This window comes from Dipodomys merriami, unplaced genomic scaffold (genome assembly GCF_024711535.1).
Source record: "Dipodomys merriami isolate MVZ:Mamm:240054 unplaced genomic scaffold, mDipMer1.0.p SCAF_402, whole genome shotgun sequence".
Classification (NCBI taxonomy): domain Eukaryota; kingdom Metazoa; phylum Chordata; class Mammalia; order Rodentia; family Heteromyidae; genus Dipodomys; species Dipodomys merriami.
The window spans coordinates 296,976-369,064 of NW_027205627.1; the positions used below are offsets into that span (position 1 = coordinate 296,976).

The following is a 72,089-nucleotide window of genomic DNA, read 5'->3' on the forward strand; positions in this document are numbered from 1 at the left end:
ATAATCTTATCTCTGATTAATCAGCAAAAAAGCCAGAAATGAGGCATGACTGAAATGGTAAATTGTTAAAAAAATTGCAACAAATCTCAGGGACCCTGAGTTCAAGCTCCAGGACCAAACAAGTTTGAATCAACATGATATAATGTAACTGCTTTAAATTTTAACAATTAAATCAATGAATATTACACATTCCCCCAGAAATATAATTGGATACAAAAAGCATAATTGTTTTCTTACAACAAGTAATGGAACCATGAATTTCTTTCACTTAACAATTCATGTTTTATGTAACTTTAATTATCAGACATCCAGGACCAAAGCTAAATATATTAATTGTATACCACATGAAGCAAAGTGATTATAGTTAAGAATGGATATTTTATCCTAGCCAGAAGATAAATTTTTGAGCATTCTCACTAAGAAGAAATGTTACATGCAGAAATTAATGGATATGATGTAGCTTTATCATTACACAACATATAAATGAATGGGTTTATCAATCAATATTTCATAGCTATGTAAAAAATAATTGTGTAGCTAGGAGCCAGTGGCTCATGCTTATAACCCTAGCTACTACGAAGGCTGAGAGTTGAGACTAATGGTTCAAAGCCAGCCTAGTCAGGAAAGTCTGTGACACTCTTATTTCCAATGAGCCACCAGAAAAGTGGCAGTGGCTCAAGTGGTAGAGCACTAGTCTTGAGCTGAAGAGCTTAGGGACAGTGTCCAGGCCCAGATTTCAAGCCCCATGACCAATAAAAATTTAAAATAAACAGTTACAAATAAACAAATATTTCACATAAATGTTAAAAAATATATTCTAGCAATTTTTAAATCCTTACTAGGTATACTAGTTTATATAAATATAGAGAATTGCTTTCTGCATTAGTTGTCATTGAATCAATTTGTAAATCCCATATTTCTCACTCAATTCATACTTTTATATTTCTATACTTATATATCTTAAGTATAATTAAGTGATACGTGAAAGGCAATACTGTTTTAGGATTCTCCCTTGGCTTTCTATAATTAACCCTCCTACCCTGAAATCAATATGCCCTCCAACATAGTCAGACGTTTCATCTCATTGGAGCAGAAAAGTATAAGCCATAATCATTGTTGGAACAAGTAACATTTCACATGTATTTCACTTAGTTTAAGAACCAAAACATTAAAATCATCTTAACAATGCCAGTGATAGCACAATGTCTTCTGAGCTTTTCAGTCTTTAAGGAGAGGAAAATCTTTAATTATACATCTATTTTTTTCTACCTAACATCCTATATCTTAGGTAACTCTCTGTTCCTGATTAGAAGACTGGAACAAAGGCAATAATGAAAAGAGCCAAGGGAAATATTTGAAAACTATTAAAAAAGCAATTACAGACACTCTTGTTTTCATCAATTTCAATGAGAATGTATGTTAAAGGATCACTTATTGTTGCATTTAAAGAGCAATAATTAAACTTTAATTAGCAGTGAAGACAGGTTTACTTTGAACAATTCAACACAAGCATAATGGATTTATCTTGTTTTTTATGCAGTTGCCAAAATAATAGAGAGCAATACACAAAGGCAGGAGAACACCTAAGTCAAAGCAGTAAACTTTTGTCTATAAAATAATTTTGAGGGTTTGACGCTTTCAAAATCAGGCTTGCAAAGAGGAACGTGTATTTGCTTTGGTATGAACAATAAAAATATAAAATTCCTCTATTAATGTTTATCATATTTTGACTAGCACTTCTCGTGTTGGAGAAGAGTAAAGTTATGAAAAAGTTCAAGATTATTGGACTATTCCCCAATATCATTCTTATTTATCAGCTATAGCTATGGAAGTAGCCTTGATTACTCTTAATATCATTCTTCTTTACATTTAGAAGCATTGTTTGTTTCTGGGTTATAAGCTGAAAACACTTAAGTATTAATAAAGGGTCATTTCCTAAGAGTGGAAAGACGGTTTGTAAACAAGCCTAAAATATCAAAGACTTAGAATAGTGGAAACTATTTTCTAGCTATATCACAATCTGTAGCTGTAGATTTTGTTTCCCATCGTTCCAGGGGAACCATTTTTATTATCTTCTTTTTCACCATCTAGTCATCCTATAACATCCTATACCATCCTGGGATGGCTGTACATTTACTGGATTCTCTAATTGCTGTTGAAAAGTTAGGAAGGATAGAAAATTGAGTTTTTGTATCTGTCTTACCTTATTTTTTTTTATTACTTTAGAAACTGTAACTCAAAATGACATAAATTATCTTTATAATATTAGGAGACAGATTTCATTTCCATATTCTTACCCTAGCCTTCTACATAATTTTGGTATTTAGTGATCCCCAAATGTGAAAATAAAGATAGGAAACCTCTTATTTAAATATTATTTAGAATTTCAAGACTTCTTTAATTAAGGCCTGTAAGTAGCATGCAAAGCCAGTGGTAACATTTTCTTATTCTCAAAAACTAGGAAATGTGGTGTCCCTGTAGTTGCATCAGGAAAAAGCTGTAGTTGAATTAGTTTACCAATCTTAACGTGCTGCAAAATACTTCTACACGTTAGTTGGCTTGAATAATCCGTATTTATCATTTTGCAGTTCTATAGGACAGAAATTTAAAAGAAGTCTCACTACATTAAAATGGAGCCACCTACAGAGCAAAAATATTTTTCAAATGATTCTAGTGGAAAAGTATTTACTTGCTCTTCTGCTTTCCATAAATTCAGAATCTCAGTTGTTGTTTTTTTCTTTATTTTCTAATGTAGCATCTTTACATGTCTCTGATGGTTCTAACCTCATCATGTCCTTTCGAACTACACCTGGGACTTTAAAGTACCCATTTGAAAATATTTCCCCCATCTGATAATTCTTCATATTTGTGTTCCTTGGGTTATGAAAGGTGATTATTTTACAAACATATACATATAATGCTAATGTACATTTGAGGTATTAGTTATTTGGGAAAGACAGATATTATGGAAAGGTATTTTGCTATGTAAAACGAGTATTTAGCATTCTTTCTATTATAAATTGTTATCCTTTCATTAATTTTGAACAACATATTTCTTCTATGAAATATAACTTAAAAAAATAGTCCCTGAAAGCAATTAATCCTCATTAAAACATTGTCATGTACTAGAAATCCTAAATGTCAGAGAGCAGCTCCTAAAGTAATTATGGCACTATCACTTTTTGTATATTCTGCTTACAATGTTGTCTTTTCAAGAGCATTTGATTGTTATTATTTTGCAATTATGTTTAATATTTATTTGACTGCTATTTTTAAAGAATGCATTACCCAATACTGGTTCTCTTTTTCAAACTTTTTTGGGTCTATTCTATTTCTAAAAGAAACACAGCCACTTGAATTACATGAACTGGTTATTGAAGTTGAATCTTATTTTAAAAACTATATTTTTAAAAAGTTAGTCAAGGCAAATGGTTAACTCGCTATTTAGAGTCATGTTCAGAGTCTGTGGTGAAATCCAGAAAGAGAAAAAAAATCGTGTTTTTTTCTTCCTTGAGCCACTCTGATTTACTTCATCTATTTCTGAAAGAATAAAATTCTGGTTTTGAAGCTTTTTGCTTCATATCCACAATAGGTAATTCTTCCTTTATTAATAGGAGAATTTGGAAAAAAGATAAGAATCCACACTAGAAAAAGGTGAAGAGGAAAAGAGAAGGAGAAATCTAGATTTTTTTCTTGCTCCTCTCAATCACAAGGTCTGGATAATGATTGTGGATATTAGATACAGTGCTCTAGAGTGATTAAACACATCTATAGAAATAGAAAATCCCTTATGGTAAATAATGCTGGAATAAACATAGTTGTGCTTCCCAGTAGCTTCCCAGATGCCCCTCAGTAGATGAATGGATCAAGAAAATGTGGTATATACAAAATGGAATTCTATGCCTACATCAGAAAGAATGGCATTGCCCCATTTGTTAGGAAATGGAAAGACTTGCAAAAAATTATATTAAGTGAAGTAAGCCAAGCCCAAAGAAACATAGGTCCCATGGTTTCCCTTATTTGCAATATCTAGTATATGTATGAGTCAAGCAGAAAAAGTTAGATAAGGCGATGTTAGGAAAATGAACCCTAAGATATGTATTTAAATGTTTTTTTTCTTTCATGCATTTGTTTCTAACGCATTTACAAGATTATTTCTTTGTTACTTTGTATGTCTGTCCCCCCACAGTATAACTCCTGCTTTCACTGTATTTGATGTCAGTATAATTTGTGGAGGGGAATGGGAAAAACAAGTCGTTTAAATAAGGATACAGGTGGACCCATTGCAACAATGAGAAGTACAAGTTGTCATGTTGAAAACGAACTTTACAACTTTGGTGGGGGTGGGGGGAGGCTGGGAAGGGATGGCAAGGGGAAACAAAGGAGGTAGCTACAATGCTTGATAAGAAATGTACTCATTATCTTACCCGTGTAATTGTAACCCCTCTGTACAGTATTTTCACAATGAAAAATAAAAAATAAAAAAATAGTTAATCCCACAATTGATCACAATGAGAATGCTTATTTATAAAAAAAAATGTACTATCTTCCAATAGGAAATGTTATCAATTTGTTTAGTTCTTGTTTAGGATTTGTTAAATTCTGGTGTGCTATAATCAACTATCATAAAAGTATAAAACCATGGTAAGAAACTAGCATCTTAATATCATATTCTAATATTAGCTTAGTTATACCTGTGTTATATGTATGAGGCTGTATTTGAGTTTTACCTCAATTTCACATGCTATACTCTTCCAACATATAAGCTGAAAGAAGACTCCCTCTGGAAATATGCTATTTTTATAGCTAAGTGGTAAAAAGACACAGATAATGATATAGAAATCTTCCCCAGAAATAGCCTTTCACCACTTCTGGTTCACTTTTGTAAGCTGAAGTAAGTCACATGACCAATCTTGACACTGCAGAGTAGAGGTAAATCTCACCTACAGGAAGCTGATTCAGGACATCGAGTAGTATGCCAAGATATGCAACACTTGAGATAAAGAGGAAAAAAAGAGAACCATAATACAATCAATTATACTTGTCATCACATGACTCTGCAAGAAGGATGCTATTACGTTCCTTATTTTCTAAAACTACTGAGATCTTCAAATCATGTCTTTTAAGTTTGGATGTTACAGAAATTAGAGAACATTTTGATACTGAGACAACATAAAATCTCAAAGAAAGTTGGAGTAATCATTTCAATACTACCTTTTGTTCTCCAAGAAAAGAAACCATTTTATAGACAATAATTTATAATGTCTTACCTAGTATCTTATTTTTCCAGAAATGGATTTGTTAATATAGGTGACTATCCACCAGAATAAATGTCTTCATTTATCTGCATCTTGTGCAAACAGCAAGTCAATTAGATGTAAGTGGGAGTTCATCAGTAGCACTTTTTAAAAATGCAAAAAATGTGGACAGGGAGCCAATATACATATTTTTCCACCATCACCTACTACATCCTCCTCCTTCCTTCCTACGAAACACACCCAATCAATAAAAAGGCGTAGGTATTTGGTTCTTGACCTGGAAAGTGGAATCAGAATGTTATGGATGTCGGGATGACAGTTAATAGTATTTTACATAATAATGTCACATACAACAGACCTAAGAGTCCTGTAGGTCTTAACACAACTTCCTTAGTGATGTTATAGGAATGTCAGCCTTACTGGACTTAGTATTGTTTTCCACTCCCTTTTCTACCACCTGACCTAAATTGTAATACATATTAACGGAATGAAAAAGTAATGCCAGCTTAAGAAATTCCCATTGCAACAAGACATTATGCCGAATAAAGAACTTTACAACTTTGCCAGTGGATGGGGGAGATCGGTGGGCGGGGATGGTAAGGGGAAACAAAGGAGGAAGTAAAAATGCTTGATAAGAAATGTACTCATTACCTTGCTCATGTAATTATAACCCCTCTGTACTGTATTTTCACACACCAAAAACTTATTAATATAAAAAAAGTCATTTAGGGCTCCGGGAATGTGGTTTCATGGAACAGTTATTGCTTAGCATGCATGAAACCCTGGGTTCAATTTCTCAGTATGACATAAACAGAAAAAGAAACACTGGAAGTTGTGTTTTGCCTCAAGTGGTAGAGTATTAGCCTTGATCAAAAAAAAAAAAAAAAAAAAAGAAGAACAAGAAGCTCTGGAACAGTTCCCTGCCCTGAGTTCAAGCCCCAGGACTGGCAAAAGAGTCATTTAGCTAGGAAATGCAAAATAAACAACCCATCCTTGGAATATATAATTGCTCCTTCCAACTGATAGCTATCAATAGTCATTAATTCATGTACTTTACCTATATTAGGATACTGTGTTGAACAAAAAAAAAACGTTTAGTTAATATGTCATGGCAATTAATACCAGCAATATGCTTAGATATCAGTGAAGATTAATTCTGGAAATTCAGATTCCAGGCTCTTGAGTGGCCACTGCTAATCACAATCAGAAGGGTAGTATAAGTGAGATTTGGAAATCTTTTTGCTAAATTATGGCACCAAAAAGGCAGAGGTTAATTAATAGTTTTGACAGAAGGAATAACTCCAGATGGAAGGAATAAATAATAATAACTAAATTATACCATAAACTATTCTAAAGAACCATTTTTGGTTATTGAAGAACAATTATCAACTAGGCTTATTCCTCATTGCCTTTAGCATTCTAATAAATTAGACTAGTTCGTAATCTCTGGGGGATAAGTTGTATATCCTTCTATACTGCTCTTTCATACCTGATCTCCTTTGCTTTCTACAAATCTGTCTTTCTCTATTTCTCTATTAACAATTTCTGATACTAATTCTACATACAAGACAACAGAGGATGCTAATGTAAGAGTCCCATAGCTCGAGTCATTAATGTAAGAACATGGAAAAGAAGGACATATTTATTGCTACCTCCATTTTATTGAAAAGCTGTAATGTCACACCATTTGATTCAAATTTCCATTCTTTGTCAAAATACTGTCATTATGTGCACATAAATGCAAATATGAGCTGGATGCCGGTGACTCACACTTGTAATACTAGCTACTCTGGACGTTGAAACCAGAGGATTGTGGTTCAAAGCCAGCGTGGTCAGGAAAATCCATGAGAATCTTATCTTCAATTACCACCAGAAATCCGGAAGTGGTGCTGTAGCTAAAGTGGTAGAGCACTCAACTTGAGTTGAAGAGCTGAGGGACAGCGCCCAGGATCAGAGTTCAATTCCCATGACCAACAGAAAAAGTTCCTCAAAAGGAACTACAAAGTCAGTAGTAATCTTCCCAGGGAGAGAACATAATTCCAAAATAATTCAGTGCACCTACTTTTGCTGAGTTGTTATGGTTTCTTTGTTGAACATATTCTCTTCTTTTAAAAAAATTGTCAAATACTAGCTTTATAATAAACTTCATCTAACATGTCTTGGTTCAAAAAAGAAGTCCATACAGTTGATGTCACTTGGATTTATTACAATCTCAAGCCAACAGGCAGGAGAGTCTGTCAAACTTTTTTTTTGGGGGGGGGGAGGGTACGGTCGTGGAGTCTGAACTCTGGGCCTGGGCACTATCCTTCAGCTCTTCAGCTCAAGGCTAGCGCACTACCACCTGAGTCACAGCGCCACTTCCGGTATTTTTTCTTTTTGCTTATGTGGTGCTGAGGAATCGAACTCAGGGCCTCAGGCATGCAAGGCAAGCACTCTACCACTGAGCCACCTTCCCAGCCCTCAAACTCTTATCTGTAATCAAACACCAAAAAAGCCAGAAGTGAAGTTTTGGCTCAAGCAGTAGAGTACTAGCTATGGTGGCAGGAGGGCAGAAATATAACTGTTCAGGGACAGGGTCCAGACTCTGAGGTCAAGCCCCAGAACCAGCACAAACTAAACACACAAGCAAGCAAAAAACCCCACATATTTCTTTGGGACCATCCTTAAAGCACTGGTATGAAAAGAGGCTCCTTTTGCTGATCATACTCACTGGATCCTGCTTTTTGGAATCCTTATTGCTATGGTGAACTCAGGACCAGATTAAAGGAATGGATAACTGGCTCCTGCAAGAGGACAGTCATGTCAGGAGTGAAATATCAAGGCATAAGGTACCTTTACACCTACATGTCTTTGTTCTTTGCAGTAGAACACTTTTAAAACAACGTTATTTCCTTTTATCTTTGTTGGCCTTCAAATGGCATATTGTTTCCTTTTGTAATACTCTCAACTAGAAATTTACAGACAAGTTTTATGTGAGTAAAGACCGCACTCGAAAAAGTCAGAGACAGAGTTTCCTTCAAGCTTTGAATTTTTTTTCTTGTACAGTAAAACGAGAGTACAAATTAAGTTGAACTTGTCATTTCTCTATGTTCAATTCATCTCTTGGAATCAGTTTCCACTTCCAGTAACAGTACCTTCCAATTATTTCAAGTAACAATCTATGGTGCTGCTCCAGGTAAAATGAACGTTTTGTGGCTTCATTGAAATAGCACAAGTATATCTTTGTACATGAGGCAACATGTGTTTCAGAAACAACTGAGTCATGAGAAAATACAGAATTTAAATCGCTTATAAAACATTATACATGTACATATGGCCATATAAAATGATGTTAAATGAAATGGACTCCAAGATAGGACACAACGTGATTTATCTTTATTGTTACCTCACAGGTACTATGTGATTTTTTTGTTTCTCTTCTATTTTCTACCTCCACGGTATAACCTCTGTTTTCACTGTATTTGATGTCGGTGATCTGCATATTGCATATACCTTTTTCTAATGTGTGGAGGGGAAGCGAAATAACAAAACGCTGAAACAAGGATACAGTATAACCCATTGTCACAATGAGTTCTACAAGACACTATGTAGAAAATGAACTTTACAACTTGGGGAGGGGAGAGGGTATTTGGGGCGGCAAGGAGGAAAGGGAAAGCAGGGGAAAAACAAAAGAAGAGGTAACAATGCTTGATAGATTATGTACTAATTAACTTATTTATATAACTCTAACCCCTCTGTACAACATTTTTCCAATGAAAATCATGAAAAAAAAACATTATCCTGGAGTACAATAAGTTCAAATTTCCTAAGTACTCTATAAATCAAGACCAATTTTAAGTGAGAATGTTCTCAGAAATATTTGTGTGTGTGTTATGCATAATTTCACAAGTGTATATAAGTTCACAGTAGGAGAAACAATATGAATAATAGGAGAAAAAGAAATTCTGTGTTTAAGTATGGTTGCTCAATACAGTTAGAAAACTGCAAATAAGACAAATTTGAAACAATAAAGCCATGGCCAGTATGTAGATCTACGGGAGTGATATAGAGAAAGCATTACTACTAAGTGGAACATGAAGGATGAGGCCACTCTGTTTCTTCTACTAGCTCTAAATCGTGGCAACTAATAATGCAAATTTGTAAAAAGTAGAATGGAAGAATAATTCTAGATTCAAAGCAAGTCATATATAAGAGCATGGACTTAACTGGAAAAATGTCATGTTGAGAGAGTAGGAATTATACTAGCAATGAACTGGTGGCTAAGTTCACATATATTTTTATTTCTTTATTTTTCTTTTCTTTTTCCTTTGGTATTTGTGGGGCTTGAACTCTGGGCCTAGGCACTCTTCCTCTATTCTTCAGCTTAAGGCTAGCAGTCTACCACTTGATCCACAGTGTCACTTCAAGTTTTCTGGTTGTTAATTAGGGATAAGTGCTACATAAACTTTCCTACTTGTGTTGGATTTCAACTGCAACTTTCAGATCTCAGCCTCCTAAGTAGCTAGGATTATAGGAGTGAGCCACTGTCACCCGGTTTAAGATCACCTTTCTACCAGTGTACACTCAATATATGTAATGTGTATGTTCATCTATCTTTTTTTTTAATTTAATTTTATTTTATTTGTGAACATACTGTACAGAGGAATTACAATTACATGGACAGGATAATGGGTACATTTCTTACCAAGCATTGCAGGCTCCTCCTTTGTTTACCTTTCACATCCCTTCCCAGCTTCCCCCCTCCCCCCAATCCCAATCCTTCTCCTTCCCCCCTTTTCCCAACCCCCACCCCCGCACCGACGTTGTAAAGCTCGTTTTGGACATGACAACTTGTACTTCTCATTGTTGCAACAGGTCCACCTGTATCCTTAAACAACTGGTTTTTGCCCATCTCCTCCACAAGTTATACTGACATCAAATATAGTGTAATCAGGGGTTATACTGTGGGGGAGGGACATACAAAGCAACAAAGAGATAATCTTATAAATGCGTTAGAAACACATGCATGAAAGAAAAAAAATTAAAATACACATCTAAGGGTTCATTTTCCTGACATCACATTATCTGACCTTTTCCGCTTGATTTATTCATATACTCGATATAACAAATAAGGGAAACCATGGGACCTATGAATAGCAAAAATGCTCCTCAATGGAAAGAACACTGCTGGAGGAATATCAATACCAAACTTCAAACTCTACTATAAAGCCATAGTAATCAAAACAGCTTGGTATTGGCATAAGAACAGACCTCAGGACCAATGGAATAGAATTGAAAACCCAGAAATGAACCTACAGACCTATAGCCATCTAATCTTCGATAAGGGAGCTAAAACAGTAGAATGGAAGAAAGACAGCCTCTTCAGTAAATGGTGCTGGCAAAATTGGTTAACTACATGTAGAAAACTAAAGCTAGATCCTTATATATCACCCTGCTCAGAATCAACTCCAAATGGATCAAAGACCTTGAACCCAAAGCAGACACTCTGAAAACATTACAGGATGGAATAGGAGAAACCTAGGTCTCCTTGGCTCAGGCCGAAATTTTCTGAATAGAGACCCGGAAGCACAACAAATCAAAGAAAGGTTGGACAAAAGGGATTGCATAAGATTGCAGTGCTTCTGCAGGGCAAATGACATAGCTGGCAAGATCAATAGAAAGCCCACCGATTGGGAGAAGATCTTTACTAGCCATACAACGGACAAGGGTCTCATATATAAAATATACTTGGAACTCAAAAAATTAAACCCCCCAACAACAAATCCTCAAAGAAACAACTGCCCAATAAATAAGTGGGCGAAAGACTTAAAGAGAAACTTCTCTGAAGAAGAAAGAAGGATGGCCAATAGACACATGAAGAAATGTTCAACATCCCTAGCCATAAAAGAAATGCAAATCAAAACAACATTGAGATATCACCTCACTCCAGTTAGAACAGCAAAAATCAAGAACTCTAACAACAACAGATGCTGGAGGGGATGTGGACAGAAAGGAACCTTACTTCATTGTTGGTGGGAATGTAAACTTGTTCAATCACTTTGGAAAGCACTATGGAGGTTCCTCAAAAGTCTTCACATAGAAATCCCTTATGACCCAGCAATCCCACTTTTGGGCCTTTACCCAAATGTTTACTAACAAGACCATACTAAAGCTATCAGCACAACTATGTTTATTGCAGCATTATTTACCATGGCTAAGATATGGAACCCACCCAGATGCCCCTCAGTAGATGAATGGATCAAGAAAATGTGGTATATATACACAATGGAACTCTATGCCTCCATCAGAAAAAATGACATTTCCCCATTTTTTAGGAAATGGAAAAAATTGGAAAAAATTATATTAAGTGTTCATCTATCTTTATATGAATTCTTAAGTTAAAAATCTGGGCTACAAGTTAAACTTTACACTCACAAAACTGTTTCAAGTTTAAAAGTTGATACTCCTGGAAAGATAAAACCTAAGAATGTAAAGGATTCTGGGAAATTCCATTTGCATCCAGCCTGGTGGAAAAAAAGTATTTGTGACAATTTCTATAATTACACAGCCTAAACCTCCATTGTAAGAATGCTGAAATGATGGAATACTAGGTATGAGCAAGACTGCTGAATAAGAGCTTGAGGTTTTGGCATACATACATGCAAGCATGCACATACACAGAGGCATTTATATGTGTAAACACACATATGAAACAACACTCAGAATGTGTAGAAAAAGTTAGAAAATAATAGAAAATATGTCCTAAGACTAGAAAAACTGATAATTTTTAATATTATACAGTCCTCAAGTGAACTTTCCCAAAAAAGCTTGAGAAAATTACAAATACCAGAGATATTAAGAAAGTCAAGAAATCATTATTAAAGTGATCAGATCCATGGAAGAATGAATCAGAGAACCCTGCAGGTGCATCTGAAAATGTTCATATCCTGTGACAAATGTTAGAACGTCTTTGAAAATTGTACATAAACAGTCAGAGCAGTCAGTCTAGTGGATAAGATCATCGGAGAAGTTCAGAATTGCTAGCCTGTTTCTAGATTAAATAAACCAACAAACTATGGTAGGGCAATGTGATACAAGCCAGGAATTCTCGCACTCTGACTAATATAGGAGATTAGATAGTAGAATTACATAGTGATACCTTCCCTGGACCAGGTAGTATAATTTTGTCTCAATAAAAGAAGCCAAACAACAAGAAAGGAATACACAGGTGGAAGTTTGGGCTAATTTTATCACTATGTTTTGATAAGTCAAGTTTCTTATTGAAATGCACTCATATATAATCCTCACTTGTGTTTTACATGCTCTCTTCATTACAGAACATTGCTAGATACAAAATAGCTCATGATTCCCAATCAAAAATTTGAAAAAGTAAGCATCCTTCTGTTGGATTCCAAAGAAATGATGAAGGATTACAAAAGCTTAAGCCTGGAGAAATAGCAAAGTGCATCTTATGTAGGACTTTGGAGACCTGCCTAAATTAGAATTTAGATTTGAAATAAATGTTTTTTGTTTGTAATTTCATATTCTCTAGGATACTACAAAATTGTTTTCAACTAAAAGATATGATTTAGAAATTCACAAATGATTCTGGCATTCTATTTGCCTAGAATATTCTTTCAAGTGAGGTATAATTAGAAATTAGTTAAATGATAATTCCAACAGTTCATGTATTACATGATAATCTGAATAATATAGACAAAGTTGCCAAAAAATGGATGCTATTAATTTATAAATTTAGAAAAGGAGAATTTTTTGAGACTTTGGTGTAACATGGTATAAAGAAAGTAATTGTATGACATCTTTTTTCTTCTACCTATATATAGCACAGGAAGAAATTTCCTTATGTACCACTTAATTACTCATACAATGAGGAGGAAAAAAACCTAGTTTTAATATTTGTTTTTATTTTGTTTTTGTTGTTTAGTTTATGCTAGGGCTGGACCTCTGGGTTTGGGCACTGTCCCTGAGCCTGTTTTTGCTCAAGGCTACTGCTCTACAACCTGAACCTCAGTGCCACTTGTATCTGGTTATTCCTTATGAGTTTATTGGAAATAAGAATCTAAGGAACCTTGCTACCTGGGTGGGTTTGAACCATAATCTTCAAATCTCAGTATTCAGATCTCCTGAATATCTATGATAGATAAAAATAATATATAATAACATCAATATACAATAATAATATAAATACTATTTGCAAGTGTTCCTATCTCAAGAATACCACTGGAGGGAAAATGATGCAGAAAAGTTTAGTGTAGTGCTGTTTGCACAATTGGGAGGGCATCACAGCAGAAGTGTAGTATTTTTTTCACAATAGTGATAAGCTAGTCATGATGTGAATTCAGGCAATTTTCAGGTGCACCTTATAAGTTGCAAACTGTTGGGCTAGGATGACTATACAGCATAAAACCTTGGGAATGATGGTCATAGAAATAATAGCTTACTCTGATGAACAAAGGTTTACTCTTCAGGAATTATTATAGATAGGTCACAGTTTTATCTTCTACCAGAATGTGGGTATTTTTATTGACTTTTAAAAATGTAACATCTCAAAAAATGGCAAAACCTCCCATGCTCCTGGATTGGCAAGATTAACATCGTGAAAATGGCAATACTTCCCAAGGCTATCTACAAATTCAACGCGATACCTATCAAAATTCCACCCTCATTCTTCAAGGAAATAGAAGAGGCAATCCAAAAATTCATATGGAACAATAAAAGACCCCGAATAGCAAAAACGCTCCTCAACGGAAAGAACACTGCTGGAGGAATATCAATACCAAATTTCAAACTCTACTATAAAGCCATAGTAATCAAAACAGCTTGGTATTGGCATAAGAACAGACCTCAGGACCAATGGAATAGAATTGAAAACCCAGAAATGAACCTACAGACCTATAGCCATCTAATCTTCGATAAGGAAGCTAAAACAATAGAATGGAAGAAAGACAGCCTCTTGAGTAAATGGTGCTGGCAAAATTGGTTAACTACATGTAGAAAACTAAAGCTAGATCCTTATATATCACCCTGCTCCAGAATCAACTCCAAATGGATCAAAGACCTTGAACTCAAAGCAGACACTCTGAAAACATTACAGGATGGAATAGGAGAAACCTAGGTCTCCTTGGCTCAGGCCGAAATTTTCTGAATAGAGACCCGGAAGCACAACAAATCAAAGAAAGGTTGGACAAAAGGGATTGCATAAGATTGCAGAGCTTCTGCAGGGCAAATGACATAGCTGGCAAGATCAATAGAAAGCCCACCGATTGGGAGAAGATCTTTACTAGACATACAACGGACAAGGGTCTCATATATAAAATATACTTGGAACTCAAAAAATTAAACCCCCCAACAACAAATCCTCAAAGAAACAACTGCCCAATAAATAAGTGGGCGAAAGACTTAAAGAGAAACTTCTCTGAAGAAGAAAGAAGGATGGCCAATAGACACATGAAGAAATGTTCAACATCCCTAGCCATAAAAGAAATGCAAATCAAAACAACATTGAGATATCACCTCACTCCAGTTAGAACAGCAAAAATCAAGAACTCTAACAACAACAGATGCTGGAGGGGATGTGGACAGAAAGGAACCTTACTTCATTGTTGGTGGGAATGTAAACTTGTTCAACCACTTTGGAAAGCAGTATGGAGGTTCCTCAAAAGACTTCACATAGATCTCCCCTATGATCCAGCAATCCCACTTTTGGGCATTTACCCAAATGTTTACAAACAAGACCACACTAAAGCTACCAGCACAACTATGTTCATTGCAGCATTATTTACCATAGCTAAGATATGGAACCAACCCAGATGCCCCTCAGTAGATGAATGGATCAAGAAAATGTGGTATATATACACATTGGAATTCTATGCCTCCATCAGAAAGAATGACATTTCCCCATTTGTTAGGAAATGGAAAGGTTTGGAAAAAATTATATTAAGTGAAGTAAGCCAGGCCCAAAGAAGCATAGGTCCCATGGTTTCCCTTATTTGCAATATCTAGTATAGGTATGAGTCAAGCGGAAAAGGTCAGATAATGTGATGTTAGGGAAATGAACCCTTAAATATTTATTTTAATGTTTTCGTTTCTTTCATGCATGTGTTTCTAACGCATTTATAAGATTATTTCTTTGTTGCTTTGTATGTCCCTCCCCCACAGTGTAACCCCCGCTTTCACTATATTTGATGTCAGTATAACATGTGGAGGAGATGGGGACAAACAAGTCGTTTAAGGATTCAGGTGGACCTGTTGCAACAATGAGAAGTACAAAATGTCATGTCAAAACCAGCTTTACAAGGTCGGTGTGGGGGGGAGGGGGGTATGATTGGGTGCGGTGAGGAGGGAGGCAGGGAAGGGAGGTGAAGGGTAAACAAAGGAGGAGGCTGCAATGCTTGGTAAGAAATGTATGCATTATCCTGCCCATGTAATTGTAGCCCCTCTGTACAGTATGTATTCAACTAAAATAAAATAAAATTTAAAAAAAAATATGTAACATAGCATTGGAAATTTCATCTATTGCAGAATTAATTAAAATGCAAACAGATACTGTTTTAAAGGTCTCTGATATGGTATGATCTAAAAATGATTAGTTAGTAGTCATCTGAATTTTGAAGAATACATAAATTCTGTCCTCTTAACAATTATTCAGTTTTAAAAGTTAGGAGTTTCCGTAGAATTGAACTGTTTTGTGTTTTCGTATGAGATAATGGGGTTTTTTCAACATAAAGGCAAGTATATTGTGAAGATATTGTATAGTTTGATAACATTCAATTTGATGACCGTCTGATAAACAAAGGGGGAATAGAATGGTATTTACTATATCAATACAGTGAAATTATATTTTATGTAAGTTATTTTTAATTGAATTTTATTGTCAAGGTGATATATAGAAGGGGTTGCCATAATTGTAAGATGGTGAATATATAACATGTCGAAATTTTTACCCAATACCTCACTTTTCTCACAGTTTTCCTTCACCCCAATATCTTTCACAAGTTGTAATGTAAATTTCCATCATGTTGTCTTGTGAACATTGCTATTACATTGGTTTGTCCTTTGTCCGTTGTCGCGCCATGTTGTTGCTCTTCTTCCCTTCCCTAATTAAGATAAATACATATACAATGACACATGATACTGAAATCAAATACAGCAGGGGACAAACCGTAGGGGAAAACACAAAAGAAAAAAGAATCACAGAGTACATTAAAAACAACAATCACAAAGAAAACCTTTGTTTCCATATGTAGGAGTTCATTTTGCTCATCGTCATCTTATACATAGCTACTGAGCCATTCTGCTCATCTGCTAGGAATATCCTAGATATTTCCTACTTGTTACAATTAGGGAAAACATGGAATCTCTTTGTTTGTGTCTTGTTTATTTTACTTAGTAGGATTTTTCCATTTCCGTATGAATTGAAAGCATAGAATTCCACAGTGGATATAAATATATATCACATTTTGTCACTTCATTCATCTACTGAGAGGCATGTTGATTTAAAACATGATTGCATGTATGATGCCACCTCTCCAGATATTATAAAATCATGATTTTTATGAAGATAGGATTTCATGGTGGTACAAGTGTTGAGATATCTGGTTAAGTCTAATGTATATCTTGCACTGAATTAAGCAGGAAGATATCAAATATCATGTGGGTTAAAATGGTAGTGACAAAATATTCCCTTGAGAAAGATATAGGAGGCTGCCAGAAGTAAAAAGTAGTTCAGATAATTTTGAAGGATTTAGAAATGCAAGGTCAAGAATGTCTCTTTAAATAAAAATTATGTATTTGGAAGGGCAAAAGATGGGGAGGAGGAAGAAAATGACTGACAGCAGATCATTGTCCCAAGTTAGAGTATAAAAAGACATAAACTACAACTTCCCAGTTAAAAGGAGAGTAATATACTATGTCCCACTTAATTTAGATACATGCAAAATATTTACTTGAGTTTTTCCTACTTTAACCCTCCAAAATAAGTGAAGTCATAAGAAAAATTATGTTATTTCCATTACTTCAACCTGAACACTAACTGTGATGAGCCCTCTTTTTCTCTTTGCACTTGGAAAATAGTCCCTAAGTTGATGATGATGTGGCTGATTAGTCAGAGTTAGTGGCTTCTACTTGTACAATTATCCCAGAAGAGTTTAAAGCAGTTTTCCCCAAGATATCCAACTACATTTTCTTAAGCTGTACTTTGATCACACTCTCACACCTGAGCGCATAATTTGAAATTATACTTCAGCATTTCCTTGGCACATTCTACGTTGTGCCTTTCGCTTTTTTGCACATTCTTTCTGAGTTCATAGTTGCTCTATTTCCATTTCATCTATACAAACTGCTAAGAACATTGTTCAACTACTACTTCTTGTTTGCACAAGATCAGTCTATGTATGAAAGTACTTTGTCCATATTAAGCAATAACGTAGTACTCACTCTTTGAGGAGAAAAGTTCCACAGTGTAACTCTATGCCCACATTAGAGGATGTAGAATTTAAAGCATTTTGAGACAAACTGATATTAGAATTGAAAGTATCCTTAGGTCAATTTACTTGGAGCTCTTTAGTTTTCCCATGAGAAATATAAATATCCACAAAATCTAGAGCTAATTAGTAAGTATCCGAATTAACACTAGATCCTAGATGTTGTGTTAGTACAAGTCACCATTGTATTATTGTTACATCAGAATCCTTCCCTACTTGCCAATGGGTATGAAAAAATGAAAGAAAGACATTAAAGCAAAATGTCTTATCTTTTTAGGCATTCAGGCATACTGGTGAGGGTAAATTCTGAACTCTTCCATTCCATAAAAGCTTGAAGTTTATAAAAGAATTCCCTACATATAAGAATTTGTTGCAGGTTGATTGACAGGGTTATTTCACCACGGAGATATCACTAACAAGAACTAGAGTTAAATAGAATATATGACAGTTATGATGTGTCAATCGCTATTGAGGCATTTTCTATTCTAAAGAAGAATCAATTCGAGGAGTCTTCAGTCACATCAGTAATGCTGTATGCTCAACCTAATACTTGATGTTACATGTCCTACATTTATAATGAACAGACAGATAAGACATCCAAAGATATCTAAAGATATTTCAATAAAATCCCAAACTAATGTGGATGGATGGCCACACATTGGAAATGTAGGACAAATTAGGCTTGTCTGTGCTGTAGCTCAATTTATAAACTACTGAATAAACAAAGTCTTCAAAAATATTCACACAATACCTATGAGTAATGTTCATGACAGTTATATCTGTACAATTATTCTAAGGTCAGGATAAAAGTATTGGTTCCCAACATTTAAAATCAACAGGATCTGTTGAATTTATGGATTCAGAATTTTATGACTTCACACTCATAAACCAAAATTTTTCAATATGACTTTCACCAAAACAATGTTTTTATTGAACTTGTCTATGTCCTTTTACTTTTCAAATCCAAATAGCATATTTTTTTCAATATCTTCTTGCAAATTCCTTCCTTTACTACTGTCAATCTGTGTTTATTACTTTTTCCATTTCCTTATTTATCTCTTCCAATCTTGTTTATAGTGTTGCCCACATTGCTCACACCTGTGTCAGAACTTTCCTTTTCCTTTTCCCTTCAATAATGCCCCCAATTTTATTACTCTTTTTCATATTCATGGTAGTGGATATTTTGATGATGTTTAAACAGACCTATTTTGCATCTAAACTTTAGAACTATCAGAATTTTCCCCCTAAATCCATCATTTCCACCTGTGGTCCTCATAACTAAGATTAGCACTAACACAGTTGCCAGCCAAACGTGTGTAAGCACATTAGATTTCTTCTTACCCTTCTACTCGCTCCCATCAGATAAGATGAATGATCAAGATTTTCTCAGTTTTTTATCACTCAAATGATTTCTGATTTTTGGGTGATTCTGGTCGTGGGGCCTGAACTCTGGGCCTGGGCGTTGTCCCTCAGTTCTTCAGCTCAAGACTAGCACTCTACCACTTGAGCCACAGCACCACTTCCGGCTTCTTTTTCTCTGCTTATGTGGTGCTGAGAAATTGAACGTAGTGCCTCATGCATGCAAGGCAAGCGATCTACCACTGAACCACCTTCCGAGCCTCCACTCAAATGATTTCTATATACTCCTTTTTTATGCCCCTGACACCAGCCTGTTTCATTTACTCAACACTGTCACCTCGTCCTAAAACAACCATTTCCAAATTATGCTTTTTCCCCATAGTCTTTTCATATTAGTCCTCTCCATCACCAAATTACTCTCTTTGTAAGCACACAGAGTGAAGAGTTAAGACACAAATTCTAGTATCATTATTTACTCACTACATTGACAGTTGGCCTTACATTTCTCATCTATAAACGGATGTAATCTACCAGAAATAATGAAGAATATATGTGTTGACTTCTAGAGCAAGAAAAAGAAAAAGTGAAGAGTCCTTACATTTTCCACCTTACCTTACAAATAAGGAAAGAGTCAAATTAAATTTATTGGTATAAATTCACAAATTGTTTCCTGGAGAAATAAAAATAAATTTCACCTCCTGGCTCTAAGATCTATGTCCTTTTAAGGTAACTACAGATATGTAAGTGGTACTATGTAAATAGTGTCATGTTTTTTCAGATGTATTGAAGAACATACTCTTAATATATCATTGGAAACACTGGTTATTGAATAGTATCTATATGATACTATATCTATATGAACTAGATCTATATGATACTATATCTATATGAACTAATCACACTAAGCTGAAAACTACATCTTAGTCCATCAAAATGTGAAAATAATTAAGTTTATTCATAAGAAAATAATACCAACAAGAAAAGTGTGTACACCTTAGAGAGACTGCAGGAATAACATTAAGGTTTTTACTGTCTCTCCCTGTTTATGTGATAGTATTTCTTGATATTGAAACTCTCCTCTTGTTATTCTTATTGTATGTAATCCAACGCTATTTATTACTATATATTCAATATGGGAAATATAGCTTCAAAAATGTGTAATGTTTTTTCTTTTTCAATCACAATATTGTCATTATCAGGGTACACTGTGGTCATCATCATCCTCATCAAAATTATTATTAGCATCATAAGTGCTAACTATTGAAACTCTGATATGTATCTCTGATTTTGTGAATATTTGTCTTTTGATTAATAATTTTAATGTTACCACTGTGCATGCATCCATATAAAAATTTTGAACAAAGAAAAAAAAAAACTAAACCATAACAGGTAGCTTGACTCTGTGCTTATAACAAATTATAGGATAGATTTTTGAAGTATTGCAATTTCCTAACCAGTATGACTTAACTTCCTCTCTCCCCACCACTACACACAAATATTTAAGAGTTTGAACTGAATTATTTCAAGTAATATACTATAAATATTACTAGAATATCATGTGTGTCTCTAAAATTCCTTTAAAAGTAATAAATGCTACATTCTATTGAAATATTAGTTATTTTATTCTAGGAAACTCTTGGAAAAATAGACTGTATATCTTTGAAACAAAAAGGTAAAAAACAGTAGCATAAAAAGTTTTAGAGAGAGTCTGTTTTCAGAAATATATTTGTATATATATTATGTGTAGAAAGACATACATTTTAGAGATTATTCATTATCAGAAATATATACATATCTCTAAATTTATGTGTAGAACGATGAACATTTTAGTGAAACAAAAATCTTGCAGTATAATTAAAATTAAAAAAAAATACATTGAACCAAGTGCCAGTGACTCACACTTATAATTCCAGCTATTCTGGGTAATGAGGTCTTAGAATTGTATTTGAAACTAGCCCAGACAGAAAAGTACTTGTTTAGATTCTTATCTCCAATTAAACACTAAAAACAGGAATTAGCTCTATGTCTCAAGTTGTGGAGTGCTGGCTTTGAGCAAAAATGGCTTAGGGACAATGCCTAACCTTGCAAACAACATCAAGAACAACAACAAAATATATCACAATAATTTCACAGAAGCATCTTTCACCTCCTGTGAACATTTCTTAGACACATGAATACACGCCCATGGAAAATGTTAGGTTAAAAGTATAGAATATTTACGTCTATGTTAAAGACATGACTATTTAGATTGTTTAAGATATTTAGGTTATGATTCGAAATTAAGAATAATGATAATATATTGGGAATGGTCTTTTATTCTATTTTACGATAGTAATAAAATGATATTTGTAATTATTCTGAAAAATTGCTCTTGCTTGGTTTTTAAATTATAATAAGTGATAAACATTTTTAAATTATTTTCTTAGGAAAGGATAATTTTAATGGTATTAATTCTTTGGTAATTTCAAAACAATTAAGAAAATTATTCCAAGGCTGGTTTGCTCTAAGACTATATTTGTTTTCTTGTTCTAGTTTTCATATGTTCTTACAAATTAAAATTCAAAAAATTCAATGGATGTTGGCATTCAGGATCATCTTCATAGATACTAATAATGGAGTCGCTTAAGTGGAATTATTTTAATTCATTCGTTTTTGTCACAAATAAATCAAGAAGATTGTGTATTTTGTTTCTTTTCACGTTATTGGCTCTTATCCTGAGAATATTTTTTCTAGTAAAGTAGAGAAAAGCAATTGGATTGAGCAAGTAACATATGGGTATCATAAAATGCAGATGCATAGATTTGTGTTTTCTATCATTTGCTAAAAGTTTCTTTCAGAAAAGGTTATCAATTTCGTATAAGTGATGTGTAATTCCTAGATCTTCCAGTTATCACATTCATTTTTGATTGGGTTATCTCTGCATAAACTCAAAAAACAGACAAAAAAACTCAAAATGAACAGAAATCACATCTTTGTTTTAGAAGCTGTAGTTTACAAAGAACTTTTAGCCAACACCAAAAACATCTTTTTAGGTATTTTGCATTTTGTGTGAAGAATTTTTAACTATAGTTTTATTTTTTTGCTGACATGAAATTCACATGCAATATATTATCTCCTTTCATTGTATACATTTTAGTGCTTTGTAAGTGAATTGTACAATCATAGGTTTTCCAAGCCGAATTTTCACAAACTTGCATTTCTTCAAATAGAAATGCTATACATTTTATAACAGATATTAAAATAGATATAAAATTCAGTTACAGGAATTTGTCCTGCATACATCTTGTATAGGGTGTCTTTTCAAAATTTGTTTTGGGGAATTATTTCCACATTCTCACTCATACTGTCCAAGTGCACTGTCAGTGAACTACATTCCCGATCCATATAAGTTTTTTACTTCTCTTTAATAGTAAGTGGAAGTGTAATGGCTAGAACATATACAATTCTCTTTGCCCTTTTGGAAGACTTGAAAACTTGCTTGCTAAAATGACTGCAGTATTACACAAATCATTCTGCTATGCGGAGTATATAAATTTCTCCACAAATGCATTAATATTTTGTGTCATTTTTTATATTATGGTCATACTAGTGAACTTTCTTTTTCTTTTTTCTTACATACTAAAGAGGAGCTTAATTCATATACTCCTCCTATTGACTATTAATTTACATATGTTCTTTATAGAAATATCCTGTTCAGGAAAAATTTATACAGAATTAGAAGATATAAAACTACTTAAGATTCAGGATCATTGTAGCATTAATATTGTAGCATTAACAAATATGTGCCCTCTATCTGTTGGATATGTTTTCACTACTTTCATAGAATTAAGAAAGGTTTTCAGTTGATATTAGTTTATTCTTGCTTTTCTTTAGCCACTAATGCTTTCCATGTCAAATTTTTGGAAACTTTACTGATCCATTGTCATGAATTTTTACATTTATGTTTTGTAAGTTTTTACAACTCACTTTATTTTTTTTATTTTTTTTATTTTTAAATTTTTTTTATAATTTTATTTTAATTTTTGTATAAGGTTTGAAGTAGTAGCCTAAGATCATCCTTTATAACTCGAGAGGCAATAATGCCTCTAAAATTCTATTTTTATTTCATTAAGTCATGGAATCCTTTTCAAAATCGATTGACAATAAAACTAAGAATTTATTTTTGATAAATCTGTTATATTCTTCTATGTGTCAGTTTTTTCACTAATAAACATGATAATAAGATTCAAATCTAGTATGAGGGCTCAAGCTACACCATTTTACAAGATTGTTCTGACTGACCTGAATTCCTTGAATTTACATGTTTTATTGAGCATACATGTTTTATTGAGCAAACATGTTTTATTGAGCAGGTGGACCAATATTCTACAGATATCTAGATGTTTGATAGTCACCCATATTTTGCACCTTGTGAAAACACAAGACTCCATATATAGGGAAAAATGTCTTTAGAGAATGCTTAAAACAACTAAAATTAATTTAGGAATAGTTAAGATTTAGATAACACTATAGCATTATAAAGTTGAATGATTACGACTTGAGCTGTACTACAGAGGAGAGTGAGAATATAGAATGATGTAACACCTAGGAGCTGTATGTCATTGTTATTGGGTTTCAAAAACAGAAAAACTTCAGACAAGAGAAGGAGGAAAATAATCAAAGTGTCCTTAATCAAGTTTCTTTTTAATCCACCTAAGAGTGTGGACTGAGAGTCAGAGAAGATGGGAAAAATAAAATAGAAAATAAAGCATTGTATAGACCTGTTACAATGTAAAGAAATTGTAATAGGAATATGATAATTAATTTCCAAAGAAATAAAGGAAACAATAGGTAAACTCTAAAGGCAAAAAGAATGAAGAGAGAAAAGAAGCAAAGTAAAACCTTTATCAATAACAAATACAAGAATTTGGAAGTGAAAAAGAAGTGGAAATATTCTAAATAACAATAAAATAACAATAAAAATTGCTAACATGGATAGAAAATGGATCACATTTTATCATATAATTTTGAAAAAACATACTAGGAATGAAAATTTAAAAGTCATCATTTAAAACACTATTTACATTATAACTACACAGTATAGTTCAGTGGTAAAATCTTGTTATAGCATATGTGAAATAATGGTGTGATCTCCCAAGCATTACAAAGTACACACAAAGCACACACACACAAAAACCACATAAACACACACACACTCACACACACACACACACATACACACACATACACACACATCACATACACATATTTAGAATATTGATATTATAATAGTAAATAGAGGAAATTATCACAAATAATAAAAATAGGTTAAGGTATGAAATCATAATATTGCTCATACTATTTAAACGTTTAGTAGAAATCAAATAGTCATGATATACTTGGATTCTTATAGATTAAGTAAATTGAAAATTAAGAAATAGAAGAGATGAGAAACTTTGCAAATAACTTTTAAATAATAAAAATTTTGAAACATGTATCTTTTTATTTTGACAAAAGTTTAATGTTACTGGTGCTTTAACCTCAACAATTAGAATATGATAACCAGGTGCTCTCTATCTCGCTATGGGTGGCTAGATCGCTAATCATTTCACTCTAGATATTTTTATGATAAGGTCTCAGAGTTTCTCAGGCTCTCCCGAATTACAAACCCTATTTGCAGTTCCTACCATAGGTAGAAAATGGAAGCCACAAATCACCATGCCCAGCTCAAATTTTTTTTTTTAATTCTAGTACAAATATTTACAAAAAAGTGACCAGGAAATGAAACCTTTCTTTATATAGTATGTGCTTCTTGAAAATACAGTAATTATTTGTTACCTGGAAAAATATGTTTAGAACTATAAGAAAATCAATTTATTTATATTCACTAACCATATAAAAATTAAGAAAATAATTTTAAATATTCACATGTTAAATATTTTAAAAGCAACATATATGTGTCTGAATAATTTACATGTGTAAAAATCATGCAAAATTAAATTAACTAATCCTACAACTCTGAAAAAAGAATTATCCTAAAGAAACAAGAAAATAAGTAATTAAGATCAAAATTTGAAATATAGAAAATAAAATGAAGTGTACTCTTTAGTTGACTTAAGTAACTCTAAACCCTTTTTATATCAATTTTATAATAAAAATGCATGAACAAAGAAAGCAAAAGTACATTTGATCAATAGCAACAGCAAAAGCATCAGAAATTGAGTGTACAAAAAAAAATCGATGGAGGGGATATCAATGTTCCTTCCGAAAGAAATGTACTCATTACCTTATTTATGTAACTGTAACCTCTCTGTACATTACCTTTACAATAAAATTATATTGAAATTAAAAATAAAACAAATAATATAGCAATTAAGAATTCTTAGAAGCCATTAGTTAAAAACTTTATAAAAAACTGCCCCAAGTACCCAAGGATTATACTTTGATGATACCATTTAAATACTTAAACTTCAGCAGAAAAGCAAAATGTTTAAAAACTGTTACAAATAAAGTAATAAATCAGAATATATTACTATAATAATCATTGGATGGATTTTTAGTGGCAGTCAAATATGTAAGAAATGAGGTAATATGCCATTCGTTTGCACTTAATAAGTGAGAAAGAATTTTCTAGGTCTTTTAAAATATATCATAAATTTAATGAAGAAACTATTCTGTCACACCATATAATAATCAGATAAAGATGATATTAGAGCAAAGAACAGATTGTACAAAGATTTGGGATGTTAATGTATGTACTTATTTTGGTTTTGGAAAATTGTGGGGATTTCAACTTGGGGTATTGTTATTACTAGGCTGGCATTATATCAGTGGTCAATTTTAGGATAGGGGTTCCCTTTCTACAAGAACATGCACCTAATCTGTCCTTTTGTCCTTCCCATCATCAATGGCATCAGAGTTGCACACCAACTTGTCTAGCTTCCTGGGTCCTGCAGTCCTTCCAATCTTAGTCTCTAGATAGTGCAGGATGGTGGAAATGATCCAATGCACCCAGCTATAAATTGCGAAGGAACTCCCCTAAAATTTGTCCTAGTTTCTGTTCTCAAGCCTCCTAAGTAGTTAAGAGTACAGATTGGAGCCCCTGGTGCCAAGCAGTAACAGTATTTTTAAAGCAATTAGACATATATAAATGACAGGCTTGTGATAACCTCAGGAAAAGAATAAAAAGAGCAGTGAAGCATAGAGGACAGATAAAATTTTAACTAGCTACTCAGAGGGTGAATCAGCTTAGCTAACTACTCAGGAGGCTGAGATCTGAAGACCACTGTTCAAAGCCAGTCCAATCGTGAAAAAAACATATGATTATCTCCAAATAACCAGAAGTGCAGCAGTGGCTCAAGTGGTAGACCACCATCCTTGGGCAAGATACTTAGAGCAGAATGATGAATGCATGCATGAGCACATGAACATGCATGTGTGTGTACAGGCAGGTGTGCACACACACACAAATGAGTATTTCAATGCACAGTTCCTTATTTTTTAACTTGCTGTACTTTATTTCCCTGTATTAGTTCACAAATTAACAAAAATCAGCTAAGCACCTATTTACATACAACTCATCATGTTTATCTAAAGTCTAATCTCCTTTGGCAACCTGCTTTTATTTGACCCAAATGTAAATTATTTAGTAGATCAATTCATCTCCCTAAACTCTGTAATGTTAGATGATTGTTTAAGTTCTTCCTAGAAATATAATTTTGTGAAATCCTTCATCAAGAAGCATATTTCTTTAATGAAAAGGGAAGCCTATGGGAAAAAAATTAAACTATAGGTTTTACTCCTCCTGCCAAGCATCTGGAAATTTATTATCTTCATACAATCCATGAGATGTCTGTGTATGCCATAGATGGCTGTGAATATAAAAAGACCCTTCTAAGCACAAAGAATTCGTATACCATTAATAGGTATGAAGGATTTTTTTTATTATCCTGAAAATACCATACAAAGGAGTTACAATTACATGGGCAAGATAATGAGTACATTTCTTATCAAGCATTGTTGCCTCCTCCTGTGTTTCCCCTTCCTATTCCCTTCCATCTCAACTCTCCTGCCCCCCCATTATACCCTGCCTTGCAAAAGTTTTAAAGTTCGTTTTTCGACATAACATCTTGTACATCTCATTGTTACAATGGATCCAACTCTCCCTTTTTAAACGATTTGTTTTTTTCCCTTCCCCTCCACAATTTATACCAACATAAAATAAGTGATAATAGGGGTTATATCGTGGGGGAGGAATAAGCAAAGCAACAAAAATTCATATTATAAATGTGTTAAAAACAATTGCATGAAAAAAATATTTGAATACTTATCTTGGGGTACATTTCACCTAACATGAATGAATCTTACCTTTTCTGCTTGTCTCAGACATATACAATTTATTACCAATAATGGAAACCATGGGGCATATGTGTATTTGGGCCTGGCTTACTTCACTTAATATAATTTTTTCCAAGACTTTCATTGTCCTAAAAATGGGGCAATGTCATTTTTTCTAATGGATACAAAAATTCCATCGTGTATATATATCACAATTTTTTGATCCATTCATCTACTGAGGGGCATCTGGGTTGGCTCCAAGCTGAGCTATGGTAAATAATGTTGCCATAAACATCGTTGTGCTGGGAGCTTTAATGTGGTCTTCTTTGTGATCATTTGGGTAAATGCCCAAAAGTGGGATTACTGGGTATAGGGGAACTCTATGTGGAGGCTTTTGAGAAACCTCCATACCACTTTCCATAGTGGTTGAACAAGTTTACACTCACACCAACAATACAATAAGGTTACCCTATTCACATCTCCTCCTACACCTGTTGTTATTAGAGTTCTTGATTTTAGCCATTATAACTGGAGTGAGGTGGTATCTCAATGTCGTTTTGATTTGCATTTTCTATGGCTAGGGAGTTGGAGCATTTCTTCATGTGTCTATTAGCCATCTTTCTTTCCTCTTCAGAGATGTTTCTCTTTAAGTCTTTAGCCCACTTATTTATTGGGCAGTTGTTTCTTTGAGGATTTGTTGTTGGGGGGATTTAATTTTTTGGAGTTCCAGATATATTTTAGATATGAAACCCTTGTCCATTGTATGGCTAGCTAAGATCTTCTTCCAATTCATGGGCTTTCTATGGATCTTGCTAGCTATGTCCTTTGCCATGCAGAAGCTCTGCAATTTCATGCTATTCCATTTGTTCAACTTTTCTATGATTTGTTGTGTTTCTGGGTCTCTAGTAAGAAACTTTTGGCCTGTACCAAGGAGATCTAGGTTTTCTCCAATTACATCCTGTAATGTTTTCAGAGTGTCTTCATGACTCCGAGGTCTTTGATAATTTGGAGTTGATTCTGGTACAGGGTGATATACAGGGGGATATATAAGGATCTAGATTTAGTTTTCTACAACTAGTTAAACAATTTTGAGAGCACCATTTACTGAAGAGGCTGTCTTTCTTCCATTCTACTTTTTTTAGCTCCCTTATCAAAGATTAGATGGCTGTAGGCCTTTAGGTTCATTTCTGGGGTTTCAATTCTATTCCATTGGTCCTGAGATATGTTCTTGTGCCACTACCAAGGTGGTTTTATTAGTATGGCTTTGTAGGAGAGTTTTAAATTTGTTATTGATTTCCTCCAGCACTGTTCTTTCTGTTAAGGATCATTTTTGCTATTCGGGGTCTTTTATTGTTCCATATGAATTTTTGGATTGCCTCTTTTATTTCCTTGAAGAATGAGGTTGGAATATTGATAGGTATCACATTCAATTTGTAGATAGCGTTGGGAAGTATTGCCATTTTCATGATGTTGATCTTTCCAATCTAGGAACATGGAAGTTTTTGCCACTTTCTAAGTCTGTTTTGATTTCATTTTTTAGGTATGTAAAGTTTTCATCATAGAGTTCTTTCACTCCTTTGGTTATGTTAATTCCTAGATATTTTATTTTTTTGTGGAGCTATTACGAATGGAATTGCTTTCCTAATTTCAGCTACACTTTTCTCATTGTTGGCATACTGTAAAGCCATTGATTTTTGAGGGTTATTTTCACACCCTGCTATTTTGCCAACGTTTTGAGTCACCTTGAGTAAATTGGGAGCAGAGTCTTTAAATACAAGATCATGTGCTCTGCAAGGAGGGAGAGTTTTACTTCTTCTTTCCCTATTGGGATCCCCTTTATGTTTGCATCTTCTCCACTTGCTGTAGATAGGAATTCTAATACTAGATTGAAGTGCATTAGAGAGAGTGGGCATCCTTATCTCGTTCCTGAGTTTAGAGTAAATAGCTTTAGTTTTTGTTATACACAGCCTTTATTTTATTGTGGAATGTTCCATGGATTCCTAATTTTTCCAGGACCTTCACCATAAAGGGTTCTTGGATCTTGTCAAAGGCTTTTTCTGCATCTATTGAGATAACCATGTGGTTCTTATCCTTGCTCTTGTTGATGTGATGAATTATGTTAATTGATTTGCATATATTTTTGCATATATATTTGCATATAATTCATATATTGAAGCAGCTTTGCATCCCTGAAATGAATCCTGTTTGATTGTGGTGTATGATATTTTGGATGAATTGTTGATGTCAATTAGGCAAAATTTTGTTGAGATGCTTTGCATCAATGTTCATCAAAGAAATGGGTCTACAGTGCTCTTTCTTTGATTAGGGTTTGGGATGAGGGTTATGATGGCTTCATAGAAAGCGTTCGGTAGTGAACTTTCTCTTTCAATTTCATTGAAGAGTTGGAGGAGTATTGGTGTGAGCTCTGCTTTGAAGGCCTTGTAGAATTCTGCTTTAAAACCATCTGGTCCTGGGCTTTTCTTAGATGGGAGGTCTCATTGCTGTTTCTATTTCAATGCTTGATATGGGCCAATTAAGATGGTTTAACTCATCTTGGTTTAGTTTCGGGATGTCAATATTTGCCAGGAAAAGGTCCATTTCTGCCAAGTTCTCAAACATATTAGCCTAAAGTTTTGAGCAGTATTCCTTTATAATGTTCTGAATCTTGGTTGTTTCTGTAGTGATGTTTCCATTCTCATCTCTGAGTTTATTTATTTGGGTGTGTACTCTTCTTTTTCGGATGAGATTTTTTAAGGGTCTGTCAATTTTGTTAATTTTTTTCGAAGAAACTTCTCATTTTGTTGATTCCTCCTATGGGTTTTTTGTATTCTAATTCATTTAATTCTGAGAGAATTTTAATTATTTTTTCCATCAACTGGATTGGGGTTTATCTTGATGCTCTTTTTCAAAGAGTGTCGAATCTCATTAAATTGTTGGTTTCAGATCTCTCCAATTTGTTGATGTAGGAACTCAGAGCTATAAACTTGCCTCTGAATCGTGCCTTTGCTTCGTCCCGAGGAGCTGATAATCTCTGTGCTAATTTTTGTTGAATATCATGAACATTTGAAATTCATTTCTAAGTTCTTCCATGACACACTGGTGTTTCAACAATGTGTTTTTCAGCCTTCAGGTGTTACTGGACTTTCTTTTGTGGCTTTTTGTGTTGAGTTCTAATTTTATTCCCTTTTGGTGTAAGAGAATGCAAGATATGAATTCAATGTTTCTGAATTTTGACAAGTTTGACTTGTGACCTAAAATGTGTTGTATTTTGGAAAATGTTCCATGTGCTTCTGAGTAAAAAGTGTAATCTGATGCTGCTGGATGAACATTCGCTAGATGCCTGCTAAATCATTTGTTGTATGCACTGGTTTAAATTGGCGTTTTCTGTTGAGTTTTTGCCGAGTTGATCTATTTAGTGAGGATAGTTGTGTGTTAAAGTCCCCAACAATTAATGTCTTTGGATCTATTTGAGATTTAAAGTAGTATTTCTTGGATAAATTTGGGTGCACTATTGTTTGGCAAATATTTAGAATTGTAATATCCTCTTGAAGGAGAAATCCCTTAATTAGTATGTAGTAACCTCCTATATCTCTTCTCAATAATTTTAATTTGAAGTCTATTTTATCTGATATTAGGATTGCAACTCCTGCCTGTTTATGGGGGCCGTTTGCTTGGTAGATTTTGTTCCAGCTTTTCATTTTCAAAATGTGTTTGTTTTTTTATGGGCAAGTTGTGATTCCCAAAGGTAGCAGATAGAAAAATCTTGCATTTTAAACCAACTAGACAGTCTACGTCTCTTAATTGGAGAGTTACATTCACTAATATTGAGAGATAGGACCTAGTGGTATTTGGGTGTTCCTTCCATTTTATCCACCTTCTTGGGTGCTACGCCTTCTGGGTTCTTCCTATGGTTCTTGGATTCTGTTTGAGTGAGGTTTCTTGGCCTTTATTATGGTCTTGTTGGTTTTCAATGTGTAGGACATCTTTAAGTATCTTTTGAAGAACTGATTTGGTGGAGATATATTGTTTGTTTGTCTTTGCTATGGAAGATTTTTATTTGACCTTCAGTTATGAAGGAGAGTTGAGCATACATATAGAAATATTTTAACATATTTTTGTATCTACAGTAGATTTATGAAATCATCCTTCATTATAAAATAACGTGGAAACAAGTTTAATGAGGATCAAAGCAAAGAGAATTGTCACGTTTCTTGTTTTTGAATGAAATATGAATTGTGAGAATCAGTTTGAGGAAAACATTTAACAAAATGGATAATGACTATTAATTTCAATCTCTTTATTTGCCCATATCGTGCATCCTCACACATGAGTGTCAAAGTCAAACCAAACTTTTTTGTCTTTGTATTTAAATCACCTTATAATTTAGCGGATAGGTGAAGTAATCAAATAAAGATTAAAATAATAGTAACTGAGACTATGAGTTAGAGCTGAACATTATTTTAAATATGATAATAGCTAATTAAATTCCATATCTCTTACTTTTATTCTATTGTCATATCCCTTATGCTCACATTAGGAAAGTACATAGAAGATTCTCACTAAATTATGTGTAAAATTATGAAAAAATTTATTAAAAGAATATGGGCACATTGGGGCTGGGAAAGTGGCTCAGTGGTAGAGCTTTTACCTTGCATGCATGAGGCCCTGGGTTTGATTCCTCAGCACCACATAAGCAAAAAGAAGAAAGCCGGAAGTGGAGCTGTGGCTCCAGTGGTAGATCGCTAGCCTTGAGCAGAAAAGCTGAGGGACAGCGCCGAGGCCCAGAGTTCAGGCTCCTCAAATGGACAGAAAAACAACAACAAAGAATATGGGCACAGTGTGATTTTAGGTGATTGAGACCTGTAGGGGGTAGTGTGTTTTTGAGGATTTGATAAATGTGATGGAGATGAAGGAAGGGATGTGCTTATTCTGGAAAATTGGCTAGAGGATTGCTCCCAGAAAAATAGGGTTAATTCTTCCAAAAGGTTACACTAAAATCACTCTCACAATCATGTTCACTACTGAACTATTTACTGTAGAGAACTTATGGAAACAGCCCAGACGACCTTTAGTGGAGGGATGGTTGGAGAAAGTGTTGCACAAATAAAAATCAGATCGCACCCATCCATTATAAAGACTGTTACAGCATTTGCAAAGAAATGGATAGATCTAAAATTATAAGTAAACGAAGTCAGAGCCAGACACACAAAGGATGCGCATTTGGAAGCCAGAATTATATGGAAGTTAAACAACAGTATTAATCAAAGCATGCTATTTGCAGAGGACTATTTATCTATCTATCTATCTATTTATTTATTTATTTATTCATTTATTTATTTATTTTTGGGTCCGGTCATGGGGCCTGAACTCTGGGCCTGGGCACTGTCCCTCAGCTCTTCAGCTCAAGGCTAGAGCTCTACCACTTGAGCCACAGCGCCACTTCTGGCTTTTTTCTTTTTGCTTATGTGGTGCTGAGGAATTGAACCCAGGGCCTCAGGCATGCAAGACAAGCAATCTACCACTGAGCCACCTTCCCAGCCCTGCAGAGGAGTATTTAAAAGGTGTAATTTCTTATAAAATTGAACTTTTAATCCAACAAAATGAATACCAGGAAACTATCACTTGGAAAAAGTGAGGGGAAGTCAAAGGGAAGGAATAAAGAGAATTCTGGAAGTAGAGAGTGAAGCCATAATATTCAATGCAGATAGTATGAAACTTGAAAAAATGAAAGTGGGGTGAGGTTTGGAAGGATGTGAGAAAGTTATGTAAAGATCCATTGTACTTATAAACTGATTCGTTGAATGGAAAATCCTTTGTACAAATATTTTATAAAAATATAATTGAAAATGATGGAAACATCTGATCTTAAACCGTGAGTCAATATGATAATTTCCTTCTCAGAAATTTTCTTTGCAGGTATTTTCCTCATAATGATAGAAAAGTGAACAACACAATGAATATAAATACATCACTTTGCATATCCTAAATAGACACAATATAAAAATCACAATAAAAATATTAGAATATATCACATGATAAAATAACAGGTAGAAAGTATCAAACTCTGATTGTTTTTCCAAGTATTTTACCTTTGGTATCTAATTTAATCCTCACAATAATCCCATAAAGTGGAACTACTTCTATTTTTAATTCTAAGATTATGATATTTAAGCCTTCAGAGTTGGAATTACTAGTACAACATTGCACACACGGTAAGTGTTAGCCTGCATTCAATTCCCACCATATGAAATAACCTCATTCTATTTGATAACTAAATACTAGCACTCAGTCTACTAATTCTAGGAAAATTTCCCAAAATTATTGTGCACACTCTAATAATATTTCACTTTATCTTTCTTAGAATATAGGTAACTAAGCTGGATACCGGTGGCTCACTCCTACAATGCTAGCTACTCAAGAGGCTGAGATCTGAGGATTGTGGTTCAAAGCCAGCTCGGGCAGGACAGATTGTGAGACTCTTATCTCTAATAAACCACGAGTAAACTGGAAGTGGCACTGTGTTCCAAGTAGTAGAGCTCTCGCCTTGAGTAGAAGAGCACAGGGACAGTACCCAAGCCCAGAGTTCAAGCCCCATGACCAACAACAACAACAACAAAAAAAGAAAATAAGTAACTGTAATATGAAAACTCCAAGTTTATTAACAATTTATACCTCCCTGGTGAAAGGAACTGATGAACTATAACATTCTTGATTTCTAGCTCAAAATAGTAGAAACCATATTTTATCCCTTCTCTCAACACTGCACTGCCTGGGGACCCCATCTCTGGCTAACACAGTCTTACTGAAAGAATGACCTGCCCAATTCCTCATGGAAACACTGCAAGTCTTTTGGAGCAATCGTTTCCACATTGTAGCTCACCTAAATTGTTTATCATTAGAAGTATTGTGATTGCTTTTTATACCCAACGTTTTGAGAGAAATGTACTACTTTAAAATGTTATTAAAGAAAGACTGATATAAAAATCACTTTTGACCCCAGATAAATATTTTACCTTTCATATACACAAAAAGGCAGTCTGATATATCATTAATAGTAGGAACGAGAGTTTAAAAATCATAGACACCAAGACCTAAGTATGAATTAAACACTCTCCAACTTGTGAATACAATTGGTTTAAAAAGACATCAATACTACTGCATTTTTAATTCCCTATGATAATGAAATTGATTCCCTATGATAATGATAATGATAAACTATTAACACTTAAAAATAACTCATTTTCTTGGGAGTAGGACACAAAACACAAGGTTAATCATACCACATTTAAAAAGACCTTTATTTATACTCAAAACTCACTCATAACTATAGATTCTAAAACTAACTGAAGTACAGAGACACAAAGGATATCATTTAATTGCATCATGTTCATTCAATGGACTGTTAATAGAAAACAAAGTTATACTAGTAATTAGCTTACCGAATTCACTTACATTTTTTATTCTATTCCATTTACTTTGATAAAAACTGGGTTTTCATAAAATGACCCATAAAAAAGACTATAAACCCACTTACATTTTCAGATCTTAACAATATTTATTTCAGAAATTTTAGCTCTACAGTCAATGAACTGAAATAATACTAAAATATTCAAAGGATTTTCAGAAATTGAAAGACTTGCTCTGGGCTGTTATGTATATTGGAAAAGATATTCAAAAAGCCTTATTTGTTAAAGTTGCCATAGTTACTCCCACAAAAGAGCCATTAGTTAAGATCCCTGTGCATGTACAAAACACCTTCAAATGCATCCACAATCTGTACATGCACATCCTTTTTGTTTATTCGTTTTTGAAAGGAATATCTAACAAGCATATCCACAATACTTATTTTCAGTCAATAAGATGGGATCTTCAAACGTAATATGGGTTTGATTATCTCTTAGTGAGAATAAATATGATCTTGTAAAGAAAGTTATTTTCAACAGAAATCCGGAAAGGGTTTATCCAACTTGTGTTTCACAGGAATAACCAGAGAGTAATACCTGTTTGGTCAAGTCGGTCCAAATCGCTCCATGAATGTATCTTAAAAGTATAACCAATTTAAGAAGTCAAATACGTATTGTGTACTGACAATCATCTTACAGCAAAATAACTTACGACCTAATTATGTCTGTATCTTCTTACACAACATACAATAAGAGCTGAAAGCGATCTCTTTATCTAACTTAATGTTATAAATGTTTGATTATGATGACGTTATTATTAGACAAATAATATGTACAGAAGGGTGGTTCCACTGAAATGACATGACAGAACACTGGTATATAAAAACATTCCAACACAGTTAGCTCTTTTCAGCCTCACCGTGTCCACATTGGCAAGCAACATTGCAACAGCACATGCACACATATACACATGCACACATGTTTGCACATGTACACACACATATACATGCATGCTAAATTCATGGTTTATTGTACAAAAAAGTTCAAATAAAATGTTAGTGATTAGGACAAATGATAATATGCCTTATTAAAAAATAATTCATAAACCATCACCACACGTTACATTTTACCTGCCTCTCCACATGTGACCACTTAATTTATTTTTAATTAATTAATTACGTTAATGATTCATTTGTTTGGTGCTAATACTAGGGCTTGAACTCAGGCCCTGGCTTTGTCCCAGAATTTACTTTTTGTTTCAGTTTTCTCAAGGCTACCATTTTACTGCTTGTACCACAGCTCCATTTTTAGCTTTTGCTGGTTATTTTCAAATCAGATTCTAATGGACTTTTTTTTCTTGGTCTGCTTTCAAAACACAATCCTCAGATTTCATCTCTCTGATTAACTACTACTAAAGACATAAGCTATCAGTGTGGCTTCTACTTTTTCCTCTATAGTTATCTATTGCACTTACTTAGATAGTAATTTAAAACTTAGAGAATAGAAGCAAGATGAACAGTGATGATACTGTCCTGTCAGAAATTCAAGTTAGTAATATAAATTTATTCTTAAGAGCATACACAAACAATACCATGATATAGTGTAAGAGAACTCATTATTGAACATAAGACCTTGAAGAGCTTTCTGATAGATCCATTATTTGTTAGTACCCAACATTAGAAAAATGTCTGAGGCATTGGTAAAATAGAAGTCCTTTGAATGACTACATACATTCCTTGTTTTTTAAAGACACTTGCTTTCATCTAAAAAGGAGGCTTGTCTATTGTCCTCATGTGATTTTGATGATTTAACATGCTTAGTGAGAAGGTCAAAATGTATTAGTAGTCCTTAACTATCAATTCACATTTTTCTTCTTGTAGAATATAATGATCAAATCAATAGTTCAGAATCAGCAAGCAATAGTTCAGAATCATGCTTCCAGTGCAAGTGGATCACCAGTAAGAAATCCTCAATACCAATTTCCACAAAGTTTTTTCACAGGTACAATCTCCCTGCCTTCTCTGCTGCTATACTACCTTCCTATTCCTTCATTGTACAGGAAAAGTGTGATTTAACTGATTTCAGTCAGTTCTGTTACTAGAATTATCAAGGACTTAGTTTATTGTCTGTAATTTGGTCAAAGTTATATCTCGTTATGTAGGCTACTAAAAATGTATTTACTAATTTCAAGTAAATACATAAATTCTATTTCCATCTTTTTTAAAAACTAAATTTTGTTTGCTCTATAAATTGATCAGAGGCATGGATTTTGTGGCTAGATAGGTCATTGCACATCGGTCTCTTTCTCCCTTTCTTCATTCTCATAGATAATATGATTGCTCCATAATTATTCTAATTTATTTTGCTTTTATTTATTTGCTTGCCTCATTTCAGTTTTTGCTCTGCCATTTCCCAAATCATTTATATAGAAGGCATTATTTCCTATTTTCTCATTCCTAGAATAAGCTTCACATGAAGACATCATTGATCCTCATTTTTAGTGTGTACAATTGAATATGGAGGAACATCTTTCCTCTACTCTCCATCAATTCCCTACTCTCCAGCTAGAATAATTTCGAATAGTAAAATTGGAAAAAAAGAAATTAAATCATGGTGAATAAACAGATGCAGAAAATTCACAGGATATTTCTGACCAGTTCAACCAATGTGAACTATTAGGGAAATACATGGCCATCTCATTCCCACTGGCACTCAAAATCTCTGGTTAGGCAATTCTAAGGAATATGAGGAACAAGACGAAAAAGTAAGAAATGTTATCAATTAGAGAAAAAAATGGAGAAAGATCCAAGCAAATTTCTTCATTGGGCTGCCAAAAATATTTGGCTTACTACAGTGCAGAGACTTCTTTCCCAAAAAGGCCACTCATGTGAATAGTAGGGATGACGATTAGTATACCCCTCTTCATTGAGAGCCTACAGTGGACAGTTAGACATTGTCAGTGAGTTTGTGTCTCTATTGGCACATGCAATAACTGTGGCTGACTGGACACCCCTGCACAGTGCATATTTGTGGAATAATACCAGAGTGGCTTCTTTCTTACTTCATCATGATACAGATACCAATGCCCAAACTAAAGGCCTCTTGACCCCCTTACATCTTGCTGCTGAGAATTGAGATAGCAAAGATATGCTGGGTCTCCTTTTGTTGAACCATTATATAAAACCAAGCCTGAAGAACAACATAGAAGAAACTGCATTTGAAATTGCCAAAAGGATAAGCATGTATCCCTTCCTCTATGAAATTGTGGAAGGCTGTACAAATTGTTCACCTAAGTCCTAATGGTCGGGTTAAGTTTCTTAAATTTCAAAAATGCAAGTCCATGTTTTGTGTCCCTACAAAATATTTTCACAATACAAACAAGGGCAATATCCCCTTTTTTTAATGGTCGATCATGGGGTTTGAACTCTGGGCCTGGGAGCTATCTCTGTGCTCTTCAGCTCAAGGTGAGTGCTCTACCACTTGAGCCATAGCTCCACTTCCAGTTTTCTAGTGGTTTATTGGAGATAAGAGTACCGTACCACAGACTTCCTTTCCCAGGCTGGCTTTGAACCATGAGCCACCAGTGCCCAGCAACACCAATATTTTACTGTAAATATGGATTCCGTGGAATTCTTCCAAGTGAATTGCCTGCATTGGATGTCAAAATGTATTCAATAGTTTTTGTATACATGTATAATGATTTCTTCAGAGTTTGTGATTTTTTAAATCAGAAATAATTTTAAATTACCTGTTGAAATGAGTAGTACAGAAACTAAAATATTTCTAGTGCTTGTCTGAAAAAGTATATTTTAAAATATTCTATATTCTATGTTTGCATAATGTTCATAATTTATTTTATTTTCTCCTATATATACTTTGAAATCTACATTACTTTATAATACATAAGTTCATTAATGTGTCCTTTCCAATTTCGTTCCATATAGAAACAGTTTGATTCCTTTTTTTCTAGGTCTTAATATTATCTTTCTTTGGGATAAAATAACAATGTCTAATTTGAAGTTTTGTGAAGTTTATGCTATGTAAACGCCTTTCTGAGGTGAAGATTTAATACATTGATGTCAAACGAAATTTAATTATATGAATTACGTGTTTTGTTACACTTGTAATTTTGTAATCAACTTTTTAATAACTGTTTTTCATTTCTTGCATCTGAAGAATGAAAAATATGGAATGCTTCTCAAACTTTCATATTACCCTTGTGCAAGTGCCATGTTAATCTCTGTATTGTAATTTGAGTATAAGTGCTGCTGAATCATGTAGTATCTTCTAAATTTAAGTAGTTAATGATGCAATCTTTATACAGGCTTATATCTATGGGTGCCTACTTGAAAACAAGGAAACCTTCTTGTTCCTAACAATGCTATCAATCTTATTTCCATAAAATTCTGTGAATAGTGGAAAAATTGCTCACATTTGCAATTTTTTTTGTCATTGACTATCTTAAGTCTTTTTATTTGGAATTTGATTGTACTCTCAATTATTCATAGATAGGTCCAAAGGTGATGGCTTTTTCAAGTACTATGAATCCAACTTAATTAGCTTTGTGGACCTAATGGATTCAAAGTAAGCATTGCTTAAGAGCTACTTCTAATCTTCTTTAGCTGACATTTTCCCAAATGAGGTGTTACTGGCACAAACGTCTACCTGAGCCTTTACCCTTCTTCCATGTGGGAACAGACCAATCAGAATATGTTACCCTGACAGCATAGATTGTCTTACTGGAACAAAACTAATCATGGTTACAAGGGATCATAGAGAGACAAACAGTTCAAACAGAACTGTTCAGACTAGAAGGTATTTTATAAGAATATAGTTGTTTATTATACCTTCCATTTCAAAAGTAACTAAAGCCAAGAAGGTGAAAAAATTGTTCATATGCATGATTACTTAATGTCCTGGCTTGTCTACCATACAACCAGGCAGGAACTTACACTACTGCCTTTGTATCACCAAATATTTTCATAGTTGCAGGAGAAGTCCATATGTTTCTTCTCGTTATTAGGCATTAAATTGATAATGTTTTAATCACAGTGTTTCCTCTTGCTTCCATGCAAATGGTAAAGCTTTAGGTCTAACTCTATCAAACACTGAGGTAGAGATAATGGAATAATACTTTAAAACAGAGTTGCCTTTGATACAGTAACTACAACAGAACAATGCAAAACGTGTGCCTTTTAATTATATTATATATAGTTATATATTTTATATTTATATGTGCTGATTTTATATTTCACACAGTGAAACTTACTAGAATTAGTTGATAATTTGACAAATAAATTGATATTTATTCAAATAAATAGAATTGGAATATAAATAATTAGTTTTAAAATATATATTAGAATATAAAAAAGTATCAATAAAATGTCTTTAATATAAACTTGTGATACATTCTAACTGTTCTTTGTCTTATGAATCCACATGGTAAAAAAACAATGTTTTCCTCTAATCTATAATGAATTTTACTCTGCTGCTCTGTTTATTGTTTTAACTCGCTGGTCCCAAACTGTTTTTCTCCATATTTCTGAAGAATTCCTACTGATTATGCCAAAATTTTTCTAAGATGTCTAAAACATATTATTCTTCTGCATTACCCATGGGTTTTAGGATCCCAGGTCCCAGTTACCTGCATCATCAGATAACAGGGACAAGACTTCTCACCAAGACCCATGCAACATGTCAACATAAAGTAATTGAAGACCCATCTCAATCTGTCATTTCCTATATTTCAGGGCCCCAATTCCTTGAGATGCAGGAATTAGCAGTAAGCAATTGTGAAATGCAAGGCAACTTAGCAATTGTTTATTAGAGTAAGCTATTATTTCTATGACCATTAATCCCAAGATTTATGTCATAAAGTCATCCTACCCCAACAGTTTCCAACTTGTAAGGGGCAGTTTAAAATTACTTAATTCACATCATGAATACCTTATCTCTATTTTGAAAAAATACTACACCTCTGCTAATGTGACACCCTCTTTGTTCTGAAAAGAACACCACAATAAACTGAGCTGCATCATTTTTCCTCCACTGGTATTCTTGAGATCAGAACACGTGCAAATATTATTTATATTTATATTTTTTGGCTATCATAGATATTCAGGATGCTAAGATAGGAAAATTATGGTTCAAAGCCCACTCAGGCAGGAAGGCTTCTTAGAATCTTATCTCCAAAAAACTTCTCCACAAAAGTCAGACTCAAGTGGCACTGAGGTTGAAGTGGTAGGGCACAAGCCTTGAGCATAAACAGACTCAGAGACACTATCCAGGCTAAGAGTTCAAGCTCTAGGATGAACCAATAAAACAAAAACAAAATTGAAAACCAACCCCAAACCTAGCATTTTTCTCCATGTATACAGAGGCACGTAAATAAGAAATGGCTTCCTGTGTTACATATAGGTAGAAGAAAGAAGATGTCAGGCAATTAATCTTTTCATACCATATTAAACCAAACTCTTAAAAATTGTTTTTCTAAATATATAAATTAATGTCATCCATTTGTTGGCAACTCTGTCTAGATTATTCACATTAGCATGGTACACATGAACTATGGGAATTATCTATTATCTATGTTCTAATTATAACTCTCTTGAAAGAATATCTAGGCAAATAGAATGCCAGAATCATTTGTGAAATTTTCAATTAATCCCTTTACTTAAAAAGAATTTTGTAGTATCCTATAGAATATGAAATTATAAACAAAACAAAAAAATATATTTTAAATCTAAATTCTAATTTAGCAATTCTACAAAGTCCTACATTAGACGAACTTTGCTATTTCTCCAGACTTAAGCTTTTGTAATCCTTCAACATTTATTTGGAATCCAACAGAATGAGGCTTATTTAGTTTTGCAAATTTTTGCATGGGAATCATGAGCTATTTTGCATCTAGGAATGTTCTGTAATGATGAGAGCATTTAAAACACAAGTGAGGATATATATGAGTTGCATTCAATAGGAATCTTGACTTCTCAAAACATAATGACAAAATTAGCCCAAACTCCCAAATGTGTATTCCTTTCTTGTTGTTTGGTTTGTTTCACTGAGACAAAATTATTCTACCTGGTCCAGGGAAGGTATCGTTATGTAATTCCATTCTCTAATCTCCTGTCTGAGTGCTAGAATTCCAGGCTTGTATCACATTGCCCTGCCATAGTTTGTTTATTTAATCTAGAAACAAACTAGCAATTCTGAACTTCTCCTATGATCTTTACCACTAGACTGACTGCTCTGTGTGTATATGTATGTTTGTATGTATGTATGCAAAAAACTAAAACTGTTATTCAGCAATCTTGCTCGTGACTGGAATTCCAGCTTTTGGCTGGTTAATTATAGGTAGTGTCTCAAAGACTATACTGTCCAAGCTGGATGCAAATTGAACTTCCCAGACTCCTCTATATCTTAGGTTTTATTTTTCCAGGAGTAACAACTTTCAAACTTCAAACACTTTTGTGAGTGTAAAGTCTAACCTGTAGCCCAGATTTTTAACTCAAGAATTCACATAAAGATAGATGAAAATATACATTACATATCCTGAGTGTACACTGTTAGAAATGTGATCATAAACTAAGTTGTTGTGAGATCTGAGGATTGGAGTTTAAAGCCAGCACGGGTAGGAAAGTCCTGGAGACTCTTTTCTCCAATAATTGCCAGAAAACTGGAAGTGGCACTGTGGCTCAAGTGGAAGAGCCCTAGCCTTGACATGCGTTTCAGAGGGATAATCCCACGAACAACAACAACAACAACAACAACAAAAGAATATAAGAAAAGGAATGAAACAGAAATGTGATCTTAGCCATCAGGTTCATTCCTAGTATACCTGTTCTCACAAGATGGACTCTTTTTTTCCAGTTAAGTCTATTCTCCCATATCTGACTTGTATTGGAAACACAATCATTCTTCCATTTTCCTTTTTGCACATTTACGTGATTAGCAAGCGTGATTTAGAAAGGGAGTGGCCTCATGCTTCATGTTCCACTTAGGAGTAATGCTTTCTCTATTTCACTCCCATAAATCTACATACTAGACTTGGCTTTATTGTTTCAATGTTTTCTTATTTGGAGAGTCTTCTATATTGTATTGAACACTTATACATAAACACAGAACTTCTTTTTCTCCTATAATTGCTATTGTTTCTCTTACTGTTAACTTATGTACACTTGGGAAATTAATGCACAGCACATAGACTCACGAAAAATGATATGAGAAATTTCTTCCCATTTAAAGTTCACCTTAATTTACAGAACACACATAAGAAGTTTGAACAAAATGTTCTCATGGATAATGTATATATAAGCAATTTAAATTTCATTTCTCTTTACTAAGTTGTCTCTGAAACACGTGTTACCTCATGTCCAAAAGTGTCCTTGTGCTATTTCAATGAAGCCAGAAAACATTCATTATTTTTCTGGAGCAGCACTATAGATTGTTACTGGAAGTAACTGTTACTGGATGTGGATACTGATCCCAGGAGAGGAATTGAACATAGAGAAATGACAAAGTTCAAGTTAAGTATTGCTTTCCTTTTTACTATACAAGAAAAGAATCCAAGGCTGGAAGGAAACTCTGTCCTTGACTTTTTTGAGTGTGTCCTTTACTCATATAAAACTTGTCTGTAAACTTCTGTTTGAGAGTATTACAATATGCCATTTGAAGGCCATCATAGAACAAAAGGAAGTAATTTTGTTTTAAAAGTGTTCTACTGCAAAGAAGCAAAGATATGGAGGTTTTAAAGTGTCTTTTGGATGGATGTTTCACTCCTGAGATGATTACCTTGTTGCAGGAATCAGTTATCAATTCCTTTAGTCTGGTCCTGAGTTTTCCATAGCAATAAGGATTCCAAAAAACCAAGATCCAGTGAGTATGATCAGCAAAGGCAGCCTCTTCTCAGACCACCACTATTTTAAGAAGAGTCCCAAAGAAATACTCAGGGTTTGTTTTGTTTGCTTGTTTGTTTAGTTTGTGATGGTTCTGGGGCTTGAACTTAGAGAGTTGGCCATGTCCTTGAACAGTTGTCTTTCTTTCCCACCTGGCCCAAAGCTAGTACTCCACTACTTGAGCCAAAACTCCACTTCTGTCTTTTTTGGTGTTTAATTACAGATAAGAGTTTAACAGACTCTCTTGCCTGGGTTGGCTTTGAACTAACACAGTGAGAAAGTGAAGTGACATCAACTGTATGGACTTCACTTTTGAACCAAGAAATATTAGATGAAGTTTATTATAAACTTCATAATATTATTATTATTTGACAATTTTTAAAGAAGAGAATATGTTTAGCAAAGAAGCCATAATAACTCAGCAAAAGTAGGAGCACTACTAAATCATTTGGGAAGATTATTATTGACTTCATTCCTTTGGGGGAAACTTAAAGCCATATTTGTACTTTTTTGTTGGTTGTGGGGATTGAACATTGATCCTGAGCATGGTCTCTCAGCAATTCAGCACAACTTGAGCACTCTACCACTTTAGCTACAGCACCACTTCCGGGTTTCTGGGGTTAATTGAAGATAAGTGATTCATGGACTTTCCTGACCAGGCTGGATTTGAACCACAATCCTCTGGTTTCAACCTACTGAGTAGCTAGGATTACAGGCATGAGCCACCACCTCCTGGCTCATATTTGCATTTTTATGAGAAAGAATGGAAATCTGAACCAAATTATGTGACATGACAGCTTTTCAGAAGAATTGAGGTAGCAATAAATATGTCCTCCTTTTCCATTTTGTTACATTAATGACTCATGAGCTATGGGACTCTTAAATTAGCATCCTCTTTCATCTTTGTAGGTGTATTTAGTATCAGGAAATGTTCATAGAAAAATATAGAAAGACAGATTTTTAGAAAGCAAAGGAGATCAGGTATGAAAGAACAGCATAGAAGGAGATACATTTATCACACAGAGATTTAGAACTAGCCTAGGAGATTTTGAATGATAAAGGCAATGAGGAATAAGCCTAGTTGATAACTAGTTCTTCAATAACCGAAAATGGTTCCCTAGAATGGTTTCTGCTATACCTTAGTTACTAACATTTTTTCATTCCATCTGGAGTTATTCCTTCTCTTCTATCACAACTGTTAATTAGCCTCTGCCTTTTTGGTGTGATGACTGGCCAAAATAGTTTCCAAATCTCACTTACTACCCTTCTCATTGTGATTAGTAGTGACCCCACTGAAAAGCCTGGAATCTTTGAATTTCCAGAATTAATCTTCACCTGACATCTAAGCACATTCCTGGCATTAATTGCCATGACCTAATGAGCAAAACATTTTTTCAACACAGTATCCTATCATAGGTAAAGTATATGAATTAGGGACTATTTTCAGGTATCAGTATGGAAAGAGCAATTATATATTCCAAGTATGGGTTCTTTATTTTACTAACTAACTAAATGTTCATTGTTGTTGTTGCTGTTGTTGTTTTGGAAGTCCTGGGGCTGAAACTCAGTGCTTGGGAATTATTCCTCAGCTTTTTTTTTTTTTTCCTCAACGCTAACCCTCCACCACTTGAGGCACAGGACCACTTCCAGTGTTTCCTTTTCAATTTTATGGTACTGAGGAATTGAACCCAAGGTTTCATGCATGCTAGGCAATCACCATACTATGAAGCCACATTCCCAGAACCCTAAATGACTTTCTTAAGCTGGCATTACATTTTCATTCTGTAACTATGTATCATAATTTTAGCCAGAAATTTTTTCTAGAAAAGAGCATTAAACACAGTACTGAGTCCAGTAAGGCTAGATGAACAATGGATAACTGTCACAGTGTAGCCAGGGCACAGAGGGACTTACCTCATGGAGCTAGTACAGCAGACTGAGTGAGACAGCTCCTTACCCACAGCCTACCTCCAGAATGAGAGGGCCACCTTGGTTCCAACCACATGGGGAAGCTGGGCCACCTCCTCTAGCATGCATTGAATCAGTTCCTGAGAGAGAAAGAGAAAGAAAGACGGTCAGAATTTTACTTAAGCCAGGTGCCGGTGGCTCAGGCCTATAATCATAAGTACAATGGAGGCTGAGATATGAAGATGATGGTTTATAGCCAGCCCGGGCAGGAACACCTGTGAGACTTTTATCTCCAAAGAATCACCAGAAAACTGGAAGTGGTGCTGTGACTCAAGTTGTAGAGTGCTAGCTTTGAGCTGAGGAGCTTGAGGAGATGCCCAGGCCCAAATTTCAAGCCCCATGACTGAAAAGAAGTGGACTTCCCACCACAAGAAGTGGACTGAATAGCACCCATTGTCCTAGGGAGCATGGCAGAGAAGTCAGGCTGAGCTTTCTGTCAGCTGGGAGTCATTAGTAGGTCACCCGGCTTCTCTGTGCCTCAGTTTCCCCAGCTTCAAAACTGAACAAGGTGAAGAATCCCGTTACTCATGGGGATAGGGTAATAAAGAAAGAGAGCCATGTTTTGTTTCATAATCCCATACCTGTTACACCATTAATAACACACACCATCTGAGATCTTTCCGGGTATCTTCTTATTATATGCTCACAGAATTGCCAAGAACAGTATCAGATGGCCCCTCCCTCTGTGCTTGTCCCTGCTCCAGAGATCCCTCTGTATTAATCCCTTGTTTCCTTACAACTGTCCCATGAGGAGATTGAAGTACAATGGTTGAGGCCCAACCCAGAGCTTCACCTCTGGTCAAGAATCGGCTGCCGTGGACTGAGTTTGGGACAATCCATCTAAACCAATGACTGAGCGTGGCGCTACATGTCTGCCATCCCAACTACAGAAGACCGGGCCTGGTGGCTCATGCCTGTCACAGAGAGGAGGACCATGATCCAGACCAGGCTGAGTATATATTAATTCTCCATCTCAGAAATGCCCAAGACAAAAAAGCTTGACTTGCATGGTAGAAGTCCTGACTGGCAAGCCTAAGGACTTGAGGTCAAAGCTTAATATACCAAAAAGAACCAGAGTTCCAGTGCCAGAGGCTCATGTCTATAATCCTAGGTACTCAGGAGGCTGAGATCTGAAGATCACAGCTCAAGATTTAAAATATGGTTGGTGTCGCCCATCAGACATCATGATGAGAAGACCCAGAGTCTGACCTATGCTATTGCGCTCCATACTAGCAGAACTCATATCCTTACTAAGTGTTGGCCATGCTCTCTGTCCCCCTGGGAAGCCATCCCCTGCAGGCCACACTCCCAGGTCCTCCCCAGCTCCCACTGCCACCAACCAGGCCCAAGGGAGTACACAGCTCCATTGCACACAGATCCCTTGTTCTTGTAATTTAACAGTTCTATGTCCGCTTCAAGCTTCTCACCAGGCCCCCAGACCTCAGCTGTGAAGCCCATACATGCCCCAAAGATAGCCGGTAGAAGTTACCAAAGCATTCATCCTCCTTGTGACAAACCACTTCTACACACACACACACACACACACACACACACACACACACACACACACACACACACACACACACACACACACACACACACATCCAGACTGGTGACAGAAGACTCATCCATGCAGCACCTGCAAATTGCCAACTGATCATTCACCTGAGCACAGTCAGGCTGTACACGGAAAAAGATGATCTCTCTCTCTCTGTCTCTCTCTCACTCTATTTGTCTGGCTCTCTGTCTTTAGGTGAAAGATTGACCGATCACAGAAGACAATGGCTCACACAGCAAGGGTTTCTATCTTCTGCATCCAACACCTCCCATCCCCAGAAAAAAAGAAAAAAACAACAGAAGGCAGGTGTAGACATGCTGTTCCCTACCTCTGACTAAAGCCACCGGGTTCCCAGCGGGGAGAGGAAGGGGGCAGATGTGTGGCTGTGTGGCTACCACTGCTCCAGGCCAGGAGATCTGTGGCGCCCACTCCTCACCCAACCCTTTATCTCCCCATTTCCTGGGACACTAGCCGCTAGGGATGGGGGTGTGATCCTCGGGTCAACACTCACCACCACCCTGGGGCACATTTGTGTTAGGGCATGGGCCAGAGTGTGGGGCACAGGGGAGGCATGGGTCCGGGTCAGAGGGGAGGGGATATGGAGTCACAAGGTGCGGGGCTGTGTGGCAGCCACTCACATGTGTTGCTGGCAGAAGCTGTTGGCAGCTGTTCCAGGTGGGGCAAGCAACAATGGCAGAGGCATGACAGACACTCAGGCCCTGAGCAGAGGATAGGGATGCCAGGACCAGGTCAGGGCCACAAGCTGGCTCCTGGCACACCATTGTACCATTGCCTGAGGAAACCATGGGTCTGAGCCTGCAGCACCAGGTATGAAATGCTGCTCCATGAGAAAGGGGGAGGGGGCCAGGGCTCAGGCAGGCTAATGGAGGGCCTGAGGAAGGCCTATCCTTCTAAGGCCTCGAGTCTCTTACTCACCACTCAGCCACCTCTACCTTCCTCAACTGCTGGTAATCGTGTCAACAAACAGAGGGAATCAAGGTGCTACTGGGCAGCATGGAATGTGGGCGTGGCCACTATTCTTGTATCCCATTGGTCAGAAAGAACCATGAAACAATGGGGGTGTGGCTGGAATCCTCTGATGCAGGCAGAATGGGCGGAGTCAGCTCTGTCCAATCCAGTTGGGGACAAGAGGGTGACCTGCTTTAGCTGGATGGCTGCACAGATTGTTGTGTATGTTTGTTTGTTCCCAGACCTTGAGCTCAGGATCTGGGGACAATCTGTGAATTGCTTTTGATCAAAGCTAGCTCTCTACCACTGGAGCCACACGGCTTTACTTCTGGCTTTGTTGGCACAAGTTGGACAAGACTTTCCTGCCTAGGGTGACTTTGATTGTGATCCTCCTTTCACAGCCTTGTAAGTTTTAAGGAGGACTGCTGAGAGTCACCATTGCCTGGCTAATCATTGGTTTTGCTGATGTTCCTGGACAGACCTGTGAGTTCCCTATCCTCAGGTTTAAGTGGTAGGAGCTGGAGCTCACAGTTTGAATCCTGGTCCTGCCACCAACAAATGGCAGGAGATCCTATGAAACTCATTCCTATTCATATGATTACCAAAGGAATGTGATGTATGTCATGATGAAATGGGCAATATTTGAATGATTTGAGGATAAAATTATACACAATTACATTATAGGACACTGGTTGATTTTAATTAATACTTTATGAAGCATTTAAACAATCACATTCATTAAATGGAGGCCAAATGAAATACCTACGAATTGGGCATCACATAGCATGGAGATGCCATTTTTTTTTCTGCCAGGACTGGGATTTGAACTCATGGTGTAGGAAACCCTGCTGTTGCACTGTGTGGGAAGGGGAAGCTTGCCTCCTTGAATTCAAGAAATTCAAGTCTGTTCCTTAGGCCTAAAATCGATGCCCACCATTAGAAAACATCCTATTTGTGCACATTTTAAATATATGATTTATATTTATATACATATGTTGATTCCATATTGCATTCAGTGTAGTCATTTATTTTATTTTTTGTTTTATTCATGTATTGACTACTCATTTGATTGACTATTATGACACATAGAACAGTGATTACATTGATTACATAGGATATAGGTTTGCATATATATTGCACATCGTTCCTGAAACCCAGGACTTTCACAGAAAAGGAAAACATGTGTCACCATCAGCTTCTTACTACACGATTCATTTTTTGGGAGTGCTGGCATCTGAACTCACAGCCTACAAGGCCCAATTCATGAATGGGTGAGTGTCAGCCTGCCATCCTGTGGCAAATTGAGCTGACAGGCAGTTCTGAGTACCTGAGATCGAGACCCAGCGTTTGACAAAATAAGAAGAGATTGACGTGCAGATGGTAGTACACTAATAAGTATATATCTTTATAGAGTGCTAAAGATGTCTATACATTATTCAGTTATATAGACTACATTCCTACCAATTCTTGGGTATTTATAATGCCTCCATGTAATTAACGTTATTGTTTGCATTCTTAACAAACTATTAAGTAAATCAATCAATATTCTGAAATTATTGCATTCTGTAAGTAACAGTATTCTTTTAATGCTTCATAAATATTAAATAAAATCAGTCTCTTGAAATGATCCTGTCTAATTTTATAGGAGCATCATTCACCATCAATTCATTCAACTGTGGCATTGATAATATTACCTTGTATTCCCATGGATGGGAACGAGTCTCTTAGTATCTCCTGCCATTAATTGGTGTCAAGACGGGGATTGGAAATCAGGGCCTACATTGCCATGTGGACCTATGACTTCCTCAATAGTCTGACAACCTTCAGCAATGCAAGGTTGAGTACCCTTTGCAACAGTGTCATTCAGACCCAGGAAGGTCACCGGGCAAAAGAAGAAAACATAAAAAGGCCATCTCGCTGCATTTTTTTCTGTACATTATTGCCACACAAGGCCTGGGGGTCTAGGATCCCAGGATCTACTGTGGGTCCAGTGGCCACACCCCAGCATAGGGTTATCGAAGCTGAGGCAGAGTTACCACAACCTGAGCTCAAGCCCCCTGCTGAGCAAAATATAATTAAAAGAGATTGGCTCCCTTGCTTGCAATTCACCCCCTTTTTTTCTGCCAGGCTTTGGATTTGAACTCAGAGTCTGGATAAATCTGCAGCACTGTGGAAGAAGGGGAAGCTCACTGTACTTGAAGATAAGAAAGTCAGGCCTGTACTCTAAGCCAAAATTCAAGTCCCAGCCTTGGAAAACATACTATTTATATACATTGTAATACAGGATTTGTACTTATCTATGGATGTTCAGTCCATACATGTTTGTTGTGGTTGTTCCTTGTACTTTTTGTTTTGTTCATTTATATACCACTGATTTTACTATGATGACACCCATTCCATTTATTACATTGATGACATCCTATCACATGTAATCTGAATTTGTACACGTGTTCTCCATCATGCCTGACACCCAGGACTCTCAGAGAAAAGGACAAAAGTTTCACACTTGGCTTCTTACTGCATGATCCAATTGTTGGTAGTGCTGGAATCTGAACTCAGGGCCTAGCAGGACCAATTGGTGAATAGTTCAAGGTGATCACAGCAGCCAATGAGCAACAACGGAGTTAGGTCATTCCCAGGATCTGACATTAATCCCCAGGGAGGGCCACCATAGTCATAAATTAATAATTTAAACATAGAATCTGTATTTACATATATGTATGAACAGGATCTTGCCTTTGGAGTACTTTTTCTCCTTATTTTCTGTCTTATGTAAGTATTGTGTATTTTACTGAATAATGTAACAGATATAACAGAACTTACATGGAAGACAACCTATTGCCCTGGCTATAGCGTTTCCTATGCATTCTCCATCCAAGCTGAGACCGAGGACTTTCACAGGACAGGAAAACAGCTGAATCGATAGGCTTCTCACATCAGGACTCATCTTTTGGCAGTGTTGGGATTTGAACTCAGAGCCTATCAGGCCAAATTGGGGAAAGGGTCAAGGTTACGACATCAGCCTGTGAGCAATGAAGGAGATAGGCCATTCCCAGGACCTGACATTGAGTCCCAGGGAGGCCCAGATAGTCATAAATTCATAATTTAAACATAGGGTCTATATTTACATACATGTGTGGACATCTTCTTGCATTAGGTGCACTTCTCCTTAATTTGTGTCTAATTCATGGAGTTATTGTGTATTTCACTGAGTATGGTGACAGGTATAACTGAGCTGACATGGATGACAACCTGTTCCTATAGGTATATGGTTGCCTATGCATTCTACTTTCTAGTGGAAGACCGGGACTTACACAGGAGAGGAAAACAGGTTCAACGACTGGCTTCTGACAACAGAATGAATCTTTGTCAGTGCTAGGATTTGAACCGAGGTCTGGATAGGTCTGTTGCACTTTGGGAGAAGGGAAATCTCACCATCCTTGAAGACTAGGATGTCAGGCCTGGTCCAGGGCCTGATTTGAAGCCCCAGCACTGGACAAAATAACAAGCCTGCCTTTTTTAAACATAGGATCTCTCTTTACCTACAAATGTGGTATGCATCTTGCATTCAGTGTAGTTATTCTTTTTATTTTGTGTCTTATTCATGGATGTATTGTGTATTTTATTGAGTATAGTGATAGATATAACTATGCTGACTTGGATAACAATGTATTCGATGGCTATAGAATTGTCTATATAGAAGTCTCCATCCTCGCTGAGACCCAGGACTTTCACAAGACAGGAAAACAGGTGGATTGATTGGCTTCTCAAATCAAGATGAATCTTTTGGCAGTGTTGGGATTTGAACTCATGGTCTAGCAGGCCCAGTTGTGAATGGGCCATGGTGAACACACCAGCCTGTGAGGCACTAAGGAGATAAAGCTTTCCCAGGACCTGAGATGAAGCCCTGGTGTGGGCCAATACAGTCATAAATTCATCATTTAAACAGAGGTTCTATATTTCCATACATGGATGGGCAGCATCTTGCATTCTGTGTAGTCATTCTCTTTATTTTTTGTCTTATTCATTGATGTATTTTGTATTTTCTTCAGTATAGGATGACATATAACTGTGGTGACCTGGATGACAACCTATTCCTATGAGTATAGAGTTGCCTATGCATTTTCCATCCTAGCTGAGACCCAGGATTTGCACAGCACAGGAAAACTGGAGCAATGACTGGCTTCTCACATCAGGGTGAATTTTGGCAGTGCTGGGATTTGAACTTTGGGCCTAGAAGGCCCAACTGCCCAATGGGTCCACGTAATCACACCGGACTGTGAGCCACTAAGGAGCTGTTGGGTTCCCAGGAACAGAGATCAGACACCAGGGAGGCCACAATTGTCCTGAATGCATCATTTAAATATGGGATATATATTCAAATCCGTGTGTGGACTGCATTATGCATTTAGTGTAGTTATTCTATTTTGTATGCTATTCATGGACGTATTGTATTTTCTTCAGTATATGATTACAGGTATAACTGGGCTCACATGGTAACAACCTATTCCCATGGCCACAGGGTGGCCAATGTATTCTTCATTCTATCTGAGACCCAGGACTTGCACAGAAAAGGAACACAGGTGCAACAATTGACTTCTGACATCAGGATGAATCTTTTGGCACTGCTGGGATATTAACTCGGGGACCAGCAGATCCCATTAACGAATGGGTCCATGTGAACACACCAGCCTGTGAGCCACTAAGGAGTAAGGCTGTTCCCAGGACCTGAGATGGACCCCTAGGTGGGGGTGTGGGGGGAGGGCACACAGCAGTCATTCATTCATAAGTTGAAGGTAGTACGCAAATAAGTACACATTTGTATAGAGTAGGAGATATGATAACCTGTGATGGAATCCAATCTACCGTGTGTCTACTGTTTCTTGGATCTTTCCAGATGCATTCATTTCATGACAGTGATGATTATTGTCACGCTTAATCAACACTGCTTTACAAATAATTGATGCCCCATGAGTCTTGCCTATCATTTCCTAGTCACATCATGCATGAAATACTCATTCGACGACATCAATCATATTCCATGACTTTTCCTGCTCCAGAAACCAGTATATCAGGATTTCCTGCCATTGCTTTCTCATTGGGCAGGGCTGAATTCAAGCCTCAGGCATGAAAAACATACTCCTTATATACATTTTAAAGATAAGATATATACCTCCATACAGATGTTCATTAGGTACCCTGTTTGGTGGGGTAGGATTTATACATCCATACAGATGTTCAGTCCATATCATGTTTAGTGTGGTTATTCATTTTATTTCTTTTTTATTCATTTATTTACGATTTATTTTATTGACTTTGATGACACCTATACCATTTATTACATTGTTTACATCATATCACATACCATCTATATTTGTAGATGTGTTCTCCATCATGCCTGAGAGCCTGGACTCTCCCAGAAAAGGAAAACATGTGTCACACTCGGCTTCTTACTCAAAGATTAAATTTTTGGCAGTGCTGGGATCTAAACTCAGGTCCTAGCAGGCCCAATTCATGATTGAGTGAGTGTGAGCACAGAAACCTCTAGCCAATGAAGCTGTGAAGTGGTTCCCAGGCACTGAGATCAAGCCTGAAGTTTGGCCAAAACAGCAAAACATGGATAGGCAGAGGGTGGTATACAAATAAATATATATTGTTAGAGTTCCAGAGCTGTCTATCTATGACTGAATGACATATACTACATTCCTACCAACTCTTAGGTATTTATTATATCTCCATTGAAACAATATTATTCTTTTCATGCTTAATAAACTATTAATTAAGATCAATCAGCATCCTAGGATTATTGCATCCAATTTTAGACTAGACAAATGCATGAACTACTCTTTCAATCTGTATTCTTATGCATAGGAACGAGTCTCTTGTGCTCTCCTGCCATTGCTAAGTGTAAGGATTAGGAATTAAACCTAGGGCCTAGGTTGATATGTTGGTCTCATTGCCTGCCAGCCATCAGCAATGGCAGGCCAGGTCCACTTTGAAACCATGTCATTCAGACCTAGGATAGTCACCATGCAAAGAAAAAATTGTAAAACCCTGAGCCCTCTACAGCTCCCCAGTTTTTGTGCTGTTCTCCTTATTTTTAATTCCTGCAAGCACTCTGGGCCTAGCTTCCCAGGATCTGCTTTGGGTCCCGAGGCTGCACCCCAGCCTAGGAAGAGTGAAGCTGAGTTGCCATGACCTGAGTTCAAGCCCCATGGTTGGCAAAATTAATTAACTAATTAATTCATTAATTAACTAACTAACTAAATTGAAATAATAAAGCTCCTTGGTTTGGAATTTCTGCCAGTTTTCTTCCCTAGCCTGGGATTTGAACTCAGAGTCTTGATGAATCCATAGCAATGTGATGTAAGGTGCAGAGTTGCCATTACTTGAGTTACAACCCCATGCCAAGCCAAAAATAATTAAGCCACTGACCTCAGCAGGGAAGTTAGTTGTGAAGATGGGAGGGAAGGGATGGTAGGGGAAAAACAAACCTGGAGATAACAATGTTCAATAGGAAAGTGCTCATGTAACTGTGACTCCTCTGTACAACATTTTTACAGTAAAAAACGTACAAAAATTATGTAGTGCTCAAGAAGCACTTTGGGGGTAAGGGATGGATGATGTCTGAATAGCTGCACAAAATTCTACACTGATTTTTTCAGTGTTTAGTATTGAACTGAATAAACATAACTGTTTCTGTTACAAATATTAGGTCACAGTCTTGGAAATGGGGCCAGTATTTCTGCCATTACTGGGATTTGAGCTCACTGTTCAAGTAACTCTTTTGCACCTTGGGTGAAGGCTAAGCTGCCTGTCCTTGAGGAAAAGATTTTCAAGCTAGAGTTCCCAGGGCCTGAATTAAGGCCCTGCAATAGAGAAAATATTTGTATATATGTGTAATATAATATATAGGTACATATGTATGTTTATTTCATATTATGATTATTATAATTGATTTTGTATTTAATTTTTATTTCATTCATTTTAATGTTTATTGTATTTAGTATTATTATACACATAATATTTATTATGTTGTGTACATATATTATAAAATTATACACAATAATTCAGTACATTGACTCATTTTCATTAATACTTTATTAAGTGTTGAAACATGATACATAATTAAATGGAGGCATTTGTCAAGTCATCACATGGATAGAGTCTGTCCCCAATATGAACTTTGTCTTATTTATCTTTGGACAACTTCCTATAGGGATTTGTTTAGATGATTTATACTCAGAAGCCTTTTCTTGTGGATAGGCAAGTTGAGGGATACAATCGTAAGGTTGGGGCTGGGAATGTGGCTGAGTGGTAGAGAGCTTGCTCAGCATGCATGAATGCCAGGGTTTGAATCCTCAGTGCCACATACTAGAAAACGCCAGAAGCTCTGGTTGACTCAAGTGTAGAGTGATACCCTTGAGAAAAAGAAGCTCAACAACAGTACCCAGTCCCTAATTTCACGCCCCAGGTCTGGCAAAAACAATACACCAGATTCCAGTGGCTCTGGAGACCTAGTTTCTCAGGAGGCTTAGATCTGAAGATCGCAGTTTGAGGACAGCCTAAGGACGGAAAGCCTGTTAGACTGTTACCTCCAATAAACCATCAAAAAAAATCATGTGGCACTGTGGGTCAAGTGGTAGAGTGTTTGCCTTGAGTTGAGGGGTTAAAAGGACAGCGCCCAGGCTTCAGTTTGAGACACACAACTGGGAAAAGATTGAGGGATAATCAAAGTAATTTTCCTATTTACTATTTATGAGAATATTTTTTGGAAATGAATGCTGATATACACCAGAATTGGAGTCAGACTTCAAGGTTCAAGTGTAGCACACCCATAAGCCCAGCCTCTCAGATTCTAGCATTATAAACTTATGTCCTACAGGGTTCTGAAAGGCCCATTGTTGAAAGGCTTAATATGCTCTCTAAGCCCTTTGTGATAAGCAGTTGACTTGTATTGTCAATGTCATTACAGTTCTGACCCTAGCAGAGAACCAGTAGCTCATGACCATCACCCTAACTCAGGAGGCTGAGGTCTCTATCACAGAGTGAACCCAGCCAAGGCAGGAAAGTCTAGGACATTCTGACTTCCTGTTCTGAAACATCACATGCTCAAGAAATTCCTATGTTTCCCTTGGTGATGAGAAGTTACTTGCACTCTAAACATTCTTGGAGTTCTTGAGCTACAGAAAAAGGAAAGAAATATTATTGACCCATCTGGGGTTCAAAAGAGGTTCTCAGGATCCAAGCCCTATCTCTGTTAGCAGGAAGAAATCCAGTGTAACACTGTATTTGAAGGACAGAAAACAGTTTCAAAAGCCAGGCAAGGTGCAGAGAACTAGGCCTGCAGGATTAGGAGGCAGAATGTACACACTCAACAGAGAAGTGAGCTGCAAAACCACTTCATTCATTCCAGGCACAGCCAGCAATGGGGGAAACCTGAAACATTTGTTATAGTTACAGCAGGGTCAGGCTTTTCTCAGTCTCTTCAAACGATGACTAATTAACCTTCCTCCCTCAGGTGAAGGGAGCCTCAAGCTATCTTTAGGTTACCAATAGAGAGCCAGTTTAGTGGGGGAAAGGGGAGGAACAGAGTAGCAAAACCCTGCTCTCTGGTCTTAGGGAGTGGGTTTTTGAGACTCCATTTGTCAGGTTTGAAGGCCCTTCTATCTCTGCCAGTCCATTCTCCTTACTTCATTCTTCACATCATTAATGCAAATCCCCAATCCAGGGAGGGGCAGGGCCATTTCTTTTCTGTCTCCAAGCACCTGAGTTAGAACCTGGCTCTGCTCTCTTGACTCTGGGGCTCTTGGCTGCCTGAGAAGTGGGACGGAGACAGTCATCCTGCTCTATGTTTGTGTGAAGGCGATGCTGGTGTCCTGGCACACTGCAAAAAGCCTCATGACTGGGAAGTGTTCCCTTCTTTCCTTCTGATGTCAAAAACAGATTCATCTATCAACTTTCTTTCTTTCTTTCTTTCTTTCTTTCTTTCTTTCTTTCTTTCTTTCTTTCTTTCTTTCTTTCTTTCTTTCTTCTCTCTCTCTCTCTCTCTCTCTCTCTCTCTCTCTCTCTCTCTCTCTCTCTCTCTCTCTCTCTCTCTCTCTCTCTCTCTCTCTCTCTCTCTCTCTCTCTTTCTCTTTCTTTCTATCTATCTACTTACCCTCCTACCTAGGTAGCTATCTCTTTGTCCGTTGTTGGGTTGAACTCAAGGCCTGGGCACTGTCTCTACTTGAGACACTCTGCTACTTGAGCCACAGCACATATTCTGGCTTTGTCTGTGTACGGGTCCCTAAGGGATAGAACCAAGGGCTTCTTGCATGCTAGGCAAGCACTCTCTCATTAATCCATATTCCCAGCCCCTTCATTTTCTTCTTAATGGTAGTTTTTACATAAGTATACTACCATTTTATGTTTTGAAATTTAATTTTCTGAATACCAGTTACCTCTAAGAAAGCTGATCTTCTCTTCCCCTGCGTGATTTGTGAGTGTTACTGCATTGCCCTCATAATAAAATGTAAATAAAGGCTGCTGAGAGCTTCAGTGTGCATCATATAAAGACACAGGCCTAGAACCCTGGAACAGAAAATCAATGGGCCTGAAATGAAGAGAATGATGCAGTATGTACAACTAGCATATCTGAAAAACAAACCAGAAAATAAAAGCAGAGTTTGCACTATGAGAGGTAATATAGATACACACGTAAGTAGGTAGGGCACTGATACATAAACTTGGCCTTCTCTTTTTGAATTTTTTGTGGCCATCCCAGGGCTTAAACTCAGGGTCCGATGTGTTCCTGAGCTGCTTTGCTCAAGGCTGAGGCTCTACCACCACCACAGCTCCACTTCCCGCCAGCTGGTAGTTATTTGGACATAAGCAATTCCCAGGCTTTTCTGCCTCATCGGGATTGTATTTCCTGCTCAGTTTTCTCTCTCAAAGCTGGAGCTCTACCCTCTGGGCGACTGCTCCACTTCTGGTTCTCTGGTGGTTTATTGGAGAAAATAGTCTCAGAGACTCCACTTCTGGTTCTCTGGTGGTTTATTGGAGAAAATAGTCTGAGAGACTCTCCTGCTTGGCTGGCTTGAATGGCGTTCTCCTGAGGAGGCTTCAAGTGGTTTCCTCAGGGATTCACTGAGGAGCCCCGCCACACAAACCCTTAGTCTAAATCTCAAGGAGTACTAGAGAAAAATGGAAACATTGTTATACCCCAGTCGCAGGAACCCCACCAAAAAGACCATCGAGACTCAGACTTTACAGTTGTTTTAAGGTTTTATTTAAACAGGCTGCAGCACGGGCCTTGTCCTACACTCCGACACAGCAGCACCTAGGAGGAGAGCCCCAAGGTAAAGATTTGCAGGGTCTTTAAAGGCACACAACCATCCAGGTGTTTGGATTACCACCACATGTTGCTCTGCTAGAAATAAGCAACAAGTGGTCAGTGCCTCAAAACTTTAACCCTTCATTCCCCCCCTTGACTTATGGTCCGGAGACACAATCCTTTGGCTCAAGCCTTAAACTAAACTCCAACAGCTCTTGATCTTGAACGGGTATGGTCCCTAACTGACCTTAGCCATACTATTAAACAACAATACCAGTAACAGTCAGTTCATTTTTATTTTCTTAAGGTGTATGCAGAGTTGTTGGGTAGGATGCTTGGAGACTTCCCATGTTTCCCTATGGTTGTCTAGGGCAAAGGGGTAAGCTAGTCTGGCGTGTGATCAGTGGATCCAAGCAGCAATGCCATCCACCTTAAGAGCAATAGGTGTAGCCAGTAGCACCATGTAAAGTCCCTTCCACCGTGGTTCCAGAGATCTCAAGTTGTGCCTTTGAACAAACACCCAGTCCCCTGGTGTAAACAAATGGGGGGGTAGGAATAGAAGCAGAATCATATAATACTCTAAGCTGGGGCCACATCCTCTTATGCACCAGCTGTAAATAGTCAAGCTTACACAGAAATTCAATATCATCCAAATCAGCAAGCAATTCAGTCTGAAGGCTAGGGATAATGGGTGGAGGGTGTCCATACATTATTTCAAAAGGAGTAAAGCCAAGCTGATAGGGTGAATTTCTTACTCTAAACAGGGAAAAAGGAAGCAGCGATACCCAGTCTGGGCCAGTCTCCAAGGCCAATTTACTTAAGGTCTCTTTTAGAGTCTGATTCATTCTTTCAACCTGCCCTGAACTCTGGAGTCTATAAACACAGTGCAATTTCCAATCCATTCCCAGTGCCACGGCTATTCCATGACTTACTTTTGAGACGAATGCCGGTCCATTGTCCTACCAAATGGTGGATGGGAAGCCATATCTAGGTAGGATTTCTTCCAGGACCTTCTTAGATATGAGGTTCGTGGTCTCATGCTTTGTTGGGTAGGCTGCAACCAATCCTGAAAAGGTGTCTACAAAAACTAGCAAATATTTATATCCAAATTTTCCAGTTTTAATTTCTGTGAAGTCTATTTCCCAATAAACCCCTGGCCTGTCTGCATGGAGGCGAGCTTCTTTTGTAACCAGTTGATTAGGGGCATTGTTGAGCTGACAGGCTTTAAAATCTTTAACAATGTCCTCAATGAGTTGATTTCCTTGCCTGATTTTTACTTCAGAGTGTAGGAGGAAGTCCTCCATTCTTTGGGTACCCATGTGAGAGACCCGATGGATTCTCATAAGAATCCTCTTGCCCAGTCTTTGTGGCAAGGTAAGTTTCCCCTCACCAGTTTTCCACCAGTCTTTATTTCTTTCTCTGTTTGTGGGTCTATAGGCCATGGAAATTTTCTTTATCCACTCCAAGTCTTCTTGGAAGTTCTGAGGCTCAGGAGGCAAAGCTTGTGGCCCTGGGTCTACTTCTGCTCTGGGCTGGAGATCCACCTCCTTAGCTGCCTGATCGGCCAAGTTATTGAATCACTTACCTATTGATGGCCAGGACAGTGCATAACGGCAATATTTGCTGGTTCCCATAAGGCCCAGATGAGGCTTAAAATTTCTTGTTCATTTTTAATAGCCTTTCTCTCAGCTGGCAACAGCCCCCTCTCTTGGTAAATGGCTCCATGGACATGCACAGTGGCAAAAGCATACCGACTGTCCGTGTAAATATTTAGTCTCTTTCCTTTTCCCATCTGTAGGGCTTTTGTTAGTGCCACTAATTCTTCTCTTTGTGCAGACGTTCCCTGGGGGAGTGCTACTGCCCACACTATCTCAGTGCCCATGGTGACTGCTGCATCAGAGTACCTTTTTCCATCTCAAATGAAACTGCTGCTGTCTATGAACCAGGTATGCTTGGCATGCGATAGTAGCGAGTCCAACTACTCTGGCCTCTTTTCATTGGCCTGGTTGCTCTTTTCACACTCAATTTCACATTCTCTGTCCTTCCTTTCCTGTCTTTGCAACTCTGTTTCTCTCTTATTCTGCCGCAGCTACTAGATCACTAACAGACTTTTCACCAAGTCTGTCTAGAGCCTGCAACTTTCGCTTTATGTCTGCTGCAGCTTGATTTATATAGGCAAACATAATCATCTGAGCTGACTCTGGGGTCTCAAGATCATATGGGTATATTGACTAAAATCTTCCATAAGCCGCTCAAGATATGCTGCCAGATTTTCACTTTCTCCCTGTCTAACATCATAAACTTTACCCATATTAATAGGTTGGTAACCTGCTGCCTTGAGACCTGCCAACAGCCTGGTGATAGACAAGGAGTCTATCCATACTTTCAAATGTATTGCAGTCCCATGTTGGTCAGATCTCAGGAAAATAGGCAGTGATCAGGGCAGGATCGGTGATAGGTGCTCCTGTGGGGCCAGGGATATGTTTCTGGGCTGCCTCTTAGATACAGTCTCTCTCTTCGGTGGTAAAAAGGACCTGTAAAAACTGACTAACATCATCCCAAGTGGGCTGATGAGTAAAGAGAATAATTTGAAGCAAATGAAGTAAATCCTGGGGTTTCTCAGAAAAGGGGGCATTTTGGGTGGGCCAATTGTATAGATCACTTTTAGAAAATGGCCAATATTGGAGTTGCTGTTGACCATCTGCATCCAGAGGACCTATGACGCGTAAGGGAAAAACAGCTGCATTAGAAGCGGGGTTGATCACATGGCATCGTCGAGTGACTGGCCCCTCAGAAACTTTAGGGGCAGGTGCCAAGTGTTCTATAGCTCCCTCCTCCTCTTGATCATTCTCAGGTTCTGCAAAAGGAACCTAGAAAGAAGAGTATGGGGGAGGAAACATTTCTTCTTCCAATTAATCTCCCTGAAAAACCGGGGAGGGGGTACCTTTTCTTTCCCTCTGTCTCAGTTTCTTTTTGTAAGTCTAGGGGGCTAGATGGAGTGGTGCCTATGGTTTCCAGTACCATCAGACCTACAGTCCAAAAAAACGATAAACAGTACAAACAAAACACACGCAGGCCTGACAGTTCCCAAAAAAAAAAAAAAAAACTTACAAAGTGGAGATCTCCCCAATTGGTCCACTGACTACAGTCACGGTGGGGTTCACACCAATGCCACATAGCAGAAGGAGCAGAGCTACAGTGGGGGAGTTGGGCCTTTGTTAGGAGGCCCTCTTAGTCAGTTCCAGCCCAACACTGAACTGACCCCCGCCCCACAATTCACACGGCAGTTTTCCAAGGACCGCCTCCTCCCCCCCTGCCCCACACAGCGGGGTTCCAAGGACCCCCACCCCATAAGAGGTTCTTGGACGTCTCCCAGTTCCTCCAGGGTTGTGGTGCAAGCGCATCTGCTTCAACAAGCCTTTACGAATCGGAGTGGCCATCCTCACAAAGGAAAATAAAAGTAAAACAGACAAATGACAGGACAAGACAAATTAACAAAGACAGCTCTGTTTTACCTTTGGAGTCTGAGATCTCGGGGTCTTTGGAGGGATCCCGGTTGAGCCCCCAGTAATATGTTACATCCAGGTTGCAGGATCCCCACCAAGAAGACCATTGAGAGTCAGACTTTACAGCTGTTTTAAGGTTTTATTTAAACGGGCTGCAGCTTGGGTCTCATCCTACACTCCACCACAGCGGAGCCTAGGAGGAGAACCACAAGCTACAGATTTGCAGGGTTTATAAAGGCACACAACCAACCAGGTGTTCGGATTACCACCACGTGTTGCTCTGCTAGAAACAAGCAACAAGCGGTCACTGCCTCAAAACTTTAACTCTTCACATGAAGATGCTACTAGTGTGTTCCAGACACTTACCGTTGGAGACACAAAACACTCATAATTATTAGATCATTTTATAGGCAAAAGGAGCAATGCAGACTGTATGAGGATCGCTCAAGCTTTCGGTCCTCATATCCTAAGAGAGTAAATTCACAGCAGCTCAATGCTAAGTGACAGAACTGGCATGTACTGTGGATATTTACTCCCAAATCTTGTGACACTCATTTCTTACTTTTGGCCTCAAACCTGTGACCAGAGGGCAAGATGAAGAAAGAAAATCCTTCTCAGGGAAAGCAGCTATAAAGAACATTGGGTAGTTTACTTATAATTTAAAACCTTGGGGATGACCCTGTTAAGAAGTCAGACTGTCCAGATTAAAAAATGAAGAAGAGAAGAAATAAGGTGCCAGTGGCTGCTGCCTGTAATCCCAGATCCTCAGGACGCTGAGATGTACAGAAACTTACTTTGAATCCAGCCAGTGTACGAAAGTCCATGACACAGTTATTTCTAAGAGATCACAGAAATACCCAGAAGTGGGGCTGTGACTCAAGCAAAAGGAGCTCAGGGACCATGCATAGGCTCATATTTCTACCCCAGGACCAGCCCCCACAAAAAGAGCCTGTACTTCCATGTCTTTGTCTATGTGAAATTCCCGAGTGGCTATGATGAATGGCACCAAACTAGGAAATTTGTATTCAGTACAATGAGTTCATAACAGAGAGACTTCTTTCAAGATAGTGCATATTCCGGGACTCCCCTAACTGTTCACAGTGTAACCTGAGGGTTTTTCTCCATCACAGGCCTGCTGGAAGAAGTCTCTCTCATTGTCTGGATAGGCACACAAAAGCCCTCACTCCTGTACAACTGGGTAACAAACTACTCCATCTGGGCCAGTTAGTGAGGATGAGTGTGGGTGGGCTCTGAAGGTCAGGAGAAAAAGGCTTCTTTGTACCCTTAGCTATCTCTCACCCCAGTGCTCTGTTTTAACAGGAGACCTTCATTTGTGCCACCTCCCATGGCAGGCCAAGTTTGTGCACTTATCCTGCCTTTGTGTGACTATATTCTGGTGTTCATTTACAGTGCTCAATATAATTCAGGAGCCTTTCAGGCATACAACTAGGGCACTGAACATAATGAAACGATTCATTGCAGGCAATGTTGGGCCTATGATGCCTCTCCTATGTTTCCAGAAGATTGGGAAATCCAAGCACATGTTGGATATCACAAAGCTTCCTGTCATCTAGGACTGGTGAAGCTCATCAGGTTTTGAAACCTTTGACTTCTCCTAGTTGGGCCCTAGGTGCCTAGGTTTTGGGGTTGAAAACAGGGCCTGGGTGCTGACCATGAACTCAGTGCAGAATCCCAGTGCTTTACCATTTTGTGTAACAATATCACTTCTGGTCTGTGAGTGTATTTGTGTGTGTGTATGTGTGCACACCACGGTGTGTGTGTGCACGGGTGTGTGTGTGCGTGCACACATATACATGAGTCCTGAAGCTTGACCTCAGGACCTGAGCACTGTACATAGTTTCTCTTGTAGAATGATATCCTTCTCCCACTTGAGCCACTTCAGGCTTTGTCTTAGTGACGTGGTCCTGAGAAATGAAGCCCACAATTTCATATATGCAAAGCATTCTACCATTAAGGCACATCTCCAGCCCTCTACTTCTGCTTTGTTAATTTCTGTCTTTTTTTATTGTGGTTGTTGTGGATTGAAGGAGTTGAAGTCTTGGCATGTGTGCTGTCCCTGACCTCTTCAGCTCAAGTCTTGTGCTCTACCACTTGAGCCACAGAGCTACTTCAGGTTTTCTGGTGGTTCATGGAGCTAAGTTTCTCAAGGACTTTCCTGCCTAGGCTAGCTTTGAACCATGATCCTCAGATCTCATCCTCCTGAGTAGGTAGGATAACCGACATGAGCTCAAGCACCCAGCTTCCCCTTCAGGTTCTTAGTGAGTTGGAGATAATAGTGTCATGGTACCTTTTGTGTCTGGGATAGTTTGGAACCCAGATCTTTAGAACTCAGCTTCTCGAGAAGGCAGGATGACAGACTTCAGGTACTGACCCCTTGGCGATGGCCTCTGCTGCAAGGGAGTCCATGGCTCCACGTGGTGGAGTGCTAGCCATGAGCCCAAGAGGTAAGGGTCAGTGCCTCAGCCCCGAGTTTAAGGTTCATGACCCATAAAAATCCAAACCAAACCATTGTCTGCTGTAGACAACTCATGAGTCTTCAGTAATACATAATTTTGTCCCTGACATGGGGCCCTATTTGAGCCTCAATATTCTTGTCTGTATAATCATCTAAGTTGTGGAGCTCTTACATACACAAGATGTAAGCGTGAACCCAATTAAGGACATAGCACATGGCACTCTTCGCACCACTCAGCACACAACATCCTGTGAAAGACTCAGCACCAAGCACCCAATGCAAGACTCAGCACACTGCATCCTGTGAAAGACTTAGCACATAGCACACTGTGCAGCACTCAGAACGTAGCACCCTATGGAGGACTCAGCACATAGCTCCATTCCACAAGCTGTCCCTAGAATTAGGGTGCTTTCATCAGTATCACCATTCTTTGAGGAAAAATTTTCAAACCATACCAGTTCACATCTGATGGTTTAATGAGGTGTTTTTCTGGGCAGGGTTTGTTAGCCATGGGGCTTGAACTCAAAGCTCTACCACTTGGAGCCACGTTTTGAAGTGTCTCTCAGACTTCCTGCCAGGACTGGTTTTAATGCCCCTGAGCAGCTAGGATAATGGGCATAAGCCAGGATGACATGGGTAACATGTGGAGCTGGGTTGCAGCGGTTTACATGTGGCTAAGTCAGGTTAGGTGACAGTTGTCAGCACTATACTCCTAGGTTGCTCTGTAATGAAGCTTTTGAAGTTCTGTCCTTCTATAATTACAGTTAGAATATCCTACCTTTTTTTGGCATCAGACCTGGGGCTTGAATAAGAGCTTAGACACTGTCCCTAAACGTTTGTGCTCAAGGCTAGCACTCAATTGATTGAAAGACAGCAGAACTTCTGAGTTTTCTGTTTTGTGGCACTGAGGAATCGAACCCAGGGCTCCGTGCTTACTATGAGAGCACTGAACCACCGAGCCTCAGGAGTGAACGAGGTATAAATAGATAGACATTGCTGTATATAAATATTATATACACAAAAAGAGATTTCTGCATATTATTAAATTATAGATAATATTGCTACCATTTCTTAGGTATTAAATTATGTCTCCATTTAATGATGTGTCCCAGTTGACAATTAATAAAGCATTAATTAATAATTACTCAATATCCTATAATTGTTTATCATATATGTACATATATCCATACATATAATTAGATATTTCATAGAATGAGACCAATGTCTAAATATTATTAAATTATGCATCATGTGTTACTCCCAATTATTAGTTATTTAATTAGGACTCCATGTAATTTTTATTCTGTTAATGCTTAATAAAATATTAATTAAACAGTGCACATCCTACACTTATTGCATCTAATTTTATCCTAGAATGATTCACTACTAATTCAATCTGTTTATCACTTACTGTAGTGGTAATTCTTCAACCTATGATGTTTTTTACCTTTATTACATCATATTACATAGCTTATACATTTGCATCCAAATTATGCATCCTACCTGACACCGAGCACTTTCACAGAAAAGGAAAAGATGTCATGCTCGGCTTCTCACTCCAAGATTACATTTTTGGGAGTGCTGGGATCTAAACTTAGGGCAAAGAAGGCTCCCTTCATGAATGTGTGACTGACAGCACAGCAAGCACTAGCCAATTCAGCTGCCAGGCAATGCCCAGGCCCTGAGATTGAGCCCCGTATATTGACTCTAAATTGTGCAGTGTAGTTATTCATTTTATTTTTTATTCATTTAATATTTATTTTATTGACTGCTATAACACATGGAATATTTACTACATTTATCACATAGGATGTAGCATTGCCTATGTATGAAACTTCACACCTGACAACCAGGACTTTCACATAAAAAGAAAACATGTGTCTCCCTGTGTCTTACTGCATGATTCAATTTTTGTGAGTGCTGGCATCTGAACTCACAGCCTACAAGGCCCAATTAACGAATGGATGAGAGTCAGCATGCCAGCTTGGGGCATATTGAGCCGACAAGCAGTTCCCAGCACTTGAGATTGTGCCCTAGGGGTTGACAAAACAAGAACAGATGGACATGCAGATGGTTGTACACAAATAAATATAGATCTTTATAGAGTGCCAGAGATGTCTGTACATTATTTAGTTATATAGGCTACATTCCTACCAATTCTTGGGAATTTATTATGCCTTCATGTAATTAATATTACTGTTTTCATCCTTAATGAATTATTGATTATATCAACCACTGTCCTGAAACTATTGTGTCCATGTAATTAATAGTATTCTTTTAATGTGTCAAAAAATATTCATTAAAATCCATCGGCCTCCTAAAATCACTCTCTAATTTTATGCTAGTATCATTTAGGAACAAGTAATTCAACCTTGACATTCATAATTTTCCATCGGTATTCCACTGAATAGGAATAAGACTCTTAGGATCTCCTTCCATTGGTAAGGGTCAGGACCCGGCTTGAACACAGGGCCTATGTTGTCGGGTTGGCCCATGGCTTCTCTGGAAGCCCGACAGCCTTCAGCAATGCCAAGTTGCCAACACTTTTCAGCCCTGTCATTTAGACCCAGGATGGTCACCTTGAAAAGAAAATAAATGTAAAACCGGCAGCCATCTGGGTTTTTTTCTGTGTCATTTTATTTATTTATTTTTCTTGTTAGCCTTTGAGGCCCAGGAACCTAGGTTCGGCTGTGGGTCCAGTGACTGCAACAAACCTAGAGTGATCAAAGCTGAGGTAGAGTTGCCATGCCCTGAGTTCAAGCCCTGTGGTTGACAAAATAAAAATACGAAATACATACATGCGTAAGTACATATATACATTAAAAATATTTAAACAATTATTAGGCTACTTGGCATTGTATTCACGCCATTTTTTTCTGCCGGGCCTGGGATTTGAACTGAGGGTCTGGGTAAATCTGCAGTACTGTTGGGGAAGGGAAAGCTCACAGTGCTGGAAGAGAAGAAAGACTGGCTTGTTCCTAGCACTTGCAAAAATAATATTCGTATACATTTTAAATACATGATTTATACTTACACACACGTTTACTACATATTGCAGTTAGTGTAGTTATACATTTTATTTTGTTATTTATTTATTTATTATATATTTTAGGGAGTATGATTACATGTATAACATTTTTTACATCCTATTACACAGAACATAGATTTGGCTATTTATTATACATCATTTCTGAGACCCAGGACTTTCACTGGTAAGGCAAATAAGTGGGACAATTTCCTTCTTCCACCAGGATCAAGTTTTTGGCAGTTCTGTGATTTGAACTCTGGGCCTTGAAGGCCCACTTCATGAATGGGTCAATTTTAGCCCACCAGTCTGACACAGGTGAAGTTTTCAGGCAAATTTGAGGACCTGAGATGAAGCCCTAGGACTGGCCAATATATAAACAGATGGATGGGTAGATTGCAGTGTGTGTGTGTGTGTGTGTGTGTGTGTGTGTGTGTGTGTGTGTATTTACATATGTATATGAATCTATAAATAAAGTTATAGAGACAGATAGACATTTATGTAGATTCTAGTGTATAACTCTATATAAAGAATGATGACCTATATCTTATGTTTATATATTCTATTACTATGAATTATTTGGTCTAAAATTATGCCTCCATTAATTAGTCACAGTAGGAGACTTAATAAAGTATTAATTAAATTAATCAATGTCCTATATTTATTGCGAACAATCTTAAACTACAATGACTAGATAATTAGTAGTTCAATTGGTACATTACAAAGATTCTATTATTGTTCCTATAAATAGGAACGAGTAAGTCAAATCCCATGATCAAACTCTAGGCCTAGGTGTCTTGGTTGGGCTCAGGTTTCACTGACAGCCCGCCAGCATTCAACCATACAAGGTCATGTACAATTTTCAAGCCGAGTCATTGAGAACCAGGATGGTCACAGTGCAAAGGAAACAAAGGTAAAACTGTTGTCTAAAACTTCCTGGTTTTTCCTCCTCCATCTTGGTTGGTTTATTTTTTTGCCAGAGCTGGGAGTTGAACACGGGTCGTAGGATCCCTGGATGTTGGTGGGTGTAAAAGATGAACCCCAGCCTAGGGTAATCAAGGCTGAGGCAGAGTTGTGGCAACCTGAGTTCAAGCCCCGTGCCTGCTTGCCCAAAAAAGTTAAGGTCCTGGGTAGGAGTTTTTGCCATTTTTTCTGCCATACCTGGAATTTGAACTCAGGGACTGGGTAACACTATTGTGCTCTGGGTGAAGTGAAAGCTAACCTCCTAGAAGAAAAACAATCCGGAGCATTTCCCAGTTGTGAATTCCAGCCCTAGAACTGGCAAAAATTATATATATATATATATATATATATATATATATATATATATATATATATATATACATATACTTATATATATGATAATATATATCATATACATGTATTTGTATACATATTACTTATTGTACCTAGGGCAAAATATTTCAACAGAAGGGAAATCAGGTCAACATTGGCTTCTTACTCCACCTATTGACTTCAGCACTCCTGAAATTTGAACTCAGGTCCTGGAATGTGTAATTCATCAAGGGGTCAGTTTAAACACAGCAGCCTCAAACAAATTCAATGCCAGGCACTTCCCAGGACCTGAGTTCTAGCTCCAGGAGTGGACAATATATAAATAGATAGATGTGTAAATTGCTGCAAATATGTGTATATAAATATATACAGAGAGAAAAAGAGAGAGATGTATATATATATATTCCACTGTACATTTAAAAATAAATATATTTATAGAATGTGAGATGTCTATATATTATTAAATTTCATGTAATATATTACTAATAATTATTAGGTATTAAATTATAACTCCATTTAATGAAGTATCATGGATTAAGGCACAATAAAGTGTTTCCTTGCGTAAATGGAGCTCAGAGACAATTTCTAGGCTCATAGTTCAAGCTTCAGGATCTGCACTAAAATAAAAGCCAGTTACTGCATGTGTCTGTGTATATATGCATGTATTTCTATCAGTGAACATCCATAGTCGTTAGGAAGAATAGCAACCAGCTAACAAATTTGCTTTGAATAGAATGATGTCATACCAAAGAGAGTGCTTTCAAGACAGTGCATGTTTCTGGTCAAAAAAAATTTAAGATCCTGGCTTGGAATTTGCACCATTTTTCTGACAGGCCTGGGAATTCAACTCAGGGTCTGATTAACTCTGGCACTGTGGGGGAGTGGAAACCCACCATCGTTGAAGATAAGAATTTCAGACCAGTTTCCAAGGCCTGAATTCAAGCCCCAGTACTGGAAAAAATAATATTCATACATGAGATCTATTTACATACATGTGCTACTCCATATGACATTCATTACCCTTATTTACTTTTTATTTATTTTATTTAGTATTATTACATATATAACATTTATTTCATTTATTACATCTTATGACATGGATTTATTTGCATATAGATTATACATCATACAGAGACCCAGGGCTTTCACAGAGAAGGAAAAAATGGGTCAAAATGGTTTCTGACTCCACATATAAACTTATGGCCATGCTGAGATTTGAACTCAGCCCACAATGCACAAATCATGAAGGGTCAGTTGTAAAACAAAAGCCTTTGAAAAACTGAACTGCCAGCCATTTCTGAGGACCTGTGATCAAGCAATAGTAGTGGCGGATAGATAGATAGATAGATAGATAGATAGATAGATAGATAGATAGATAGATAGATAGATAGATAGATAGATAGATAGATGTGTAGTTTGCTATGTATATGCGAGAGAGAATATGAGGATATTAAATTAATATATATAATTTAATATATAGGTATGTATATATTATGAATTATTTGTTATTAAATTATTTCTACTTTCAATGAAATGAAGTATCATGGTTGAATACTTATTAAAGCATTAATGTAAAAGTAGTCAGTATTCCTTAATTGGGAGAATCATACCATGGTGCTAGAATGGAAGACATTATCCAATATTTCTTATGTGGCAGTCTATAAGAGAATCATGAACTAACTGCAAATTTAATTATTTTTTTTTATTTTTATTTTATTTTATTTGAGAACATACTGTACAGAGGGGGTACAATTACATGGGCAGGATAATGCATACATTTCTTACCAAGCATTGCAGCCTCCTCCTTTGTTTACCCTTCACCTCCCTTCCCAGCCTCCCCCCTCCCCCCACCCAATCATACCCTCCTCCTCCCCCACACCGACATTGTAAAGCTGGTTTTGACATGACATTTTGTACTTCTCATTGTTGCAACAGGTCCACCTGAATCCTTAAACGACTTGTTTGTCCCCGTCTCCTCCACATGTTATATTGACATCAAATATAGTGAAAGTGGGGGTTACACTGTCGGGAAGGGACATACAGAGCAACAAAGAAATAATCTTATAAATGCATTAGAAACACATGCATGAAAGAAACGAAAACATTAAAATAAATATTTAAGGGTTCATTTTCCTAACATCACACTATCTGACCTTTTCCGCTTGACTCATACCTATACTAGATATTGCAAATAAGGGAAACCATGGGACCTATGCTTCTTTGGGCCTGGCTTACTTCACTTAAGATAATTTTTTACAAACCTTTCCATTTCCTAACAAATGGGGAAATGTCATTCTTTCTGATGGTGGCATAGAATTCCATTGTGTATATATACCACATTTTCTTGATCCATTCATCTACTGAGGGGCATCTGGGTTGGTTCCATATCTTAGCTATGGTAAATAATGCTGCAATAAACATAGTTGTGCTGGTAGCTTTAGTGTGGTCTTGTTTGTAAACATTTGGGTAAATGCCCAAAAGTGGGATTGCTGGATCATAGGGAGATCTATGTGAAGTCTTTTGAGGAACCTCCATACTGCTTTCCAAAGTGGTTGAACAAGTTTACATTCCCACCAACAATGAAGTAAGGTTCCTTTCTGTCCACATCCCCTCCAGCATCTGTTGTTGTTAGAGTTCTTGATTTTTGCTGTTCTAACTGGAGTGAGGTGATATCTCAATGTTGTTTTGATTTGCATTTCTTTTATGGCTAGGGATGTTGAACATTTCTTCATGTGTCTATTGGCCATCCTTCTTTCTTCTTCAGAGAAGCTTCTCTTTAAGTCTTTCGTCCACTTCTTTATTGGGCAGTTGTTTCTTTGAGGATTTGTTGTTGGGTGGTTTAATTTTTTGAGGTCCAAGTATATTTTAGATATGAGACCCTTGTCCGTTGTATGGCTAGTAAAGATCTTCTCCCAATCGGTGGGCTATCTATTGATCTTGCTAGCTATGTCATTTGTCCTGCAGAAGCTCTGCATCTTTATGCAATCCCATTTGCCAAACCTTTCTTTGATTTGTTGTGCTTCCGGGGCTCTATTCAGAAAATTTCGGCCTGAGCCAAGGAGACCTAGGGTTTCTCCTATTCCATCCTGTAATGTTTTCAGAGTGTCTGCTTTGAGTTCAAGGTCTTTGATCCATTTGGAGTTGATTCTGGAGCAGGGTGATATATAAGGATCTAGGTTTAGTTTTCTATATGTAGTTAACCAATTTTGCCAGCACCATTTACTGAAGAGGCTGTCTTACTTCCATTCTATTGTTTTAGCTTCC

General features: G+C 37.0%; 1 long non-coding RNA gene and 1 pseudogene across 1 annotated transcript; both read right to left on the reverse strand.

The window, feature by feature from the left end:
• Window positions 1-16,152: 16,152 nt before the first annotated feature.
• LOC138806639 (uncharacterized) lies at window positions 16,153-48,201 on the reverse strand. The gene is made up of 3 exons (XR_011365941.1): window positions 48,175-48,201; window positions 45,627-45,760; window positions 16,153-16,354 (listed from the first exon to the last, which is right to left on the reverse strand). It is a non-coding gene; the product is annotated as an uncharacterized lncRNA (long non-coding RNA).
• On the reverse strand, window positions 38,999-39,095 carry LOC138806644 (U6 spliceosomal RNA; annotated as a pseudogene).
• Window positions 48,202-72,089: the final 23,888 nt, after the last annotated feature.